Here is a 62,500-nt window from a genome sequence, read left to right as displayed (position 1 = left end):
ACCTAACCCTAACCCTAACCCTAACCCTAACCCTAACCCTAACCCTAACCCTAACCCTAACCAAACCCTAACCCTAACCCTAACCCTAACCCTAACCCTAACCCTAACCCTAACCCTAACCCTAAATTGAATGTTTTCCTTGTAGCCACGCCCTATATAAGCGAAGCACTGACTGACCCACATTCAGTTCCAAGCTGGAACTCGAAGAGACAACACCTCCCACCCCTCCCCACCCTCCCCCCCCTCCCTATAAATTACTATAGGGTCCTATAATACTTCCTTTTTCTTATAGTTTTCCATGTTTTTCTATGATAATTAGTGTTTTTCTATTTTAATACAGTTATCTGACTATCTAACTCTATACATGACCCAAATTCTAACCTCAACCACTCCCTTACTGGTGCCTGAACTCAACCAAGTCACTGCACTAAGTGAAATGTTCAACATTGGTGAAGTAAAGTTTTGAAAAAAGTTCACTACAAGTAGTGTCCAATCGACTCCAAATGGCCTGAAACGTGCTCCTAGACACTTTCTGGGGGAACTTTTTTGGACTTGGCACTTAGTCAAATTTTCACAATTAGTCATGTAAAGTTTTGAAAAAAGTTCACTACAAGTAGTGTCCAATCGACTCCAAATGGCCTGAAACGTGCTCCTAGACACTTTCTGGGGGAACTTTTTTGGGCGTGGCACTTAGTCAATTTTTGAGAACTTTTTTTGAATGGGGAGTCTATGGCAGCTATACCAAAGAAAGACACTAGAGGTTCCAAACTTAATACACAGGTGCAGTGGGATAAGACAATCACGCACACCAAGTTTGGTGTTTCTAGCACTTACGGTTTGTGAGTTATTCAAAAACTAGAGGATCGCACGACGTGCGATCGTGGTCATTATCCATATACCTAACCCTAACCCTAACCCTAACCCTAACCCTAACCCTAACCCTAACCCTAACCCTAACCAAACCCTAACCCTAACCCTAACCCTAACCCTAACCCTAACCCTAACCCTAACCCTAACCCTAAATTGAATGTTTTCCTTGTAGCCACGCCCTATATAAGCGAAGCACTGACTGACCCACATTCAGTTCCAAGCTGGAACTCGAAGAGACAACACCTCCCACCCCTCCCCACCCTCCCCCCCCTCCCTATAAATTACTATAGGGTCCTATAATACTTCCTTTTTCTTATAGTTTTCCATGTTTTTCTATGATAATTAGTGTTTTTCTATTTTAATACAGTTATCTGACTATCTAACTCTATACATGACCCAAATTCTAACCTCAACCACTCCCTTACTGGTGCCTGAACTCAACCAAGTCACTGCACTAAGTGAAATGTTCAACATTGGTGAAGTAAAGTTTTGAAAAAAGTTCACTACAAGTAGTGTCCAATCGACTCCAAATGGCCTGAAACGTGCTCCTAGACACTTTCTGGGGGAACTTTTTTGGACTTGGCACTTAGTCAAATTTTCACAATTAGTCATGTAAAGTTTTGAAAAAAGTTCACTACAAGTAGTGTCCAATCGACTCCAAATGGCCTGAAACGTGCTCCTAGACACTTTCTGGGGGAACTTTTTTGGGCGTGGCACTTAGTCAATTTTTGAGAACTTTTTTTGAATGGGGAGTCTATGGCAGCTATACCAAAGAAAGACACTAGAGGTTCCAAACTTAATACACAGGTGCAGTGGGATAAGACAATCACGCACACCAAGTTTGGTGTTTCTAGCACTTACGGTTTGTGAGTTATTCAAAAACTAGAGGATCGCACGACGTGCGATCGTGGTCATTATCCATATACCTAACCCTAACCCTAACCCTAACCCTAACCCTAACCCTAACCCTAACCCTAACCCTAACCCTAACCCTAACCCTAACCCTAACCCTAACCCTAACCAAACCCTAACCCTAACCCTAACCCTAACCCTAACCCTAACCCTAACCCTAACCCTAAATTGAATGTTTTCCTTGTAGCCACGCCCTATATAAGCGAAGCACTGACTGACCCACATTCAGTTCCAAGCTGGAACTCGAAGAGACAACACCTCCCACCCCTCCCCACCCTCCCCCCCCTCCCTATAAATTACTATAGGGTCCTATAATACTTCCTTTTTCTTATAGTTTTCCATGTTTTTCTATGATAATTAGTGTTTTTCTATTTTAATACAGTTATCTGACTATCTAACTCTATACATGACCCAAATTCTAACCTCAACCACTCCCTTACTGGTGCCTGAACTCAACCAAGTCACTGCACTAAGTGAAATGTTCAACATTGGTGAAGTAAAGTTTTGAAAAAAGTTCACTACAAGTAGTGTCCAATCGACTCCAAATGGCCTGAAACGTGCTCCTAGACACTTTCTGGGGGAACTTTTTTGGACTTGGCACTTAGTCAAATTTTCACAATTAGTCATGTAAAGTTTTGAAAAAAGTTCACTACAAGTAGTGTCCAATCGACTCCAAATGGCCTGAAACGTGCTCCTAGACACTTTCTGGGGGAACTTTTTTGGGCGTGGCACTTAGTCAATTTTTGAGAACTTTTTTTGAATGGGGAGTCTATGGCAGCTATACCAAAGAAAGACACTAGAGGTTCCAAACTTAATACACAGGTGCAGTGGGATAAGACAATCACGCACACCAAGTTTGGTGTTTCTAGCACTTACGGTTTGTGAGTTATTCAAAAACTAGAGGATCGCACGACGTGCGATCGTGGTCATTATCCATATACCTAACCCTAACCCTAACCCTAACCCTAACCCTAACCCTAACCCTAACCCTAACCCTAACCCTAACCCTAACCCTAACCCTAACCCTAACCCTAACCCTAACCCTAACCCTAACCAAACCCTAACCCTAACCCTAACCCTAACCCTAACCCTAACCCTAACCCTAACCCTAAATTGAATGTTTTCCTTGTAGCCACGCCCTATATAAGCGAAGCACTGACTGACCCACATTCAGTTCCAAGCTGGAACTCGAAGAGACAACACCTCCCACCCCTCCCCACCCTCCCCCCCCTCCCTATAAATTACTATAGGGTCCTATAATACTTCCTTTTTCTTATAGTTTTCCATGTTTTTCTATGATAATTAGTGTTTTTCTATTTTAATACAGTTATCTGACTATCTAACTCTATACATGACCCAAATTCTAACCTCAACCACTCCCTTACTGGTGCCTGAACTCAACCAAGTCACTGCACTAAGTGAAATGTTCAACATTGGTGAAGTAAAGTTTTGAAAAAAGTTCACTACAAGTAGTGTCCAATCGACTCCAAATGGCCTGAAACGTGCTCCTAGACACTTTCTGGGGGAACTTTTTTGGACTTGGCACTTAGTCAAATTTTCACAATTAGTCATGTAAAGTTTTGAAAAAAGTTCACTACAAGTAGTGTCCAATCGACTCCAAATGGCCTGAAACGTGCTCCTAGACACTTTCTGGGGGAACTTTTTTGGGCGTGGCACTTAGTCAATTTTTGAGAACTTTTTTTGAATGGGGAGTCTATGGCAGCTATACCAAAGAAAGACACTAGAGGTTCCAAACTTAATACACAGGTGCAGTGGGATAAGACAATCACGCACACCAAGTTTGGTGTTTCTAGCACTTACGGTTTGTGAGTTATTCAAAAACTAGAGGATCGCACGACGTGCGATCGTGGTCATTATCCATATACCTAACCCTAACCCTAACCCTAACCCTAACCCTAACCCTAACCCTAACCCTAACCCTAACCCTAACCCTAACCCTAACCCTAACCCTAACCAAACCCTAACCCTAACCCTAACCCTAACCCTAACCCTAACCCTAACCCTAACCCTAAATTGAATGTTTTCCTTGTAGCCACGCCCTATATAAGCGAAGCACTGACTGACCCACATTCAGTTCCAAGCTGGAACTCGAAGAGACAACACCTCCCACCCCTCCCCACCCTCCCCCCCCTCCCTATAAATTACTATAGGGTCCTATAATACTTCCTTTTTCTTATAGTTTTCCATGTTTTTCTATGATAATTAGTGTTTTTCTATTTTAATACAGTTATCTGACTATCTAACTCTATACATGACCCAAATTCTAACCTCAACCACTCCCTTACTGGTGCCTGAACTCAACCAAGTCACTGCACTAAGTGAAATGTTCAACATTGGTGAAGTAAAGTTTTGAAAAAAGTTCACTACAAGTAGTGTCCAATCGACTCCAAATGGCCTGAAACGTGCTCCTAGACACTTTCTGGGGGAACTTTTTTGGACTTGGCACTTAGTCAAATTTTCACAATTAGTCATGTAAAGTTTTGAAAAAAGTTCACTACAAGTAGTGTCCAATCGACTCCAAATGGCCTGAAACGTGCTCCTAGACACTTTCTGGGGGAACTTTTTTGGGCGTGGCACTTAGTCAATTTTTGAGAACTTTTTTTGAATGGGGAGTCTATGGCAGCTATACCAAAGAAAGACACTAGAGGTTCCAAACTTAATACACAGGTGCAGTGGGATAAGACAATCACGCACACCAAGTTTGGTGTTTCTAGCACTTACGGTTTGTGAGTTATTCAAAAACTAGAGGATCGCACGACGTGCGATCGTGGTCATTATCCATATACCTAACCCTAACCCTAACCCTAACCCTAACCCTAACCCTAACCCTAACCCTAACCCTAACCAAACCCTAACCCTAACCCTAACCCTAACCCTAACCCTAACCCTAACCCTAACCCTAACCCTAAATTGAATGTTTTCCTTGTAGCCACGCCCTATATAAGCGAAGCACTGACTGACCCACATTCAGTTCCAAGCTGGAACTCGAAGAGACAACACCTCCCACCCCTCCCCACCCTCCCCCCCCTCCCTATAAATTACTATAGGGTCCTATAATACTTCCTTTTTCTTATAGTTTTCCATGTTTTTCTATGATAATTAGTGTTTTTCTATTTTAATACAGTTATCTGACTATCTAACTCTATACATGACCCAAATTCTAACCTCAACCACTCCCTTACTGGTGCCTGAACTCAACCAAGTCACTGCACTAAGTGAAATGTTCAACATTGGTGAAGTAAAGTTTTGAAAAAAGTTCACTACAAGTAGTGTCCAATCGACTCCAAATGGCCTGAAACGTGCTCCTAGACACTTTCTGGGGGAACTTTTTTGGACTTGGCACTTAGTCAAATTTTCACAATTAGTCATGTAAAGTTTTGAAAAAAGTTCACTACAAGTAGTGTCCAATCGACTCCAAATGGCCTGAAACGTGCTCCTAGACACTTTCTGGGGGAACTTTTTTGGGCGTGGCACTTAGTCAATTTTTGAGAACTTTTTTTGAATGGGGAGTCTATGGCAGCTATACCAAAGAAAGACACTAGAGGTTCCAAACTTAATACACAGGTGCAGTGGGATAAGACAATCACGCACACCAAGTTTGGTGTTTCTAGCACTTACGGTTTGTGAGTTATTCAAAAACTAGAGGATCGCACGACGTGCGATCGTGGTCATTATCCATATACCTAACCCTAACCCTAACCCTAACCCTAACCCTAACCCTAACCCTAACCCTAACCCTAACCAAACCCTAACCCTAACCCTAACCCTAACCCTAACCCTAACCCTAACCCTAACCCTAAATTGAATGTTTTCCTTGTAGCCACGCCCTATATAAGCGAAGCACTGACTGACCCACATTCAGTTCCAAGCTGGAACTCGAAGAGACAACACCTCCCACCCCTCCCCACCCTCCCCCCCCTCCCTATAAATTACTATAGGGTCCTATAATACTTCCTTTTTCTTATAGTTTTCCATGTTTTTCTATGATAATTAGTGTTTTTCTATTTTAATACAGTTATCTGACTATCTAACTCTATACATGACCCAAATTCTAACCTCAACCACTCCCTTACTGGTGCCTGAACTCAACCAAGTCACTGCACTAAGTGAAATGTTCAACATTGGTGAAGTAAAGTTTTGAAAAAAGTTCACTACAAGTAGTGTCCAATCGACTCCAAATGGCCTGAAACGTGCTCCTAGACACTTTCTGGGGGAACTTTTTTGGACTTGGCACTTAGTCAAATTTTCACAATTAGTCATGTAAAGTTTTGAAAAAAGTTCACTACAAGTAGTGTCCAATCGACTCCAAATGGCCTGAAACGTGCTCCTAGACACTTTCTGGGGGAACTTTTTTGGGCGTGGCACTTAGTCAATTTTTGAGAACTTTTTTTGAATGGGGAGTCTATGGCAGCTATACCAAAGAAAGACACTAGAGGTTCCAAACTTAATACACAGGTGCAGTGGGATAAGACAATCACGCACACCAAGTTTGGTGTTTCTAGCACTTACGGTTTGTGAGTTATTCAAAAACTAGAGGATCGCACGACGTGCGATCGTGGTCATTATCCATATACCTAACCCTAACCCTAACCCTAACCCTAACCCTAACCCTAACCCTAACCCTAACCCTAACCCTAACCCTAACCCTAACCCTAACCAAACCCTAACCCTAACCCTAACCCTAACCCTAACCCTAACCCTAACCCTAACCCTAAATTGAATGTTTTCCTTGTAGCCACGCCCTATATAAGCGAAGCACTGACTGACCCACATTCAGTTCCAAGCTGGAACTCGAAGAGACAACACCTCCCACCCCTCCCCACCCTCCCCCCCCTCCCTATAAATTACTATAGGGTCCTATAATACTTCCTTTTTCTTATAGTTTTCCATGTTTTTCTATGATAATTAGTGTTTTTCTATTTTAATACAGTTATCTGACTATCTAACTCTATACATGACCCAAATTCTAACCTCAACCACTCCCTTACTGGTGCCTGAACTCAACCAAGTCACTGCACTAAGTGAAATGTTCAACATTGGTGAAGTAAAGTTTTGAAAAAAGTTCACTACAAGTAGTGTCCAATCGACTCCAAATGGCCTGAAACGTGCTCCTAGACACTTTCTGGGGGAACTTTTTTGGACTTGGCACTTAGTCAAATTTTCACAATTAGTCATGTAAAGTTTTGAAAAAAGTTCACTACAAGTAGTGTCCAATCGACTCCAAATGGCCTGAAACGTGCTCCTAGACACTTTCTGGGGGAACTTTTTTGGGCGTGGCACTTAGTCAATTTTTGAGAACTTTTTTTGAATGGGGAGTCTATGGCAGCTATACCAAAGAAAGACACTAGAGGTTCCAAACTTAATACACAGGTGCAGTGGGATAAGACAATCACGCACACCAAGTTTGGTGTTTCTAGCACTTACGGTTTGTGAGTTATTCAAAAACTAGAGGATCGCACGACGTGCGATCGTGGTCATTATCCATATACCTAACCCTAACCCTAACCCTAACCCTAACCCTAACCCTAACCCTAACCCTAACCAAACCCTAACCCTAACCCTAACCCTAACCCTAACCCTAACCCTAACCCTAACCCTAACCCTAAATTGAATGTTTTCCTTGTAGCCACGCCCTATATAAGCGAAGCACTGACTGACCCACATTCAGTTCCAAGCTGGAACTCGAAGAGACAACACCTCCCACCCCTCCCCACCCTCCCCCCCCTCCCTATAAATTACTATAGGGTCCTATAATACTTCCTTTTTCTTATAGTTTTCCATGTTTTTCTATGATAATTAGTGTTTTTCTATTTTAATACAGTTATCTGACTATCTAACTCTATACATGACCCAAATTCTAACCTCAACCACTCCCTTACTGGTGCCTGAACTCAACCAAGTCACTGCACTAAGTGAAATGTTCAACATTGGTGAAGTAAAGTTTTGAAAAAAGTTCACTACAAGTAGTGTCCAATCGACTCCAAATGGCCTGAAACGTGCTCCTAGACACTTTCTGGGGGAACTTTTTTGGACTTGGCACTTAGTCAAATTTTCACAATTAGTCATGTAAAGTTTTGAAAAAAGTTCACTACAAGTAGTGTCCAATCGACTCCAAATGGCCTGAAACGTGCTCCTAGACACTTTCTGGGGGAACTTTTTTGGGCGTGGCACTTAGTCAATTTTTGAGAACTTTTTTTGAATGGGGAGTCTATGGCAGCTATACCAAAGAAAGACACTAGAGGTTCCAAACTTAATACACAGGTGCAGTGGGATAAGACAATCACGCACACCAAGTTTGGTGTTTCTAGCACTTACGGTTTGTGAGTTATTCAAAAACTAGAGGATCGCACGACGTGCGATCGTGGTCATTATCCATATACCTAACCCTAACCCTAACCCTAACCCTAACCCTAACCCTAACCCTAACCCTAACCCTAACCCTAACCCTAACCCTAAACCCTAACCCTAACCCAAACCAACCCTAACCCTAAACCCTAACCCTAAACCCTAACCCTAACCCTAACCCTAACCCTAACCCTAACCCTAACCCTAACCCTAACCCTAACCCTAACCCTAACCCTAACCCTAACCAAACCCTAACCCTAACCCTAACCCTAACCCTAACCCTAACCCTAACCCTAACCCTAAATTGAATGTTTTCCTTGTAGCCACGCCCTATATAAGCGAAGCACTGACTGACCCACATTCAGTTCCAAGCTGGAACTCGAAGAGACAACACCTCCCACCCCTCCCCACCCTCCCCCCCCTCCCTATAAATTACTATAGGGTCCTATAATACTTCCTTTTTCTTATAGTTTTCCATGTTTTTCTATGATAATTAGTGTTTTTCTATTTTAATACAGTTATCTGACTATCTAACTCTATACATGACCCAAATTCTAACCTCAACCACTCCCTTACTGGTGCCTGAACTCAACCAAGTCACTGCACTAAGTGAAATGTTCAACATTGGTGAAGTAAAGTTTTGAAAAAAGTTCACTACAAGTAGTGTCCAATCGACTCCAAATGGCCTGAAACGTGCTCCTAGACACTTTCTGGGGGAACTTTTTTGGACTTGGCACTTAGTCAAATTTTCACAATTAGTCATGTAAAGTTTTGAAAAAAGTTCACTACAAGTAGTGTCCAATCGACTCCAAATGGCCTGAAACGTGCTCCTAGACACTTTCTGGGGGAACTTTTTTGGGCGTGGCACTTAGTCAATTTTTGAGAACTTTTTTTGAATGGGGAGTCTATGGCAGCTATACCAAAGAAAGACACTAGAGGTTCCAAACTTAATACACAGGTGCAGTGGGATAAGACAATCACGCACACCAAGTTTGGTGTTTCTAGCACTTACGGTTTGTGAGTTATTCAAAAACTAGAGGATCGCACGACGTGCGATCGTGGTCATTATCCATATACCTAACCCTAACCCTAACCCTAACCCTAACCCTAACCCTAACCCTAACCCTAACCCTAACCCTAACCCTAACCCTAACCAAACCCTAACCCTAACCCTAACCCTAACCCTAACCCTAACCCTAACCCTAACCCTAAATTGAATGTTTTCCTTGTAGCCACGCCCTATATAAGCGAAGCACTGACTGACCCACATTCAGTTCCAAGCTGGAACTCGAAGAGACAACACCTCCCACCCCTCCCCACCCTCCCCCCCCTCCCTATAAATTACTATAGGGTCCTATAATACTTCCTTTTTCTTATAGTTTTCCATGTTTTTCTATGATAATTAGTGTTTTTCTATTTTAATACAGTTATCTGACTATCTAACTCTATACATGACCCAAATTCTAACCTCAACCACTCCCTTACTGGTGCCTGAACTCAACCAAGTCACTGCACTAAGTGAAATGTTCAACATTGGTGAAGTAAAGTTTTGAAAAAAGTTCACTACAAGTAGTGTCCAATCGACTCCAAATGGCCTGAAACGTGCTCCTAGACACTTTCTGGGGGAACTTTTTTGGACTTGGCACTTAGTCAAATTTTCACAATTAGTCATGTAAAGTTTTGAAAAAAGTTCACTACAAGTAGTGTCCAATCGACTCCAAATGGCCTGAAACGTGCTCCTAGACACTTTCTGGGGGAACTTTTTTGGGCGTGGCACTTAGTCAATTTTTGAGAACTTTTTTTGAATGGGGAGTCTATGGCAGCTATACCAAAGAAAGACACTAGAGGTTCCAAACTTAATACACAGGTGCAGTGGGATAAGACAATCACGCACACCAAGTTTGGTGTTTCTAGCACTTACGGTTTGTGAGTTATTCAAAAACTAGAGGATCGCACGACGTGCGATCGTGGTCATTATCCATATACCTAACCCTAACCCTAACCCTAACCCTAACCCTAACCCTAACCCTAACCCTAACCCTAACCAAACCCTAACCCTAACCCTAACCCTAACCCTAACCCTAACCCTAACCCTAACCCTAACCCTAAATTGAATGTTTTCCTTGTAGCCACGCCCTATATAAGCGAAGCACTGACTGACCCACATTCAGTTCCAAGCTGGAACTCGAAGAGACAACACCTCCCACCCCTCCCCACCCTCCCCCCCCTCCCTATAAATTACTATAGGGTCCTATAATACTTCCTTTTTCTTATAGTTTTCCATGTTTTTCTATGATAATTAGTGTTTTTCTATTTTAATACAGTTATCTGACTATCTAACTCTATACATGACCCAAATTCTAACCTCAACCACTCCCTTACTGGTGCCTGAACTCAACCAAGTCACTGCACTAAGTGAAATGTTCAACATTGGTGAAGTAAAGTTTTGAAAAAAGTTCACTACAAGTAGTGTCCAATCGACTCCAAATGGCCTGAAACGTGCTCCTAGACACTTTCTGGGGGAACTTTTTTGGACTTGGCACTTAGTCAAATTTTCACAATTAGTCATGTAAAGTTTTGAAAAAAGTTCACTACAAGTAGTGTCCAATCGACTCCAAATGGCCTGAAACGTGCTCCTAGACACTTTCTGGGGGAACTTTTTTGGGCGTGGCACTTAGTCAATTTTTGAGAACTTTTTTTGAATGGGGAGTCTATGGCAGCTATACCAAAGAAAGACACTAGAGGTTCCAAACTTAATACACAGGTGCAGTGGGATAAGACAATCACGCACACCAAGTTTGGTGTTTCTAGCACTTACGGTTTGTGAGTTATTCAAAAACTAGAGGATCGCACGACGTGCGATCGTGGTCATTATCCATATACCTAACCCTAACCCTAACCCTAACCCTAACCCTAACCCTAACCCTAACCCTAACCCTAACCCTAACCCTAACCCTAAACCCTAACCCTAACCCAAACCAACCCTAACCCTAAACCCTAACCCTAAACCCTAACCCTAACCCTAACCCTAACCCTAACCCTAACCCTAACCCTAACCCTAACCCTAACCCTAACCCTAACCCTAACCCTAACCAAACCCTAACCCTAACCCTAACCCTAACCCTAACCCTAACCCTAACCCTAACCCTAAATTGAATGTTTTCCTTGTAGCCACGCCCTATATAAGCGAAGCACTGACTGACCCACATTCAGTTCCAAGCTGGAACTCGAAGAGACAACACCTCCCACCCCTCCCCACCCTCCCCCCCCTCCCTATAAATTACTATAGGGTCCTATAATACTTCCTTTTTCTTATAGTTTTCCATGTTTTTCTATGATAATTAGTGTTTTTCTATTTTAATACAGTTATCTGACTATCTAACTCTATACATGACCCAAATTCTAACCTCAACCACTCCCTTACTGGTGCCTGAACTCAACCAAGTCACTGCACTAAGTGAAATGTTCAACATTGGTGAAGTAAAGTTTTGAAAAAAGTTCACTACAAGTAGTGTCCAATCGACTCCAAATGGCCTGAAACGTGCTCCTAGACACTTTCTGGGGGAACTTTTTTGGACTTGGCACTTAGTCAAATTTTCACAATTAGTCATGTAAAGTTTTGAAAAAAGTTCACTACAAGTAGTGTCCAATCGACTCCAAATGGCCTGAAACGTGCTCCTAGACACTTTCTGGGGGAACTTTTTTGGGCGTGGCACTTAGTCAATTTTTGAGAACTTTTTTTGAATGGGGAGTCTATGGCAGCTATACCAAAGAAAGACACTAGAGGTTCCAAACTTAATACACAGGTGCAGTGGGATAAGACAATCACGCACACCAAGTTTGGTGTTTCTAGCACTTACGGTTTGTGAGTTATTCAAAAACTAGAGGATCGCACGACGTGCGATCGTGGTCATTATCCATATACCTAACCCTAACCCTAACCCTAACCCTAACCCTAAACCCAAACCCTAACCCTAACCCTAACCCTAACCCCAAACCCAAACCCTAACCCTAACCCTAACCCTAACCCTAACCCTAACCCTAACCCTAAACCCAACCCCTTTCCCTTTCCCAACCCTAACTCCGCCCCTTTTGGATCGAAAACGGATTAAAAAACCGTGGAAGACATTAAAAACATTAATAAATACACTAAATACGTTAATTAGGATTAAAACCATTGAACAACATTATGCCCCTGATACAGTAGAAATTTTAAAACCCTTTAAGCCCTTAAAAACAATTAAAAAGCATTTAAATACATTAAAATCATTAAAAAACCTTAAAAAACTATTAAAAAACATTAAAAAAACATTAAAAACGATTAAAAAACATTACAGCATTAAAATATCTACATCATTGTATATTTCTAAAAACATTGGAAACATTAAAAGTGGTTTAAACCAAGGGGGAGTGACCAAAAAGGAAAACACGAATCTTTTCACGAAGGAGAGGTTATAAAAGGAGCAGAGCTGCTCAGAGCTCATTCTTGCTCAGACCTTCGTGGAGAGCAGTTGGAAAGCCGAACATTGCACTTCTGTCTCTCGATAGAAATTGTGGGTTTATAATTTGTGTGCCATAGCCTGAAGAAGACCTATTTCAGGTCGAAACGTCGCTTGGGCACACGAGTTTCTTTGATATTGGGAATTAGATTAGTTTATTTTATTTGACTTTTATTTTTATTGTTTTATTTAATAGAGATATATACACTAATATAAGTTGATTTAATACCTGTATAGAGAATTACCAATAAGTTATATATAATAAAAGGTACACTAGGGATTGATATATTATATATTATATTATTATATTATAGCACTATAAATAAATAGAATTAAAGGTATATTTACACTATTATTCATAACAACCAACTAAAAACCAAAATAAGGGATAACAAAGGCGAACTGAGCGCCAATCATGGGGCGTTTTGAGGAGGGATGGACGGTGGTGGGATACGGCGGAAGACGCCAACGCCGTCCACCCACAGGGGGGCGAGACCGCTGGGGGATGGCCCGTGCACCTCCCGCCCCGTTTCGGGGACGGGTTCAGTTTTCTCCCCCTAACCCTAACCCTAACCCTAACCCTAACCCTAACCCTAACCCAAATACCAATGGTACTGCCCCAACCAACATCTTACCCTAACCCCAACCATGGACAACCCACTACCTAAACCCAACCCTATCTTCCAGTAAGCAAACCCTCTGTCCCTAATACAAATGGTACTACCCTAACCAACATCTTACTCTAACCCCAACCATAGACCCCTCCCTAAACCAAACCCCAACCAAAATTACTCTCTATGACACTAACAGGACCACCCAACCCCACACCTTACCCTAAACCCAACCACAGACAACCCCCTATCAAAACCCAGCCTGCTCCGATTAGTCCAACAGCACATACTCTGAACCAACACCCGACTCCCCGTGATTGGACTTTCATCCAACCGCAACACATCCAGACAGAAACCCTGTCACCCAAACCCTCCCTAATACGGTCGGATCTTAACGTTGATAAATGGAGTCCCACCCAGATGGGACATCTGAGTGACATGCGCCGGCCAGTGCCTTGCGAGTGGCTCTCCATCAACTGCAGAGTCGTTGGACAATGTGGGGAGAGTCACGTGATATATAACTAAGACCTAACCCTAACCCTAACCCTAACCCAAGTCCCACCCAGATGGGGCATCTGAGTGACATGCGCCGGCCAGTGCCTTGCGAGTGGCTCTCCATCAACTGCAGAGTCGTTGGACAATGTGGGGAGTCACGTGATATATAACTAAGACCTAACCCAATTACTTTGTATTTAATCGTCAAATTCAATAAGTGAGCAACCTGGCTCCGCCTCTCGATCTTGGGCAGCGATCTGTTCGGCTGACTCCCTGGATTCTGGTTGGTGGGATACAGCTCAACACAGCAGACCAACACTTTTTTTTTTTATTTTATTGCGTATAAAAAGCTTGACATATAAAATTCACCTTTACAAAATGTTTTGTCAAACAGAACAACTCTATTTACATAAACTCCCTTTTGTTAAAAACTCCATGGTATACAATTGAAAACAAATTTTGCACAGCAGAACAAACACTTGGTACAACTAAAAAAAAAAATACATCAATAGATGTTGCAGGGAAAAAAAAAATAAAAGCAATGAATTAAATGTGTTTAACTGCTTCAACAAATGCAAATTAATCGTCTTTCTTCTTCTGGGTCAAATTACTGGCAGAAATAACTGAGCCAAACACAAATAATCTTACAATAGCAATTTGTTTACTTAAGTTATCGACCAAATATTCTTAGCAATTTATTTCAACATGAGAAATTACGCTCTAAATTTCTTCAAAATCAATCTCAGGTAATTGGATGGAGTGAAGAGTTGATCTTAACTTTGGTGTCATTACAGTAAGACTCCAGTACCTTCAGCACAGGAACCAGTCTACTATGAAAATGAACTATGGACTGGAAAACTATTCTTAATTTGTAGATGAGAAATGTGGAGAAGGATTAGGACCATGTGAAAATGTTAAATTCTGAGATTAATTCTGAAAACCCTTAAATCAGAATTCTGAGAATAAAGTCAGAATTAAAATTCTGAGATTAATCTCAGAAGCCAATTTTTTCACATGGCCCTACAACACATGAGCAATAACTACTCAGTTAAATTCCTAAGGCCTCATGTGGCCTAACACTGGTTTCAAATTGCTACAAACTTTTGTTTGTAAATTTTCTATTCTATTAGGGTTATTACTATTCTTGTTAGTCTAAGGAAGATATTTTTTTTAAAGGTTTAGAGAATCACAAAGGTGATCAACGTTAAAGGTTTGCCCCATGCAACCTTGTTTTCCCAATGGGAAAGGTGAAGGTCTGGGGGGAAGACAAGGCACAAGATAAAACAAACTGGAGGAACACAGGAGGAGTCCACACTTCCATTATGAACAGTCAGAAAAACAAGACACATCTCCTTCAGGTAGAAATGGGATCAGCGGGTTCATGAAGCAGGTAGGAAAACCAATTCACATCCTTTCCCAGTAAAAATGTGATGGGAGCTGATATGAGATCAGTCCAGCCTTTTGGAATGAGTATCATGTTGTCAAAGTGGTCCAGATGAGCATATTACTACAAGAATTTTACCCTGAGTTAATAGTAAGAAAAAAAAACTATAATAAAGCCAGTCGGACTTTCCTGGAAGAAAAGCAGCTGCAAGATGAAGGCACTAAATGGTCAGAAGTAACACGCAGTCAGCCATCCAGTCTGTATACAGGCATCCAGCCAACCAGACAGTCTGTATACAGGCATCCAGCCAACCATCCAGTCTGTATACAGGCATCCAGGTAATAAACATTCAGTCTACAGAAAACCAGATAGTGAATATGAAGAATGAGTGAATATGAGACAAAAGCTGCAATCACACTATCAATAACTTTACATTTACATATTTTAGGTGTTAAGCTGAAACTCTTATCCAAGTGGCTTAGTGACAAAGGCAATGCAAGGTAACAGCTGTTCATACAACAGGTCGACCTCACCATAAGGAAAGCACTGTCATATGTTCATAGAAAGCACATTCTTTTGGATCTTTCATCTCTAAAATGTCTTCTATAATAAACACAATGTTGAACTAGTCAAAATACTATTGTATGTAGCGAGGAAAGTTGATTCTCAAACATTGGATATTCAGAAATGCGCGCTCAGCTGAAGAATGCTACAGAACAGTGTCACAGATCAAGCTACTAGAGAAACTTCAACATCGTCTTGAAGGTTTCTGAAAATATGGAAACCATTTCTGAATGTGGTGGATCCTCAGATCTGTTCCTGATAAACCAGGAAAACCTGAGATGACATGGAGCCATCACTATCTCTTACAAGCTTGTCTGTCTAAATTTATCTCCGTGCCTCTATGTACCTGGCATGTTTGTTAGTCTAGTCACCTTTGTTTATGAAGCAATCAAATGTAGTTACTGTTATTGCTTATTGTTGAGAGAAAACTAAACTGTTCTGTGAGAACAATCACAACTGGGCTGGAGAATGTACTGTATACATATATATGACTTGAACCTTCAACAAAAACTGAATTAGAACAAAATAAAATAAAATAAAGCACGATTGGACCTACGTTCAAAAAGAGAAGCACTGTCTTTTATAGGTGGAAGAAAAATGTGGCTTTTATTCTCTTGGTAAAAGTGGATTACCAAAGCATTTTCTACTAGGCCAGTCTGACAAACTCCTACTGCTGTAAAACATCAAGTCTAGCCTCAGGAAACCATAAAATCTCCTTTTTGTGACAAGACCAACACTGAAGAGGAAAATCATTCAATTTCAGAATTGAAACAGGTTCTTCCTTTTCCTTGAACCTTGTTACCTTTCTGTTTTAGAAGTCTGTGTTTCTCCTGTGGTGTTAAAGAGAGACAAGGTTTCACTGTCCAGCAATCAGCCTGTGAGCAAGGCACTAAATCCACCAACTGCTGCAGTGGAGCTGCCCAGTAGAAACCAGTAGAAGACTGTGTTGTACCGGTCAGCTCCCAGTAGAAACCAGTAGAAGACTGTGAATGTATCATGAATGAAGCAGGAGAAATAAAGGCTTACTTGAAAAATAAACCACTGGAGTGAGAGGCCAGTTTGGTCTGGAATGAATAATTAGGCTCCTGAACATCATGCTGGTGGCGAAACTGCTTCACACAATAATAAACACGTTAAAGCATCAGTCTGGTGTTTTTTAATGCATTGCTTACCATCAACAAATCCTATGAAAATAACAAAATCAGCAATGATTTTGTTTTGCTAACAAGTCTGGTCCATGTAGCTGCTGCCCAGTAAAGCCTCATGTCCCAGCAGCCATAGAACTCCATTGTATTAAAAATCGATTAAAAACCGTCACAGAGCCATGCTGCTGCTCTGCAGCATATTTCATCATCACCATGCACCGGGCCGGACCACTTTTTCCTCAAACAACTCAATAAGCCGGCTGTAAACACTTTGCGATCTCAGGAAAGTAGTTCCGTAGCACAGAAAATAGTCCCCGGCGTAATGAAGAATTTGTTCCCGTTTGAATTTGATTTGGTAAAAACTACAACAGCCTGACTTTTCATGGTAACAGTTAGAGATTTTTAAAATGTAAACTATGTCTTTGTGAGCTGTATTTCAAGGTTTTTAGCTTACAATTGGAGCCAATGACTTCCTGGTTGACGGCTAAAAACGGAATGTGAGAAGTCAGAAAGTAACGAGAGGAGAGCAAATGCATTGTTGATTTGTTATTTTCATAGGATTTGTTGACCGTAAGCAATGCATTAAAAAACAGCGGCCTTATCCTTTAACTTCTTCTAACCTCCATAAAACTTAATGAAATCTATCAGACATGTTTGTTTTTTTCAGCAAACATCTGGTGAACGCCTGTAAAGGAAATGTGATGAAGACTAAACTCCATTTTCACTGAGGTTCACCAAGAATTAAAGCTAACTGGTACAGAAGTCTGACTTGTTTTTCTCGTGGCTGAATAAATCCAGAAAGCGCAGGACAGGCTCCTTGTGAACATTTGATTCTTGCTTCCCATTCCATTCTCCCATTTACCATAAAATTAGATGAAAAGAAAAATTTGGGCCGCATTTAACATCAACGGATTTCATATAGAGAAAATCTGAGAAGAAAGGCAACAGAAATACTGCAGTTTCTACAGAGAAGCTCCTGAAGATCTCAGCCACAAGGCACATCTGACTGTTAGTGACGGCAAGTCCACAGTCTCACAGAGGATGAAGATGATGATGATAATGAAGATGATGATGGTCCACCTGTGACTCTTTTTCTCCTTTTCCTTTTTCACAGCGGAGGAAGAAGAAGGAAGACAGCAGGATGAAGCAGTAAAGTGTCTATGGAGAGAAAGATGGATGAAGGTCCTCCAGCTCCTTAAGGTTCGGGTTCTTAGGGGCCGGATGTCCTGTTCAGTAGTAATTCAACTTGACCTTCTCAATGTCTCCAATTAACGTCCTGGCCAGGTAGATCCCAACCATCTGTACAGAGAAGAGGGAAGAACAACAGAGGTCAGAGAGAGAGAGAGAGAGAGAGAGAGAAAACATAAAATCCTCAAATGTTTTTTGAAGTACGTGGATCAGTCTTCCCAACGTTACACCAGGCTTCTCTGTTTATCTTTGTTTTTGTATGGTGGATGGTGAACACTGCTTTGTCTCAGTGTTTGCCGCCATGTTTCCCAAAACAAAACATAGGAACGCCACTGATTGGCTGAACGGATGGTGACAAATCCGTCCATCCAAACAAAAAGTTCTGGTTGAATTTTCTGTCGGTCAAAGCGGACGGAAATCTGACAGACGGACATCATCAGTCTGTCTAACAGACGGATGTCAGTGTAAATGAACTGACATGAAGGAACAGGACAGACGGATCGGTGCCGCCGCCGGCTGATAACAGGAAATTAGTGTGCTTAAGAAAAATCTTTGTTTTGATCTTGAATCTGTAGATTTTTTTTTTTTTTACTGTGGGCCAGCAAGAAGAAGTAGAAATTGTTAAAAAACAAGACTAAGAGTCTAACAGCTGCAATGTTGGATTTTGTTTATTTATTTATAGAGTCTGCAGTCTGACTCCCTGCAGGTCACATGACCCAGAGAGTGGTGAACAGAGCGACTGACAGAGCGACTGACACCATAAATACAGCGCTAAATACAGCTGTCGTGGAGCTAAAAATAGTGAAACAAGTGAAAACTAGCTTAAAGCTAGTTTTAAACTCAACACATTGGTTTCAATAGCCACCTGTGCAGTATGGCCAAGTCAAATTGTTTGCTGCACCACGACACACGGTGCGTTAAGAAATATGAAGATACGCATCAGGGAGGGGAGGGGAATCCAAACGTCCTGCGGAGTTTACAGGAAGTCCAGGAGGGTTTAAGGATCTGTTGTCAAAACTCATCAAGTCTGCAAGTCCTATTGGAGATGGAGAGATGGAGAGTCTGCAGTCTGACTCCCTGCTGCACACTTTCACCAACTGACCAGAAGTGGTGAACCGAGCGACCGACATGAAGATCCATAGAGCCGCTGCTGTCACCGTTAAATTTATGTTCTGTGGGACCCTATGTGTGCTTGGATATGAAGGCGCACACACACACACACACACACACAGTGAGAATATGGCCCTTCCACAGCAGAGCCAAGCCGTTACCTGTAGTAGAGAGATGACGATGAAGACGATGGCCACTGTGTACAGGTTTCCAGGCAGCCAGTCCTCCAAGGCAGGGATGCAGCCTTTGGTGTAGATAAAATTATCCCACTGAATCTGAAAAACACATCAAGGTGCTGTTAGAGACGGGACCCACTGACTGGGACAAGCTTCAGTGTATCAGCACTACATGGGTTCATACAGATTCTTTAACTCAGCAAAACGTCGCCATCTTTGCCTATTTTTTAGATCAGTGGTCTGAGAAAATTGTGCTATTCCAGCTGATCTTTAAACTGTGGGGGAGAAGTTTCACTGAGCCACAGTTTCAAACCTCCAGTTCGTCTGCTTTGGTCTGAATCAGGAGATGAGTTTACAAAACATTGAATCTGTTACATTTCACAACGCAAAATTTCAAGAAAACCACATTTTATCAACCAAAGCCACGTGGGAGCAGTCATTTAGTTTCATTAGTCAGAAATGGTTTTCCTCCATGTAAACTAACATCAGCTGGCTTTGTGGATCATTTTGCAGAATTGTGCCTGTTGTGGTTCTCATGTAGAACACAGGATTATTACACTATTTATGGTACGAGGTTCTGAATAAATAATTGAAACCGTATAACTTAATTTTTCAGTTTTACAATTCAGTTTGTAGAAACATAATGCCAAACAAACTGAAATAAGCGGCAAAATAAATAACGGCTTTAAAACAAACTAGGCGGAAAAAGTTAAATCTTAAATCTACTTTAACACAAGAGGAGAGTTTGGGTGACAAGAGACAGAACAGACAGAAATGGGAAATTTATCAAAGGGACATAGGAAGGTTTCAAAATGTAATCAAGTGAAGTTCAATTACACTCTTTACAGTGGATGTATATTATTCTGTGTAGTGCAGCTCTAGGTGCATGTTATTCTAACTGATATAGTTCTACGTTAGGACTGTACATTAATTGATACAGTTGTTAGATTTGTACATTATTCTTGTGTGTAATGTTATCTGTCCCGTCATTTATAGACGGCACGCATTTTGATTACCATTTATTATACATGATCTTTTGATCCCAACTGCTCTGTTTTATTATTTCCAAAAATATTTATGTGAAATTATTCAAGGCTATAATAATCATAAATCAATATTCTATAGGAGTTCGCTGACAATTCTTATCCCTAGTTCCTAAGTTTCTACATGATGTCAACACACAAAATGCCTTCTAATCACTTCTCTTTTACATGCTCAGTGTACGATAAGGACTCCAAGGCCCTGACCTTTGACCTCCTCATTTTGGTTACTTGTAATTTTGGTTAGAATTGAAGCTTATTCTACAGTTACACTCACTGCAAGTCTTGTTTTCCTAAATTCCATGGACCTTGGTTGGCTGGCAGTTAACTCTTTAAACTCGGAGCTAGCTCTAAAATCGAAACCGTAATAGCTAGCATCATAAGTCTTTTTGCATCTGAAAGCTAAGGCTTCTGTCTTCACTGCAAGCCCAAACACACATTTTTTTTCATTGTCCAAACAAAGTGGGTAAAGTTGTACTTCAAGTTACGAGGTAAAATCTATTGAGTTGTGGATAAGGTATGTTCTAGAGATCTAATATTGCATCCATTACCGTCTATGTCATTGATAACATCGCCATGTTGTACCATGCCCATGTTGTGATTTGATGACGTCAATATGCAACGCTCGAGATTCCCACAACAGCTCTTCCAAGCCGGGTGTTTAGGGCGCGTATGTGCCGAATTTTTGACTCAGGAGGAAGCCTGATTGTCTGCGAGCTCTGCTCTCAGCTGCGTCGCCGACCCTCCCACCCCGATGTCTGGAGAAATGGAGCTGAGAGCGGAATAAGCAAAAATACCAATCTAGGCTCTGGCGGACCATTTCTATTGCAGTTTAAAGGGTTAAAGTTGAATGCAAAGAGCAAAACTCACCTTCGTTTTGTCTCTGACATCGTAGCCACACTGTGTGTTCATCACTGAATCCTGTGGAAGCACAGAAAAGACACTATTTATATTTAGTATTCGGATCCTGACAGCAGAAGCCTGGTCACCTTTAGATGCTAGCCCAGGCTAGCCCAGGCTAGCCCATGCTAGCCCAGGCTAACCCAGGCTAACCCATGATAGCCCATGCTACCCCAGGCTAATGCTGCATTCCATTGTTTCTAGTTGGTATTACTGACTGTGTTCCAGCGTGTCTGCTGGGGAAAACATGGACGCAACATGCTGCCCGCTAACGTTAGCTATCTGACAACGCTCTAGTAATGTTAGCAGGCTAGTTCATACTTCTATCTAGTAATGAAGCACAAGTCAACTGACTTACGTTACAAATGGAAACTACAAACTTGTTCCAACACGTTTTCATAAAACAAAAACTACATATCAGGTAAAACCAGGTTTTATTAAGTACAAATTGATGCAAAGGGAATTCAGTTTGTGTTTCACCGTGTGCGCCGCCGTTCTGCTGTGACGTCATACTGTTGTGACGTCATACTGCTGTGACGCCATACTGTTGTGACGTCATACTGTTGTGACGTCATACTGCTGTGACGCCATACTGTTGTGACGTCATACTGTTGTGATGTCATACTGCTGTGACGTCATACTGCTGTGACGCCATACTGCTGTGGTGTCATACTGTTGTGATGTCATACTGCTGTGACGCCACACTGTTGTGACGTCATACTGTTGTGACATCAGCTGTGCTTATGTTGGAGACCTCAGGCAGAATGAATCTTACCCAAATTTCTGACTGGGAACTCCAACTGGAACAACCGTTCTGTTGCACTTTTCTGTGACGGAAGACGTTTTTCACAATGGAACGCAGCATAACCCTACTAGCCCAGTCTAACCCAGATTCTAAGGGTTAGAACAGCAACTGTAAAGGCTTTCATGAACTGGGTGTAGGTTGTGTCACTATTATAATATAAAACGTAGATTTATTTATATGATAATGTCATGGATTCTTACTTTAAAGGAGCAACAGTGAGTGAGCATCAGTCTGTGATGACTTCAAAAAACTACAACAGAAATATCACTTGAGAGAATCAAAGATGAATAAACATGTTGAGAGGAGGTGGGAACACAGTACAACTGAGAGAACTAAAACTCAAGTGAAGGAGCTGAACTTACAGCAGGATCACTGATGCAGCAGGAGAATGGGACTCCACACTTCTCTCTGCTGCGATGGGTTCCATTACAGCTGAAATAGATATTTAGGTCCCAGTCATCAGGTTCCTGGGCTCCACAGCAATGGTTCTACAGATAGACAAGAGGATACTCTGGGTGAGAGCTTAACTAAAGCTGGTTCTACAGATAGACAAGAAGATACTCTGGGTGAGAGCTTAACTAAAGCTAACACAATCGCTAACTCAAACCCCAGCTCCAAGAATAGTCAAGAAGCTTTAGGGTTAGCAGGGGTAGAGTTTGCAGAGGAATAGCAGAAATATTTTATGTATATTATACATACATATATACACACATACATATATATATATATATATATGTATGTGTACAATACTGTGCAAAAGTCTTAGGCACATGTAAAAGAAAAAAGTAAAGCAAAGATGCTTTCAAAAATAATTAAATGAAAAGTTTCTAAATATCAAAAAATGTACTATAAAGAGCAGTCTACTGACACACTAATGCAGAAAAAAAATCATCTAAAAAACATCTAAGACACAATTTATATAAAAACTCTTGGGTGCCTAAGACTTTTGCACAGTACTGTAGATATATATATATATATATATACACACACACACACACACACACATACACACACACATATTTCTGTGTGATATATATATATTTTTTTTTTTTCTGTGTGAGATATATATATATATATATACACACACCACACAGAAATATAATATATATACCACATAGAAACATAAACGTGTGTTCTCACTAGACATCAAAACAACCAAAGTGTCCTCTGGGATCTCCAGAACTAGAGATTAGGCCAAGGACAGCCAATCACTAGGGCTCATCATCAACTGCATGGTCTTGCAGTTATCCTATTGTTGACTCCCACCATGTTGATGCTGCGTTACCATGGCAGCACACTCATCTCAGACTGCAGGTCAATGCTAGCATCCATCGTGGCATTCTTCCTGTTTGGGCACTTCAGGGCGATACGTCTTTATGCTTTGGACGTCACGTTCTCAAGAGAACCATAACAACTACAAGGAGGGTCGAGTTATTCCTTCATCTTACTGGTTGATGGAGCTGTAGATCTCAGGGGGAACGAAGCATGATGCTGTCTAACCCTCACCCTTCAGGATCTTCTACGTCACGGTTGTTGGCCTTCAGGATCTTCTGTCTACATCACCATCATTGGCCTCTGGGAACTATGGACATGCTCAACCTCCTTAGCGGCTGGATCACACTTGCCTGGTGTCCAGCCTCCATGAATCTCAGACTTTAGCACTTTTTGAATTTGCATGGTGATTCATGGCGGTCTGGACAAGCCTATCCGCAACTGATTCACTGATGTAATTTCTTGCCCCGACTGATTGGTTGGTGTTTTCAGGTATCAAAATCTTTGACCAATCACATGGGTTAGGGTTAGGGCTGATCGTTCCTGTTTTAATTAGGCTAATCGATGAAAGTAAGTTTTGTAAGGACTGATGAAATAGCTAAATCTAGCTTGGTATCAATCAATTCCTTTGCTGGCGCTGGCATTTTGGTAGTTGTTGTCGCTCTGTAATGCTCGTCATAAGTACGTTTGTCCCACTACATCGACCATACAATCAGATTTGTCGGACAGAAATAACTGCCGAAGGCTAGGCTTGTGTCCAGAAGCCTATAAAATCGCCATGTAAATTCAAAAAGTGCTAAAGAGGCACCAGGCAAGGATCACACCTGACTCACCCATATTCTGTTTCTCTGTTTATGGAATAATTCAAATTTTTGCTTTATGTTGCACTAAAAGTTTCCCAGCCTTGATTATATCCACATTTTCAACCAAAATTCAACACTTTAACATAAAACAATATACAAAAAAAGAGTGGGCTGGGTGTTCTGGTGGTAACTGTGATGTCCTGGGTTCTCTGGGACCTTTGTCGCATGTCATCCTCCTCTCTCTCCCCAATCTAATAAGGGCAAAAATGCCCAAAAAATAATCTTCCCAAAAAAAAAAAAAAAAGTGGGTCTAAGTGTCCAGAAGCATCCCTGCTGGGAATCGAACTCTGGTCTCCTGACAGAATCTGCAGTCTGACTCCCTGCTGCACACTTCGACCTCCTGACCAGAAGTGGTGAACATAGCGACAGAGAATACAATCCATAGAGCCGTTGCTGTCGCGGGGCTAAAAACACACCAAGCCGTGACCCGGGACAAACCAAAGCGATAATTCTGAAAACTGTTCCAACACACACACACACGTTACCAGTCTCTGCAGAGAGTCGATGAGGTTCTGCAGGTCGATGTCATCTCTGTAGGCTTTGATGTTTGCCAAGAAGAAGTCGTTGATCCATTCTCTGACTTGGCTCTGGAAGACCACAGCTAGAACTGCTGCTGTCAGCTCCAAGAAGAAGATGAAGCCGATCACTCCAGAAAACTGAGCAGGACAGGACAGAAGACAAGACAGTTAACTGTAGAGCTGTTTGGGGGCGGGGTTCAGTGAAAGAGTATATTGACATTTCATTACTGAAACAAAATAGTGTGCTATAAGCTGAGCCTTACTTCATACATAGGGCTGCACAATTAATTGTAGATACTCATATATCATGATGTTACAGTGCATTCGGAAAGTTTTCAGACTCCTTCACTTTTTCCACGTTACAGCCTTACAATCTAATCTTACAATCTACACACAATACCCCACAATGACAAAGCAAAAACAGTTTTAGAATTTTTTGCAAATTTTTAAAAAATATAGCCGCAAGTGGCCATGAAAGGGGTTCAAGCCTTTTCTCAACGGTACTGACGTCGCGAAAAAAGCGTCAGTGGTTCCGAGGACATGGTCCAAATATTTCCCTTGATATATCTGCCAAGTTTTGCGATCATTGAACAAACGGGTGCGGAGTTACGGCCGTTTTAGTGTTAGGCCACGCCCATTTTCTGGCATATGCAGCGCCCCCTTTTGGTCGAATCGCACAAAATTCGGTACGCATATTAGAAATGCCATTCCAGACGAGGCTGAGAAGTTTGGGACCGATTATGCGAATGAGCTTTGATTTACCGGCTGTTACATGGTTATTACACCATAGACCCCGCCCACTTTCACCAATGATGACAAAACTTCTGATTTTGACTAGTACAGCCTCCCTGAACATGTGTACCAAATTTCACGCAATTTCGTCATCTGGATTAGGAGATAGTTTTTTGGCATTTGTAGCGCCCCCTACAGTTCAATCTTAAAACAGCTTTGCACACATGGTCAGTGATGATATCTGAACATGCTCACCAAGTTTCGTGATGATTGAACAATCGGTCATGAAGTTATAACAATTTAGCCGATAGGCCATGCCTTCTCACAACTTTAAAAATCAGTATCTTCAAAACGACAGTAGATATCAACAACCTTTTACCATCTACAGACTAATGAGATTAGTCTGTAGATGCTACATACCAATTTTGGTGGTGATCGGTCAAACGGTGTAGGAGAAGATGTTAAAAATGTGTTTTTCAAAACTTTCAAAATATCTCAAAAACTTTCCAGGCGGACCTTGAGGGTCCAAATTGGACTTACTGGGTAGAAGTTATGGCCATTAAAGTGAAACCTTTAATTATAACGCCCCCTTCAGGCCGATGGGGTAAATATTTCTTGACCTAGTAATGGTTACCAATATCTATCATTGGGCCAAATTTCATGTCTCTGTGATGTACCAACTCACGGGAATTTGCGCCAGAGTGGATGAACATTAATAATAATAAACCAGCACAAAAACAATAGGGTTTCAGCCCCTACGGGGCTTGAACCCCTAATAAAAAAATGAAATATCACATTTACATAAGTATTCAGACCCTTTACTAAGTACTTTTTTAAAGCACAATTGGCAGCGATGACAGCCTCAAGTCTTGGGAATGATGCTACAAGCTTGGCACACCTGTATTTGGGGAGTTTCTCCCATTCTTCTCTGCAGATCCTCTTAAGCTCTGTCAGGCTGGATGGAGAGCGTCGGTGCACAGCCATATTCAGGTCTCTCCAGAGATGTTCGATCGGGTTCAAGTCCGGGCTCTGGCTGGGCCACTCAAGGACATTCACAGACTTGTCCCGAAGCCACTCCCGTGTTTACTTGGCAGTGTGCTTAGGGTCGTTGTCCTGCTGGAAGGTGAACCTTTGTCCCAGTCTGAGGTCCTGAGCACTCTGGAGCAGATTTTCATCAAGGATTTCTCTGTACTTTGCTGCGTCCATCTTTCCATCGATCCTGACTAGTCCCTGCCGCAGAAAAACATCCCCACAGCATGATGCTGCCACCACCATGCTTCACTGTAGCGATGGTGTTGGCAAGGTGATGAGCGGTGCCTTTTTCCTTCATACATGCCGCTTGCCATTCAGGCCAAAGAGTTCAATCTTGGTTTCATCAGACCAGAGAATCTTGTTTCTCATGTCAGAGTCCTTTCGGTGCCTTTTGGCAAACTCCAAGAGTGCCGTCATGTGCGTTTGACTGAGGAGTGGCTTCTGTCTGGCCACTCTACCATAAAGGCCTGATTGGTGGAGTGCTGCACAGATGGTAATCCTTCTGGAAATCCTTCTGGAAGGTTCTTCCATCTTTGCGACACATAGATCTGCGACACAATCCTGTGTCGTAGATCTATAGACAATTCTTTTGACCTCATGGTTTGGTTTTTGCTCTGACAGGACCCTGTGGGACCTTATATAGACGTGTGTGCCTTTCCAAATCTCAAGGATGATCAATAGAAATGCACCTGAGGATGCACCTGAGCTCAATTGCAAGTGTCATAGCAAAGGGTCTGAATACTTGTAAATGTGATATATCAGTTTTTTATTTTTAATAAATTTGCAAAAAAATCTAAAAACCTGTTTTTGGTTTGTCATTGTGGGGTATTGTGTGTAGATTGAAAAAAAATGAATTTAATACATTTTAGAATAAGGCTGTAACAACAAAATGTGGACAGGGTGAAGGGGTCTGAAAACTTTCCGAATGCACTGTATGTTTCCATGCTTAATAATTGTGTAAATGTTAGTTACATTCCATTGTTAAAAACTTGGCAACAAACAAAAGTGGAAAAGAAGGGACTGTCCCAACATTAGAGAGGAAAATCATCTGTCTTAAAGTCATCATCTGTCATTTGCAGGTACTTATAATCTGGTTTTAAAACCAGACGATTTAGTACAGACAAGTACAGATTCTGTGCAACGTTTGCCTTAGGGTTGCAGCTGCGCCCCCAAAAGTAATAAAATGGTAAATATTTCTTATATGAATTTTGTAAGTAAAGACCACAATAAGAGTAAAGGTGGTTGCACACAGGAGAAGCGTTGTGTCGCAGATAGGACAAGGCACAGGTAAACCACATAGGAAGCGTCACACAGAGCGCCAGTAGACGTTAATATGAATAATAGATTAATGTTATAACGTTACAATTTACCGGTACATCCCGTTACTCCTGCCGACTTTCATTGGTTATCCCTGAAGAATCTGTGATAATTTCAGGTATTTACCTACTTCATTGATAACCATTCATCATCCATCTTTCGTTTTGTTTCCTGCGACTTGATGTCAAAACGTACAGCTGGTGTGATCTGGGCCATTCATAAAGTAATGGATATACTGGATAACCTACATTTATTTGATTTAGTAGGCAATGTGTTTTAGATGGAAAACAAATGTCAGCTGACAAAATAAAGACGGGTTATTGTTTTTAAAATATTGGATAGCATGCTATTTTTGTTCACAATGATACATTTCAAGCCACATATCTAACAATGATTTTTGGGTCATTGTAAACACTGGTTTCAAATTTTTGGACATTGTATGTTGTCCGCCAGATGCATCCGGTGTGCGACACGCTTAATCTCTGTGCCAATGTTAAGTCCTATGTTCTGTTTACAGGACCATGTCCTTAAGAGTCCAGTCTGGTGTGATGTGACGTTATGGGAACGTATGCTTTGGTGGAGCAAGAGGTCCACCCATCTGTTGTCAACGTTATCTGGTTAAATAAAGTTTCCTTGACCTCTTCATACAGAGCAAGGATGCGTGTTCCGCTAAAATGTTGTCTGCTTGGTATGGAGTAAGTCGCTTTGGGCAAAAGCATCTGCTAAATGACATGATGTATTGTAATGTAATGAGTATCAAGTGACAATTATTTCATTTTCTACAACACTGCCTGGCCTCAGGTCTTTGCAAATGAACTAAATGGCAACACCGGCCATCGCCCATTTTGCTCGTTTGGAAGAGTTTGGCCATTTCTCCATGAAAATGGAAAGTCGGGCCTCATTTCTGTCCAGCTTGCTGCTGTTGTAGTTCTTCTCAACTGCAAGTCAGTAATTCACATAAAGCCGATTAATCATTGTAATAATTATCCAATAATTGATTATTGTCATAATCATTTCTTGCAGCTCTAGTCACAATATTTAGTAAATTGCAGCCCAATTCAGACATCGTTGGCAGGTAAGAAACACCTGTTGACGGTAAGTCAAGTCAAGTCAAGTTTCTTTATATAGCCCTTTGTCACAAGCATGTGTCAGAGGACTTTACAGAGAGTGAGTCTAGCTAGGTCTAACTAAACACAATCAATGGTGAACAAAGTTATGTAAGACAAACAGCCAAAAAAACACAGGTAGGCAAGAGCAGATTTAGCAAGACAAAACAAACTACCTGTTCCACAGCCTAACCTACCTGGCACCCCAGCCTTAGACCCTGAATGCACACAAGGAAAAACTCCCAAGAAAAACCTTAGTAGGAAAACTTGGGAGAAACCTTGGGTAAACACTGGTGTAAAACAGCAAGCAGTTGGCTTCTATCCTGCCAGTTTCTTTCTGATCTGATCCATGTTACAGAGTTGTGACCTAGCAGGTGTAATTCATCACTGCTCTCTGCTCTGAGCGGTGGAAAACGTTTTTCAACCTCGTCACTAAAGCCAAAATTATACTTCCACATCGAACCACGCCGGAGCTCCGCCGTCGGTACGGAGTAGGTCGGACGAATTCATGGTGAGAAATATCCAGAACACAGGCTTCTTCTGTTATTACTTCCGTGTTAACAAAGCACGCTACAGCCGTCTACTGTCTCGGCGGTGTACTGCACAGTCATCGACACAAAACCATAAATGTCTGGACCGCCGGAGGCTCCTAACGCCTTGATTCCACCGGGTGCGGATCTATGACCTCACGTCTGTGACGCAGTATTGTTCCGTCCTCCGAGCGGCTTCATACCACACCGGGAACGTTTCAGAAGCGAAGCGTTTTGTCTGGCCGATTTGTTTGACTTGCTGATTTGGTCATTTTTCCTTGATTTTTGTGCTTCTACCAGTAGGCTATGTATTTAAAGGGTTTCTTTTTGTCTGTTTTAATTGTGTTTATTGTTGTTATTTCCTACATTGTTGTGCTGTAGCCTACAGACAAAGTTAATACAGTTAAGGCCAGTTATGAACGACATGGATCAAAGATTTGTGGCTGTGTTTTAGTTGTTAAAAATACATTCATCCTCATAATTATTTAATATCTATATTTCACATACAGTGCCTGTTAGCAGGAGGAGAACATTTGCATTTCTTCTCCTTTTCTTCTCGGTTATGACGTGATGTGATATACGATCGGGAGTCTGCACAGGGTGTTTTATTTTGAAAATTGACCGGATGCTCTACCGTTCCTGTGTCTGACTTCCTGCCCAGCTCCATCTGCTCTGTGCAGCTCGACGGGGCTTCCGTCAGAAATAGACAAGGCGCGTATTTTTATCGGAGCAGAGCGGAGAGCCGCTTCTGAAACGTGCTGTGGAGCGTTTGGTGGAATCACAAACATCGTCTAGAGCGGCCGCGGTCAGCTCTGGCGGCCGGGTCACAGCCGGAACGCGACGCGGCCGCCTCCGGTGGAATCCGGGCGTAAGCCATTCGGAGCAGCTGACAGAGAAGTGTAATTTCCCTTTAAGGGCAGACCAACTCGGCTTCAGTTTTCAATGCAATCGTTTTTAAGATAAAAATGAAAACCCTTCTTACAAACTTCAGCAGGCAGATGTTCTCTCGCAGCGCTCCAACACAACCAGCAAAGCCCAGGATGAAAGTGACGCCTCCCACCAGAAGAACCAGCCACACCGGGTCGAAGCCGTGGAGCCGGGTCACCTGGGTCAGATCCAGCAGAACTCCCTACAGAAACATGGAGAACCCGCCTGGTCAGTAATACATAGAGCTCAGAGGTCCAGAGAGAACTTACCATACAAACCACATTACAGCCATTTGATTAAAACGTAATACAGAAGTTTTTTGCAGGTAGATTTGAGAACATGAACAATACAGAAGAAAACAAAATAAAACACAAAATGCCATAAAAAATAACGAGAAGAAGAATAAAAAAAAAATACAGAGCACAGTTGAAGTGGAAGCCTAAAACAAGTGTGTTTTCAAAAGTGAGGAGAACACCAAGTTAACAGGAGAACCTCCATCAGCCTCAGAAGAACTTCGCTGAAGATCTGATGTAGGTTCAGAGAAAATTCACCTTAAAGGTGATCAATGAAATCTTTGTTTTCTGGCGAGTATGTCCAGAAAAATATTACTTTTCCAAACAACTTTTAACGGCAGAAGAAATACAATTACACAGAATATGGTTTTCCTCTGTGTGTGCGTGTGTGTGCATTCACCTTCTCACTCCACGCCCAGAAGCCGACTGCGATGAAGGCGGCTCCAGCCAGCTGCAACAAAAGACAGACAGACCAGAGTTTAGTCAGTTCCAATAAGAGAGAGACCAGAGTTTAGTCGGTTCCAATAGGAGACAAACCAGAGTTTACTCGGTTCCAGTAACAGACATACCAGAGTTTAGTCAGCTCCAGAGTTTAGTCGACTCCAATAACAGACAGACCAGAGTTTAGTCGATTCCAATAACAGACAGTGACCACCTGGTCTTACTGGTTAAGGTCTTGTTCAGGTTCATCTGTTTCCATAAATCAACCAGTTAACAGAACAGTCTCCTCCCTCTGACTGAGCAGCATCTTCCTGCTGACTCAGGGGAAATAAATGAAGATCAGTACTGACAGTAAGTTCTGCTCCCTGACATGTTTTCTGTTGACATCGTAGTACTGTGACCCTTTCCCCTCTGCATTTCTGTCTTATTTAGCCAAGACAATGCAACAAAGGCATTACCAAACCAACAGCCATGTTCCAGACAGAGACAAACAAACAAAAACAACATGGCTTCCATGAAGGCAGCAGGCTGGGCGCCTCTTTCCCAAACTCCACTGGCAATATGAAGGAATGAATGAAACCACAGCTGGACTCTACAGCTCAGCTTGGTCACATTAACTCTTCTTCCCAGCAGCACCACTGACTCTTTCCTCTGGTCACATGATGATAAACTGTCATCACAGAGTCTTTATTACATGTGGTGTCCCTCAAGGCTCCATGTCAGGCCCAGTTCTCTTTAGCCTCTGTTTGCTTCCACTAGGAGACTTCAATCCTCTCTTTCCCTCCAAATCTCTCCCCTCTCGCTCTCTCTACTGTGTACTGTCCAATAAAGACAAAATGAACAAAAAAATTATCTTTAAAAAAAAAACAACTTTTTTTCTGTAAAAATGTGTAAAACGTTTCTCACGCGGTTCTCTCTGGACTTACCAAAAAATAAAAAACAACCGGACAGCTACGAGTTGTACAAAAAGCTGCTGCGAGTTTTAACTAGATCCAGGAGAACACATTCCTGTTTTACAGTCCCGACACTGGTTAACAATTAATTTTAGAATCGATTTTAAGATTCTTTAATTGGTTTTTAAGTCCATTCACTGACTTGGATCTGTTCACTAAATCTGTTCTGAGCAGAACCCTCAGATCCTCTGATTCCTCTCTTCTGGTTCTACCTTAGTTCTCCTCGGGCTGGCAGCTGTCAGTTCCTCTGGTTCTGGATCTGGAGCTCAAACAGAACGCAAGCTGAAATTTCAGCGTGATTGTTTTTCATCTTCTTCCTGTTTTACATCACTGTAGATTGTTTTCCAAATATCTTTAATTGTGGCTCATACATGTGACCCCTAACCCACAATGGACATTAAAGGGATATAAAATATAAAAACTCAAATCACACTGAACCTGTTCAGCCTTGCTGTGTCATAGGAACTGTTCTTGATTTCTTCTTTTTATCGATTTCATTTTGTCCTAGTTAATTTATCTTATTCATTGCTTCTACTCTTAATGTAGCTTGCACTTTATTTTATTGCTTGCACTATTCTTTTTATCTATATTTTATCTGTATCATTTTATGTGCTCCCAATTAATTTTGTTATGTGAAGCGAATTGCATTGTTTGCACAAAATGTGCTCATAAAGGTCGACTGACTGATCTCTGAAGTCTGAAATTTTGATTCTTAATTTTCCCTGTGAAAAAACACCAAAGCATGTTTTGAGTTTTCTCCCTCGTCCACTAAACAGATTAAAGACAGACTGAGTAGAAGGCGACTTCACTCTGCTGCTGTTGGTGTTTCGTAAAGAGAAGGCGACACTTCCTGATGCTGAAATCAAATGTTGCAACTTCCTCAAAAAAAACAAACATAAAATACTCCCAATACTGTGGTAGTTTTAGGCCACAGGCCACGAACTTCCAACGCTGATACAGACGGGAAGATAAGATCACACTTTATTAATCAGGTGGGAAGGTCTTCAGCAGAAAACTTCAGACATCTAAACTTCATGTGGAACCCGAACCCTGTGGAACCCAAACCCTGTGGAACCTGAACCCTGTGGAACCTGAACCCTGTGGAACCTGAACCTGTCTCACTTTCTCACTCCTCAAGCTCTGACAGGATCAACTGGGGCTTTCACTTTATTTGAATAGTCCAATGTTGATACTCAACTTCCTATCAAGTGTCTGTGATGTCACTAAACACTCTACTGAGTTTCAAGTGCTGCTCATAACTGTCTGTATTATATTATGATTATTATATTATCATTATATATGATATTCAGTGTTGGGGGTCGGGTTAATCTTTGGGCGGATTAACATACAGGAGGCAGAGAACATGGAAGCCTGTCAACTGGCAGGGAAAATTCAGTTTTATATCACTTTATAGTTTCTATAGTTTCATTCTAGTAAATAATTAGTACTGACCTAATATACAATGTGCATGCACATGACATGTTGGTATAAAATACAACTAACGCACTGTGTAATAGTGTGCTACTGTGTTAGTCTGTTGGAGTTTGACATCCTCATGACAGCTGAACTGAATAAGGAGAAACAGTTTGAGCTCCGACTCAGAGTTTACACTTCCTGTTTCCACACAGGAAGTGATGACATCACTTCCTGTTATCTAACTGAAGCAGGAAGCCTCCTGCTGCTCGTCTGGCGTTTCAACACAGCTGGTCGGTTGGTTGAGGGTTTTCAGAAAAGAAGAAACATGCTGATAAGATAAGATCACTAACCCTAAAATAAGCTAAGAATATAGATAAGATAAGAATATAGATAAGATAAGAATATAGATAAGATAAGAATATAGATAAGATAAGAATATAGGTAAGATAAGAATATAGATAAGATAAGAATATAGGTAAGATAACACTTTATCAATCCCCTTGGGGAAATTCAGGATGAAAAGGTTTGAGTTTAGAAGCAGGCTGTGAAAACAAAAGAGGAATCTGATCACTTCACTGCCTGAGTCGACCTGACAGCCTGACTCCACCTGACAGCCTGACTCCACCTGACAGCCTGACTCCACCTGACAGCCTGACTCCACCTGACAGCCTGACTCCACCTGACAGCCTGACTCGATCTGACAGCCTGACTCGATCTGACAGCCTGACTCCACCTGACAGCCTGACTCCACCTGACAGCCTGACTCCACCTGACAGCCTGACTCCACCTGACAGCCTGACTCCACCTGACAGCCTGACTCGATCTGACAGCCTGACTCGATCTGACAGCCTGACTCCACCTGACAGCCTGACTCCACCTGACAGCCTGACTCCACCTGACAGCCTGACTCCACCTGACAGCCTGACAGCCTGACTCCACCTGACAGCCTGACTCCACCTGACAGCCTGACTCCACCTGACAGCCTGACTCGATCTGACAGCCTGACTCCACCTGACAGCCTGACTCGATCTGACAGCCTGACTCGATCTGACAGCCTGACTCCACCTGACAGCCTGACTCGACCTGACAGCCTGACTCCACCTGACAGCCTGACTCCACCTGACAGCCTGACTCCACCTGACAGCCTGACTCCACCTGACAGCCTGACTCCACTAGGGTTGGGCGGTATCCAATTTTTGACACCGTTAAACCTTCCCCAAATTTTCCCGCGGTATACGGTATTACCGTCTGATTAAAAATCACATTGTAGGGCTTGGAGGGAGCCGGCAGTTCCAAATGATAAATTTATGTAGTCGCTGCTTTACTGCTTCCCGCCACAAGGCTGCAATGCACTTCAACTGTGATTTTCACACGACGACAAAAATGTGATACATGTTCCAGTTTTATTCTCTGAACATCAGAAACGGAATAGCAAACGTTACATATTTACAACATATTTACAGTGGATGGTCCTGCTTGGGCAGCAGCAGCAGCGGGGAGCTTTGAACTGGACGAGATGTTCATCCTCGCAGCGGAAGCGGGTGATTGATTCTGAGATGGGCACGTAAAACGAGAGAAGGACCGGTTCGGGGCTATTTAGCCGGACTAGGTAGCTGGCTTAGCTTGCTAGCTCTATGCTAACGTCCGCCTAGCTTGCTAGTTAGCCTGGCTAGCTAACGTCAATATGGCTAGCCTAGTTCGCACCGTCCGTGCAGGCGGGGGGTTGATCTTCGAAGAATGGTCGAATAGGTCCCAGTGAATATCGAATAACATTAGTATTTTTGCTTGAAATGCCCGTCCCTAGAACCCGAAATGCTGCATTTGCAGTTGCATCTTTTTAGGGACCAACTCGCTTGCGCTCGCCATCTTTTTTTTCTAATTCTCCCTTCTGAGGAGAAGCTGTCACATGACGCGCGATTATGATCGCTTCTAAATAGTCTTTTTTGACAGGTTATTTATTTGACAAATTACATTGTTTACAAAAAATTCTGTCATCACTTTCATAGCATCTTCAACCACACAGACAGTGGTGCTGGATAAACACTCTTAAGGCGTTTATTATATATATGCGCACATTGGGCAGCAGAATTTTTTTCATGACGGTAATGAAACGGACACCGTTGCTATTTTCAAATACCCCGGGATACCGTATTACCGTATTACCGCCCAACCCTAGACTCCACCTGACTCGACTTGACAGCCTGACTCGATCTGACTGAGCTTTTTTATTTATTTAACCTTTATTTTACCAGGAAGTCCCATTGAGAAACAATTTGTCTTTTACAAGGAAGAGCGGACCATAAAAAAAAAAACATTTAACCATGAACACACAACTGACAAACATAAAACAAATGAAATTAAAAGACATGAAATAAAAATAAAATCTAGTGCAGTATGATAAAAAATGTCTCCAGCCTGAAACGAGAACATCGGACATTCATTTCCTTTTAAAACCAGAAAACAGACATTAAGAGTTTTCTGTCTCAGGACCAAAATAAGACAAAGTGTTCTGTCTCAACACTTGGTGTCTCACAGTGAGACGTCTCTTTGACACTTAATATACAGAACATAGGTAATTTATAAACATTTACCAACTGAACGATCAACTAGGGCTGGGCGATGTGGACAAAATCAAATATCACAATATTTTTAACCAAATACCTCGATATCGATATTGTGACAATATTGTAGGGATGACTATTTGTGCTTTCACAAAATATTTACACAATGAGATTTTTGATAAATAATCATCAGTAATGTGGATATAATGACAAAGTGGGTAAAGGCAAATAACAGAACAGCTAGAACAGTCTGGTAAGTTCAGAAAATGACATCACTTTACTGTAATGCAGCCTTTGAAACCAGGAAAAGACACTTATGCCATATCACGATATTACGATATCCAAAATCTAAGATGATATCTAGTCTCATATCACAATATCGATATAATATCGATATATTACCCAGCCCTACGATCAACAGTGATAATAATCTAACAATACTGTAGTCTGGCTCTGTGGAAATCAAGTGAAAACTAGCTTACTGCTAGTTTCAAGCTCACCACCAGTGTGTCTGTGAAGCTGACCAACAAACAGCTTAAAGCTTAAAGCAGTGACATCCAATCATGAGCCACGGATTCAACCAATCACAACACCAGCTGACCAGCTGCTTCGTTCTCCTCTAGTTGAACCTGAAGATGATGTTAGGTTAGGGACTGGTTAGGGTTAGTTAGTGTTAGGGCTGTGACATTGACAGACGATAATTGATAAATTATCGAACGCATTCATTGATTGCCATATTCGAACATCAAAGGGAATGTTCAATATTGGCTATCCAATTGTATTGCCTATATTGATCACTCAGTTTCAGGTGATCAAATTTCCGTCTGTTTTGACGGACAGAAAGCTCAAACCAGTCGAACTTTTTCCGGACGGACGGATTCGTCACCGTCCCTTTAGCAAATACGAGATGTTCGTACTTTTTTTTTCTTTTTTAAATCGGCGTTCCAAAACAGCCCAACGGACAGAAATCTATCCGTTAGTTAACCCTAACTAATGTTAGTTAGTGTTGGATAATGTTAGTGTTAGATAATGTTAGTGTTAGATAATGTTAGTTAGTGTTAGATAATGTTAGTTAGTGTTAGATAATGTTAATTAGTATTAGATAATGTTAGTTAGATAATGTTACTTAGTGTTAGATAATGTTAGTTAGTTAGATAATGTTAGAGTTAGATAATGTTAGTTAGTTAGATAATGTTAGAGTTAGATAATGTTAGTTAGTGTTAGTTAGAGTTAGATAATGTTAGAGTTAGATAATGTTAGAGTTAGATAATGTTAGTTAGTACTAGAAAATGTTAGTTAGATAATGTTACTTAGTGTTAGATAATGTTAGTTAGTTAGATAATGTTAGAGTTAGATAATGTTAGTTAGTTAGATAATGTTAGAGTTAGATAATGTTAGTTAGTGTTAGTTAGAGTTAGATAATGTTAGAGTTAGATAATGTTAGAGTTAAATAATGTTAGTTACAGTTACTTAACGTCACTCACCCAGAACACGATGTTGTAGCTGAACATCAGGTATTTGTAGCAGCAGCTGACCTCGGCGCTCTCATAGCGATAATAATGCATCTTCCACCTGTCAGAAGAAAGAGGAACTTTCATTTAATAAATACGATGTATATGTATGTATGTATGTATGTATGTATGTATGTATGTATACTATTTCATTTTTATTTATTATTATAAGTTGAATAAATCTATAATCCAGCCTGTATGTGGTCTGGGGCGGAGCCTGTATGTGGGCAGATCCTGTATGTGGTCTGGGGCGGAGCCTGTATGTGGGCGGAGCCTGTATGTGGTCTGGGGCGGAGCCTGTATGTGGGCGGAGGCTGTATGTGGTCTGGGGCGGAGCCTGTATGTGGTCTGGGGCGGAGCCTGTATGTGGGCGGAGCCTGTATGTGGTCTGGGGCAGAGCCTGTGTGTCGGCGGATCCTGTATGTGGTCTGGGGCGGAGCCTGTATGTGGTCTGGGGCGGAGCCTGTATGTGGTCTGGGGCAGAGTCTGTATGTGGGCGGAGCCTGTATGTGGTCTGGGGCAGAGCCTGTATGTGGGCGGAGCCTGTATGTGGTCTGGAGCGGCGCCTGTATGTGGGCGGAGCCTGTATGTGGTCTGGGGCAGAGCCTGTGTGTCGGCGGATCCTGTATGTGGTCTGGGGCGGAGCCTGTATGTGGTCTGGGGCAGAGTCTGTATGTGGGCGGAGCCTGTATGTGGTCTGGAGCGGCTCCTGTATGTGGGCGGAGCCTGTATGTGGTCTGGAGCGGCTCCTGTATGTGGGCGGAGCCTGTATGTGGTCTGGAGCGGCTCCTGTATGTGGGCGGAGCCTGTATGTGGTCTGGAGCGGCTCCTGTATGTGGCGAAGCTGCTATGAAGGAGAGTCGACTTGTAACTGCAGCTGGCGTCCGGCCAAATGTTTCCCTTTAACCGCTAAATACGGATCGCTGTGTCAGTCCGCCTCAGTCCGCCTCGCCGCTTCCCTGAGCCGCTGCAGTCGATAAGGACGCCGCCGAGTTTCCCCTCAGACCCGAACTCCGTGTCAAGATGGCGGCACGCTGCTACAGGTGAGGAGCTCGTTTCCAAAAGGCAGCGTCTCCTCGCTCGGTTTTGCAACATCTGATGTCGAGCAAACCGCCGTCAAACTGCAGCAACTAAAGGTGCAACTAAAGGTCTGCAGCAACTAAAGGTGCAACTAAAGGTCTGCAGCAACTAAAGGTGCGGCACGACTAATTTCCTCAGCGTCTCGGACAGGCGGCGGAGCGGCGGAGCGGAGGAGCGGAGGAGCGGAGGAGCGGCGGAGCGGCGGAGCGGAGGAGCGCGTGACGCACTGCGAGACGCTCAAGTGAGCGACAGCTGGAGAGCAGGAACATCAGTGTTTTTATTTTTAAAGTTAGGTTTATAATAACTGATCCCATGGGGAAATTCATCCTTTGCACTTTTACCCAAACTAACTATAGGAGCAGCTCTCAGGGAACAATCCAGGTCTAAAGCCACTTCCTGTCTTTTTGCACAAAAGAGCCTTCAAGAAATGTTTGTTTTCTATTCTTAAACATCTTGTTTGCAGATATTGTTAAAATAAAAACAAAACTTATTTGAATAATGCCTTTGTCTTTTTTAGTTAACACATTAAACACTTTAAACACATTAAACACACAGCTGCTGGAATAAGATTCCCGTTGTAAAATATACAGCAACACCCACCAGCTGACCCAGGAGGAAGGAAAGGAGGAGGTAGCGAAGGAAAGGAGGAGGTAGCGAAGGAAAGGAGGAGGTAGCGAAGGAAAGGAGGAGGTAGTGAAGGAAAGGAGGAAGCATTGATGTGGAACAGTCAACTTCCTGCCTCTGATCTCAGTTTTGAGAAAGACGCTGAAACAATTTTCCCTTGAATGTTGTTCTGCTGTTTGGGAATATATTAATGTAATAATAAATACTGTAATAATAAATACTTCTAATTCTCTGCTTCTGTAACTTGTTTGTCTCAAACTACAAAGCTGGAAACGTTATTTTATTGAAATAAAGGCTGCTGAAAGTCTCCAGCCACGTTCTACTCGTTTGGATGTTTATTATAATGATAACATTACACATCAACACTCCAGCAGGACGATGTAAAAAAAGAAAAGGAGGTAAAATACTTGATAAAACGCAGCAAGTCGTTATTCAGGCTCATGAAAAACTGAAGTCATTAATCTCACTGGAATTTAAACTGTGGAAACATTAAGTTCATAACTTACTGCACAGTGGAAAATATTTGGAAAAATGCAATTAAGATTATAAGATTATGTATTCTCATATGTCAATATTTATTATTCACCTCATGATCAGATGGGTCTTTTCTCATTGGTGTAAAATAAAATCCAATGTTTACCAAGAAAGAGACTGTAGTGACGTCACTTATCTAAGTTTTATCTTATATGTAAGAGAGTTAACTCAATATTATACTCAAAACTCATGATTTATCTCCTTTTATAGGGAACGGTACTTGTAATATTTGTTTTGAAAGGCACTGTACAAATAAAGTTTATTATTATTGTTATTGTTATGACTTGGCTCGCTTGTTTGATCCGAGCTGCTTCACCGAAACTCAGTTTAGCTTCACAGCAGGAAGCTGCTAACTAGTTAACATGAACTGTAAGGTTAACAAGCTCACAGTTCACCTAACTTAACACATTCAAATTACACTTAACACTTTACACTCAGCAGAAAGTTACCGCCAGCTCCCTCCAGTTAGCTGAAGGTTGTACAGGAAAGAGAGGAAACAACGCTACCAGTTAGCTAGCAGTGCAGCTAACTGCTAACTTTACGTTACGTAGCCTACCAGAAAGTAGCTAACACATGCTAACAGTTAACTAAACGAACGCCTCGGCTAGCCAGCTAACGTTAGCACCGTTAGCGAACTAACTAAAGTAGCCTGACGTTACTGAAAACACAGACTCACCGGTTTACGGTTTGATTTTCCTCTGATCACTTTCTGAACCTCAGAGCAGAAAACACTGAACAGCAACTCTGTTTACACCGCAGAACAAGATCAACTATCTACACACCCTCCTGCTTCCTCTCTTCTTCTTCTTCTTCTTTTTCTGCTGCTGCTTCTCCTTCTTCTTCTTCTTCTTTAGTTTTGAGACGGTTGACATCCAACTGAAAGGTGTTTACCGCCACCTGCTGGTCAGGGTTAGAGACTGGCGGATCACAGACTACATCAGGACTATTCAATTATATTGTTCAGGGGGCCACATTGCCAGAAAGCTAAGGGCCCGGGGGCCGGACATTTCATTATGTACACCTGACACAACGCGCCACCACGTTTTCAAAACTTTTATTTTGCTACATTGCAAAAGTAGTCTACTAGTAGTAGACTAATCATAAATTAAAAAAGAAAATAAATAGGCATTCTTTAAGTAATTAGGTCAAGTGCTTAATTTCATTTTCTTTATTTTTTTCTTTGTCTTTATTTACACATATTTCTCAGTCCGGTCGCTGTTGAATTGACGATTTTCGGCATCAACTTTTATTTTCTTCAGCGTTCATAGTGACACTGATTATGTCATATGATAATTTGCATATCAATATATAATGCTGCACTTGTTATGCACACTGCTGACTCCACCCACCCGGGCCAGTTTACGGAAAGAAAGATTTCAAAATGGATTTCAAAATGCATTTGAAATATGTAAAAATTGGCCACTTCTTATATTTTAATAAATATATTTTAAATGTATTATCAATTCATTTCAAATGTATTTCTAATATAATATAGTATATTTCTTCTCTGGTGTGGAATACATTTTAGAGACAGAAATACATTTTTGCATGGCTTCAAATGCATTTTCAAAATGTCTTCCGGAAGATCCCATACATTCCAAATGTATTTGAAATGGATTGTGGCCAAAAAATACATATTTCAAATATATTTCCTTTCCGTATGCCGTAAGCAATTACAAGTGCACCCTATCCTACAGTCCCTGCTCTCAGCAGAGGGAGGAGCTACACTGTGATCATGTGACCTCTCTGGATCAGACAAGCAAGTAGAGAAAACCGGCATCAGTCATATCAATTTATTGCCAAATGCTTTGGGATTCAACACATTAACATTGCTTCCCATGGTCAGAAAAAGTCGCCAGATTTGTCACTAGTCGCTTTTGAGAAATAAAGTCTCCAGGGGGTCTGAAAAGTCACTAAGTAGAGTCGAGTCAAGTCGAGTCGAGCCGGTACCATGCGGTGGAAAAGCACCATATGTCTAGTGACAAAGTCGCCAAGTTGGCAACACTGCACCTACCGGAGTGTAGAACAGGATCTAGTTTAGTACACAGGAGCGCCTGCTGGTTTGAAGGATTTATTGTGGCAAAAATGTCAGTTATTTGCGTGATTTTTTTTTCTTCAGGTTTCAAATTTTATTGATTTGGAAACAGAACTGATCGGCGGGCCGATGTGACTTGATTGAGGGGCCAGAGTTGGCCCGCGGGCCGCCAATTGAATAGGCCTGCTCTACTGCCTCTACTGTCTCTACTGTCTCTACTGTCTCTACTGTCTCTACTGCCTCTACTGCCTCCATAACTTGATATTCATCACACCTCCCTGTATTGTGTTTCCCTATCCTGAACAATGTTGTGTATATACATATAGTTCTAACTTCTGATTTATAAGATAAGGTTAGGTAAGATAAGGTAAGATAAGATAAGATAAGATAAGATAAGATAAGATAAGATAAGATAAGATAAGATAAGGTAAGATAACATAAGATAAGATAAGATAAGGTAAGGTTAGGTAAGATAACATAAGATAAGATAAGATAAGGTAAGGTAAGGTAAGATAAGGTAAGATAAGATAAGGTAAGATAAGATAAGATAAGATAAGATAAGATAAGATAAGATAAGATAAGGTAAGATAACATAAGATAAGATAAGATAAGGTAAGGTAAGATAACATAAGATAAGATAAGATAAGGTAAGGTAAGATAACATAAGATAAGATAAGATAAGGTAAGGTTAGGTAAGATAACATAAGATAAGATAAGATAAGGTAAGGTAAGGTAAGATAAGGTAAGATAAGATAAGGTAAGATATCACTTTATGAGTCCCCTTGGTGAAATTCAGGTGCCACAGCAGCAGCTGGCAGAACAGAACCAGGGAAAAATAAGTACAGAAGATAATAAAGAAAAGAGGTAATACGATAAAAAATATAAAAATATAAAAAGAATATATATAAATATAAAACTATAGCTAGATACAGTACAGGGGGCTAGGGTCCAGGTCCAAGTTATTGTGCAGGGTGTGTGTGTGTGTGTGTGTGGGGGGGGGGGGGGGGGGGCCTTCCTTGATGCCGCCTCCCAGCACACCACAGTAGTGTGATTAATAGAGTGATCATGTTCTATCAATAGATCATATTCTATCAATAGATCATATTCTATCAATAGATCATATTCTATCGCTCCGTAGTCAAGCGCTGATCGTACTACTGCAGTGTGAACTGGTTTTAATGCTGACCTTTCAGACTCATTACATTCATCACTTTCTTGCGTTTGTCATCTATCTTCTCAGGATTCTGCTGTCGGTCTCGTGTCAAAACAAACACTGAAGAATCTGAAAGACTCAACTCTCCATATAATGTTAGTACTGATTCTTTGGGTCTGAGTCTTTGGAGTCCTTCCTTAAAGGGTAACTTCGGTATTTTTCAACCTGGACCCTATTTTCCCAACTGTGTGTGTCTAAGTAACTAATGGGGACAAGAATTTTTGAAATTGGTCCAGTATTGAGCAAGATCACTTCAGCGAAATGGGCTGCAATGTAATCCGACGGGACAAATGAACTGTCAATGTACGTCCACTAAAAAAGCTTGTTTTGTTTTTGCCACTGACAGGCTCAGATTGTTATTATAAGTGTCTGACAACATTATGGAAAGGACCCGATACAGAAATGAAACGTACTTCCTTACCTTTAGCCCGAGCCATTCTGCCTTTAGCTCTTCATCCGTATACTCTGGCTCAAATAAATACAGGTGGCCATCGAATTCAATGGCCTCTTCCACGTTGTCGAAATCAGCTAAATATTCAGCCATGACTTCGAAAATATTTTAGATAACACTGAGCTACGATTTCTGTACTCCAACACAACAAACTCCCCCCGGCACTCCTCTCTCCAACTCTCACTCACTTCCTGCAACAACTAAGCTCTTGCGAGACTTGAGCGAGACTTGGGTACACACAGACCGGATCAAGCATAAGGTAAGGAAGTGCATTTCATTTCTGTATAGAGTCCTTTCCATAATGTTGTCAGACACTTATAATAACAATCTGAGCCTGTCAGTGGCAAAAACAAAACAAGCACTTTTAGTGGAGGTACATTGACGGTTCTCATTTGTCCCGTCGGATTACATTGCAGCCCATTTCGCTGAAGCGATCTCGCTCAATACTGGACCAATTTCAAAAATTCTTGTCCCCATTAGTTACTTAGACACACACAGTTGGGAAAATAGGGTCCAGGTTGAAAAATACCGAAGTTACCCTTTAAAGATCGCTCTCCCAATTCTAAACCCTCCACTTCCTGTATTCTCTCTTTGGCTGAGCTGTTGTTGGCTATTTGGAACAGACCCAGATCTTTAACCCAGTGACAAATGTGTTTCTACCAAATATCTTGCTGTGGAAGAGATACATTGATGATGTCTTCTTACTTTTCCATGGCACTTTGGATCAACTAAATGTATTTTTATCTTTTGTGAACATCTAAAATTTACAATGCACCATGATCCCAATAAAATTAGCTTTCTTGATCTGGCCATCATCTGTGAAGCTGATAATGTCCTTTACACTGACTTGTACAAGAAACCTACTGACCGAAACAGTCTGCTGAGGGCTGATAGCTGTCATCCCCTCCCTCTCAAAAACAGTCTACCATATAGCCAGCTTTGCAGAGTCAAAAGAATCTGTAAAATGCCTGTTGATTTCAACTGTAACTTGACAGAAATGCAAACTAAATCCCGTGACAGAGGATACTCTGATAGGCAAATCCATAGTGCCACTGAGAAAATACAAAACAAACCAAGATCTGAGTTGTTTCAGAGATGAGTAAAGAACAAAACACATTCTGTTACGTTTACCACTCGATATTCAAAATGTGATGAATAGTTCAAGAATGTGATTTACAAACACTGGCATGTTCTTAAGTCTGACAGGTCCATTTCTAATGTGTTTTCAGATCCTCCATTGATAGTGTTTTCCCCTGGTTCAAATCTTAAAGACAGACTTGTCAACTCTGATTTGTCCCCTGTTGTTGAATCCAAATGTAGACTGGCGCCACTTCCTCATGGTAATTATAAATGCAATGCCTGTGCACAATGCAACAGTACTTATAAATGCCATCATTTAAACATCCTCATTCCGGTAAGAAGATACCAATTAAAGGAATTATTTCATGTTCCACTAGGGGTGTCATCTATTTGATTACGTGTCCCTGTGGTAAAGCCTATGTAGGAAAAACGAAACGGGAACTGAAAGCATGTATAGCTGAACACCGCAGCACAATCAGATGTAAGAATATGACCTATCCTGTCGCTGCTCACTTTGTTCAAGCTAATCATCCTGTTTCTTCTCTCCTTGGCAACTTGGATCCACCACCTCAAGACCCTTGCTCCTCTCGGCTTCAATGTAAACTTTGACCTCAAACCTTTTTTGTAAAGTTGTAAATATATTTTGCGCTTTATTACTGATGGTATATGGAGAGCCTCTTGATGAGCCCCCTTTCTCTCTCTGTGTGGTTTCTCCGCCATTGGATCATGTATTTAGTACTTTCTATATTGCTATGTATTTCTATTGCTTTCTATATTGTTAATGCTCAAGTGGCCACTCTAATGTTCATGCTATCATATCTCTGTGTTTTATTTCTATGTCTAGTGCTCTCCATTCATTTGAGTGTGAGTGTTTGCACCTGTGTGCTAATGATTATTGATGTTGTCCTGTGTGTACATAAGAGAGTCAACAGAGACAGTCTTGTTCACACCCTGACGAAGACAGGTTTCTATCGAAACTTTGGTTTTTACACAATAAAGAATTCTGCATCGGAGCTATGCGAGTGCGGATACAACTTTTTACTTTGAATTTCTGTTCCTGTGAGCCAGCACCCCTCTGATATTGGTGTGTTTCAACCAACTTTTCAAAGTACTGATTCCTCCCCTTGTTCTTCCTAGTAAAAATGACTGCTTTTGTCTTTTCAACAATCTCAATCCCCACTGAAGTCGTCTCTCTATTGTATTGACTGATTGAATGATATATTTCTACCTGTTTTCCATAAAGCGCCATCATCAGCAAATAATGACCTGCCTATGTCACCGAGTAACTGAGAAAATGTCGATCATTACTGAAAACAACAATGGACTTATTACACTTTATCTACAACAGAACGTACTGACATTGCCTTTCCCACTCTCAGCCTAACTGCTCTTTAGTCTAAAAAGTCCTTAATCCAGTTAAAAGCTCTTCCTCCTGATCCCACTGCATTCAGTTTAGTCATGAGGTCGTCCTTCCACATCATATCAGATGCTTTAATGTCCAGAAAAACTGCTGCAACAGCTTCCTTGTTTATTTGTGTTTTTCAGTCTCTAAACAAACAACTGGGTCCATCGTCCCGCCCCCCTTCCTAAAACCACTCTGATTGGGTGACATCAGTCCCCTACTCCCCAAAATATAAGTCAGCCTCTCTGTTACCATTCTCTCCTTCATCTCACAGATGTGTGACGTAAGTCTGTAACTTGAAGGTTTGATCGGATCCTTTCCTGGTTTTCTTATCGGTGCTACAGCTGCTTCTTTCCATTTTGTTGGTAGTTTCTCTTCTTCCCAAACTTTATTATACAACTCAAGTAACTTATTTAGTCCTTCATCACCCAAGTGTCTAATCATAATATAACACAGTTCATCATTTCCAGGACATGTCATTCCTGTTCTTGCAATTCTTCTTGTTCTTGTTCTTGTTCTTGTTCTTGTTCTTGTTCTTGTTCTTGTTCTTGTTCTTGTTCTTCTTCATAATGGCGGGAATTCTTCATCCACCTTCTGCAGACTGGAGTTAAAAACATTTCTAGCAGTATTACATTTACAGCAACTTGTTTGATTAACCACTTCAAGTGTTTTGATCAAGAAACGTGATTATTGAATCCTGCTGCTTATCCAAGTCTCAGCCTGGTAATCTCACTCTCATTACAGCCAAACTCTAAGTCTTACACTCCCTCTGCCTGGCTGGAACAATCAACCAGCTGATGGATACACAAATGCAGATGAAAGAAGGATGTTTTTTCTGGACACAGTGCAGGATCCAACATGGCACCAAGTTTACAGATGAGAACAGTGGAGCCGTCTGCTAACCCTCCTGTTGTGTTCTGGTCGAATTGGACCGATTTACAAGTTTTCTCTCTGAAAAATGTAGTTCATTTAATCTGATTGTCAAAAGGTTCCATGACTTTGTCCACACAGGGCATCTGAACTCACAAAATAAATTTTGATAATTTTCATTAAATTTGGGGTGTTTTATTTAACTTTTGTACACCTGTGGTGTTCCCAGTCAAAAATGACCGGTCATTAGAAATGAATGAGTGAGACTACAATTAGTGTATAAAACTGAGTTCAGGCACATGCCCATTCATCAGATGGACACACTTCCTCTCCCAGACCCACACATGCATGTGTGTTTGAACACACACACACACACAGACCTCACTCCCCTTCTTTGCTTCCATGGCAACCCCCACGGGAATCTTTCCCCCACAGGAAACACACCTGTGGCATTCTCACAAACAATTGCAACATTGTTTCAATAATATATAGAACTTTTCACTTGCAAGGACCACACCATCAACAAGATGCATTTAAATGATTTATTGAGGGACGATGATGAGCGTAGTTTCTGGTAGCCGAATGCGTTGTGGGGAGGCTTCTTAGGGAATCCACCGCAGTGCCCGGGCGACGACCGACCCCCAAAAACCTTCAGTTATATAGATAAGATTGGGCGGATCTGAGATCTTTGAGATCTGAACGGATGTAGCGGTGATATGTTTGGGAGGACCAGCGGCCCATGGGTTGAATGAAATGTTCTGGGATGCCGTTGCGGGAGGCTGAAGTGGCGGCTCCGATCCTGAAGGAGTGTCCGCAGTAATGAACAGGAGAAATGGCGGACAAGGAGAGTACGTGGCGGAGGTGATGGTGGAACCAGAATCGAGTAGCCACTTGTCTGGATTCGAAGACGAAGAGAGGATCTGAAGGTGTTATGCTCTGGGAGTTCCGGAACGCTGAGTAGTCTGCGAGAGTCTGGAAGGGATTCAGTGGTGATTGGACTTTGAAGTAGAAGACGGGTGTAGGCTGACCGGATTGATTGGTTTTGGTTTGCTTTAGGTGGAATACCACGGTGTCTTCTGAGAAATAAGATAAGTCTGAAATGCAAGCGTGGCGGTGTGGGTCGAGGTGGACGGCTGAGGCGGTGAATTCAGAGCATCTGAGGAAACCGAAGAAAGCGAGTAGGAACATGGCTTCTAGGGTTCGAGTTACATGGGGAGTGCCGCATCCAGAGTGGATGGTGTGGATGCAGGCTGACAGCAAGTCGGCAGTAAAAGGAAGGTGGCGAGGATTTTTTTGCTGGCTCTTGACGTAGGAGTCCTTTGAGGAGTGAAGTTATCTGAGGATGGCTGGAGGCTAGGCTCGGACTGCCGGTTATGAGTTTGGAGAAGAAGCTGATGCCGCTAAGATAAACTTTGATGGTGTGTGTTTTGATGGCCATCACGGAATGGGCGTAGGTAATGAAACTAGTCAGGGTGACGAGATTGAATGATGGGAAGGTTATGTTATGCTGGACGTGAAAGTGACGGAAACATTTCCAAGCTGTCCAGTAGGATGATAGGGTTGTGGGTGATAGGCTGTTGATGATGGAGTTCTGGGATTCGACGATCAGGGGTATTAGGGCAGGATTTACAAGTTGAAAGTCATTGCTGAATATGGAGGAACCGGCGTTGGGAAGGGATCTGCATGAGGTGCCAAGCTTCTGAACTTCTGAAACGAGAAATGAGAAAGAGAGTCAGCGATGGCGTTGGAGTGGCCGGGAACGTGAGCTGAGAATATATTGGTGTGTAACGGAGTGCCAGACAAGGCGGCGCATGAACGGCATGATGGATGGAGAGTTTGAACATCCCTTGTTGATTATGTCAACAACTGCGAGGTTGTCTGAGTAAATAAGGATGGCCTTGCAGGACCATTCGTGACCCCACAGAATAGCGGCGGCTATTATGGGGTAGATTTCGAAGAAAGCGGAGGAAGCGACCTGGCATTCGTTTGCGAGCTCCGGGGCCATTCTGCTCCAAACCATCTTCTGTTGTAGAAACCCCCAAAACTGGCGTAAGGAGCGGCATCCGTGTACAGATTGATGTCATGTGGGTGAGTCAGATGGTCATCATAAAAGAAGGTGATCCCGTTCCAGTTGGCAAGGAGGTTGAGCCACAGATGGAGTTCGGTGCGGCTTGGACTGTCCAGGGAGATGGAGGTCAAGAGAGAAGGGGTGGAAGAAGCGATGGATAGCAGGTGAGAGATAAAGGCCCGCCCTTGAGGAATGGAATTTTACGGTTGTTGGACAGGATCCAGCAGAGGGCTTCAGACAGGGTGTCGAAGAGTTTGGGGCTGCTTTTGTACCCAAAAGTGAGCCTGACCGCGAAGTAATATGCACCTTGCCAGCGGATGCCGAAGAACCGCCAGAAGTCAGGGTGGATAGGGAGAACCTTGAAGGCAATGGTGATGTCCGCTTTTGAGAGCCACGACCCTTTGCCGACGAGTTTAATGAGGGCAATGGCATGGTTGATGGTGGCGTAGTGAAGGGAGAAGTCCTCGCTCGGAATCAAGCTATTAATGATAGGGATGGAACTGCCGTGGGGTGCCGAAAGATCGATGATGATGCGTTTCTTTGCGGAGTATTTCCTGGTTGCAATACCGAGGGGGCTGACGCGGAAGTTAGGAAAAGGAGGATGAGCAAATGGGCTGATCATGAAGCCTTCTTTAACTTCCTCGGCGAGCAGGTGGTCCACTAACTCTGGCTCGTTTGTGGCCGACTGAAGATTTTTGGACTCGAAAGAGATGGAAGGTTGTGCAGAAATTCCGGGGTAGAAATTTTACTTCTTTAAATCAGTTTAGGAGGGACTTGATGAAAGCTAGATTGGGGTGGTTGCGAAGTGCCGCTGCCAATGCAGGGATGTTAATAGGTGTTGAAAGGTGCCTACCTAGCTTCTGCGGAGTGGGGTTGTGCGGGCATGCAGGGCGGGCGTGGCCACCGCCGCAGAAGGAGCAGACGTGGAGGAAGCGGCACTGGAACATGTTGCAACCAGCGTTGTCGAAGTTGTTGCATATGGTGCGACCCCCTTGGTGCATGACGGGCCTGCCTTTTTTATCGATGCCGTTGGTTATGGGGAAGGTGACGGATGGGGCAGATGAAACTGGCTTTGGAGGTATGAGTGCTGGTGGGGCCGCTGATGACAAGCGAGAGAACGCTGAAGCCCTGGTTCGGTTTTGATTTGGCTCGGCGCAAGCGGGGATGGAGCAGGAAAAGGCTGGGTGAGACGGGGCTCCACAAAGGGGGCATGTAAGGGCTGCACGGTCCACGAAGATATGACAGTAAGTTTCGGTGTCGAGAACGCCCCAGTATGTGGCCTCGTTGAATTGTTGAAGGCGGGCGGTGGCTTCGGAGGCGAGGTGGATGTGGTATTGGTTTGGGGATAATTGAGAACAAAGAACGTCTCTGTAGAGAGAGAAGGCGTAGGCGAACTCGGCGGGTGTAAGCTCTCTGGAACGGGTGGGTGTTCCCTCTTTCAGGCGGAGAAGGGTGCCTTCGTGTCCTTCAAGGAATCTATCGACAGGTGGTTGGTGGAGGGAAGGCATGAGAAGGCGTGCAAGATCTATGTAATTACCATTGAAGATTTGTTTACATAGATTAGCGGGAACTGGAGAAGGACGGGAGGCGAAAGTGTAAGGAGGACGAATGGGAGGATTAGCCGTAGACAAGGTGAAGTTGACGGTTGCCTGCTGGGCTGGAATGGGTTGGGAGAGAAGACCGGAGTTAGGTGCAGGGTTAGGGTTAGGGCGAGAGCTGTGGAGGAAAGCTGGGTGCCAGCATCCCGGTGCCAGAAGCCCCGGTGCCGGAAGCCCCGGTGCCGGAAGCCCCGGTGCCGGAAGCCCCGGTGCCGGAAGCCCCGGCTAGAACGAGCTGCTGCGGTTGCTGGAAGTAGGCAGCAGGGGGCACTGGCATCCCGGTGCTGGAAGCCCCGGCTAGCGCAAGCTGTTGCAAATGCTGGAACTGGATGGCGGGGGGTGCTGTGTCATTTGCCCTGGATGGTGTAGGCTGCCGGTGCTGGTGATGAGAACCTAGATGGGAGGTGGAGGGTCCTGGAACTCCGGTGTCAGGCGCTCAAACTGACGTGGCTGATTGTGCAAGATATTGAAGGGAGGTGGCTGCTGAAACCCTGGTGTTATGTGGTCTGGCTGATGACCCGATTTGTTGCCGCACTTTTTGCTGCCTTTGAGCTGGAAGTCTGACGTCGCGATGTGTCGTCGGGGTGCGCCTGATGACGTCACCCAGAAGAGCGCTGGTGTTGACGGAGCGGTGGGCACAGCAGGCAGACATGAGGTTGTTGAAGAGTTTCGCTTTGTTGTCCATGCGATGAAATGGAATTCCTTTATCCTTTAGAGTTTTTTGGAGAGTGGCTACGGTCCAGTCGGAGATCTTTGAAGAAGGCTGGCCGTCGGGGGACCTCGCTGGAGCGTGGTGACGCTGCGACCGGCTGCGAGTTGTGAGGCCGACATATGCGGAACGATGGCGGGGGGCTGGAGTTATCCTCGAGGGCGAAGGAGTTGGAGAACTGCGGCGACAGCGATGGATTGCCCTTGAATCACCTCGTCCTCTTTTTCCTGAGGAAGGAGGTGGGCTGGGAGATGCGGAGGATTCATCGGGTGAACTATAGTAGTCTCGAATGTTGAGGAGAGATGAACCGGGCGGGATGCGGACCATGGAAGAGACTGAACTTGCAGAGCTCGCCCGCGACCTGGCCGGCTTTCGGGCCGTAGTAAGCGGGGTGTCAGGCACGGTGGTGACAGGGAAGTTTTTGGCTTCTGCTGCAGGCTCTGATGGCGTGGGCTGGTGGGAACTTTGGGCTTGGCCGTCCTGATTCCTTCCGAAAAGGTCATCGTCCGATGGGGAAAGAGAGATGAAATCCATGCCCGAGATGAGGTGAGTGGATGAATGATATTGCTCGTACACCGTGGTAGCTCAATAGTTTGAGTGCTTTGAGGCGATGTTGCTTGCTCTCGGTTCTAGCGCAGAATACAAGAGCAAAAGGGGAAGAGAGGGTTAGGATGGTATTTAAGGGATGCTGGAAGAGGTGCGGTTGAGGTGTGGTCCTGCTCCTGAAACTCGCTAGGTAAGCTTCAATTCTCGCAGCTCTGGCTAAAGCTAACCCTAACCCTAAAGCGCAAGGCCTCAAGGTCTTTTTTGAGGCCTTGCTCAATTCATTCTGTGGCAACACAATGACCAAACAATATACTGTATGTGAGGCTCTTGATCTTATCTTTGATCATGACACTGGTGAGGAGGAGAGAGGCCAGGAAACTGACAGTGAAGATGCAGTAAAGTTTTCATGTGTAGTTTTGGGCCTATGTCCTTTCTTTACTAATAAAATCATACTGGTCAGTTTTGACCGGGAACATAACAGATGTTATTTTGTGCCACTATTTAAAAATTTGAAATGGTTTCAAAACAAATGTCCTTGTTAAACTTTGACACAAAGTAGTCTGTGATAAATAGCACAATATGTTTCATCTGAGTATTTGTTATAGTCAAAATAATCCATACATTATGCTTTTTTTTACTCAAAAACGAGTTGTATGAGCTCAGGTCAGTGAGGCCTACAGGCCATAAGCTCAGTTCAAAACTTGTAATGTTCACAAGAACTTAAGTTGATAAAAAGATCTAAGACAACATTAGGTGATAATATATGGATAATTATGGATTTACAATCAGCGATAATGGGGCGGTCCAAAACTCAAATCCCTAAAGCTACATAAAATGAGATTTTTATACAATACGATATGATGTGATACAATCACTGCTATGCTGACGACACTCAACTCCACCTCTCCCCCCCCCCCCCCCCCCCCCCTCAGGTACACAAACTGATGGAGCGTTTCCTCGTGTCTCAGAGACATCAGTGCTTGGATGTCTGTTCTCCACCTCAAGCTCAATCTTGAAAAGACGGAGCTACTCTTTCTCCCAGGGACAGATCATCCTCTCACAGACCTCCGTCACCATGACAACACCATTGTGTTTCCCTCTCAGACTGCCAAGAACCTCGGGCTGATCCTGGACCAGCAGCTGTCCTGCTCTGCCTGCATTGCAGCGGCAACCCCTTCCTGTAGGTTCTTCCTCTGTAACATTTGCAAAATTCACCCGTTCCTTACGAGGGAAGCGGCTCAGCTCCTGGTCCAGGTTCTGGTCCAGGTTCTGGTCCTCTCCCTCCTGGACTCCTGCAGGCTCTTCTGGCCGGGTGACCCTCTGTCATCACACCTTTACAGCCAATCAGAATGCTGCAGCCCGTCTGGTGTTCAACCAACCAAAACTCTCTCACGTCTCTCCCCTCTTCTGGTCACTTCACTGGCTTCCATCTCTGCTGCATCAAATTCAAGACCCTGGTCCTCCATACACAAACGTGCTGCAAATACACAAACACATTTTATAAACACACAGCAAACCTGCTGGGCTACAGAAGCCCTTAAGGACAAACCATGCATAAAGGCTAATGGCTAAAATAAACGTACCTACGGAGAAATATCTCCGGTCACCAGTCTCACTTTGGCAGATTTCTCTCCCGCTGAAGGTCACATGTCCCACAATGACAAGTGAAGAGGCAGGTAGCAAGTTTACTAGTTGAAAACGTTTACTCTCTCACTTCATCGATTCGCCATTACTCTGGCCGACTTTGACAACAAGCTTTAGGAAAGAGGTGAAAACAACAACACAGCTGCTGCTGTGAGGCTGTTTTTTTTAACATCATTACGTCTCACAGAAATCTCCACATAGCACACGTTAGCTTCAGGATTGGTTACAGGGTCTGAAATCACTTATTGCAGGTGTAAGTGTTGGATGTCCCAAAACTGTCTTCAGTTAAATGAAAGTAAAAGTGAAATAATCTTATTTGAGCAGCCCAACTCAAGAAATCTTATTGTAGGCTACATGATCTAGGTGACATTTTTCTAGGACAGTGACCTAACTTTTGAGGAGCAGGTAGAGAGAGTTGTGCTTCCTTCAAGTGAGAAATGCGCTCAGTATGGAGGACGATCAAAACCATGTCAGGGGACACCACCAACAAAGGCCACAAACCTGTACACATAGAAGGCATCCTACCAAAGGAGCTGAATTACCATTTCTCCTGTTTTGATAGGAATGATTTTAGTGCCCAACTTAGGGAGATACAGGACTCACTATCACCTGGGAACCCACTGCAAATTTCCATCCCATCCGTTACCAAGTACCTCAAAAGAGTGCAAGTTAATAAAGCTCGAGGGCCTGATGGAATATGTGGAAGAACTCTTAAGTACTGTGCTGAGGAGCTAAGCAATGCGTTCCAGAGATTGTTCCATCTCTCAGTGGACACTGGAATTGTCCCTGATCTTTGGAAAAACTCAAGGATCACCCCAATTCCAAAAATCAGCAAACCCAAAGTCCTAAATGACCTGAGACCCATTGCCTTGACTTCACTGGTGACAGAGAAAATCATTAAGTCACAAATTGTTATTTCCGTTGAACCATCCCTTGATCCTTTCCAGTCTGCGTACAAACCAGGGAGGAGTGTGGAAGATGCTAAATTATTTATTCTAGACACTGTATGCAAACACCTAGAACACAAAAGCTCACTTGTCAGATTACTCTTTGTAGACTTTTCATCAGCTTCAACACAATGCAGCCCCACGTTCTGGTTGAAAAGTTTCCCGTTTTAAATTGGACCATCAACTCATAAGATGGGTTATTAGTTTTCTCACTAACAGAACACAGACAGTAGTCATAAATGGTGTATCATCTGGATCTCTCCATACATCCACTGGCTCGCCACAGGGTTGTTTTCTCTCTCCCCATCTCTTTATTTTATATACAGATGATATTCGTAGTAACTATAAAAACCACCACATAGTAAAATTTGCAGATGACAGTGTTTTGATGTCACTCCTTACTCTGTCAAATCAGTCACATGGGCCTGTAATGGGGGAATCTGTAGATTGGTGAGATAAGTCATTCCTGGTTTTGAACGTGTCAAAGTCAAAGGAAATAATTTCTCCAAAAAGTAACAATAGTTCGCCAACAATTATTCATGGAGAAAATGTTGAAATTGTCCAGAGTTATAAATATCTGGGAACTGTGTTTGATAAGAGATTTAATGAGAATACAGAAGTTATTATAAAAAAAATCCCAGCCACGTTTGTATGGTCTACGCAAACTTAACTCTTTAGGAGTTGGTAGGACAATACTTAAAAACATACTATACATCGTTTATTGAAAGCATTTTAACATTTTCTTCTATTTGTTGGTTGACATCCCTGAGTCAAAAAGACAGGAACCAACTGCAACGAGTTGTTAAAAGATTATTGGCGAAACGCAGAGATGCCTTGCACAGTTGAACTCTAAACAGACCCTCAAGAAAGCAGACGCTTTTATTAATGATCCATTACATGTTTTGCACAAATCTTTTGTATTGATGCCTTCAGGAATGCGTTTCAGAAGCCACACTTGCAGTACAAATAGGAGAAAATTTGGTTTTATCCCTGAAGCAATTAGACTGGTAAACAGTAAATGTAAAAGCGATAGTTCCCTCATTCAGCTCCCTGATGTTAAAGAGATGCTTCCCTGAGTCTGAGAGAGAGAGAGAGAGAGAGAGAGACTCAGTCTGATGAAGCAGCCTCCTTGTGCACCAATTCAAACTGCTGCAAATCCAAAACAAAAAAAACAAAACAACACAACACAAAACAAAACAAAACAGATTCTCTTAAGAAAATAACTTGATAGAGGTGAAAGTTATTTCCAAGCCATTTTAGCCAAAACCCTGTTTCCAGATCACAGGGAAAATAAAACTAAAAATAGAAACTGAAGTCCAGGTGTTATTTGGTTTTAATTGCATACTGTGCATAACAAGATCATGCTCAGTCTGTCCAGCCGAAGCGGCAACACTTTATTCATTTTACAACTAAATAATTCTCCTGTCTGACCGCTTGGTGGCGCCGCGTCCAAACCTGAGAAACTGAAACCTGAACCGTCTGCAGCTCAGACTGCCTGTCTGTCTTGCTGACTGCCTCTGTGTGTGTGTGTGTGTGCCAACCTGTCTTTCTCTCTGCCTGTTTACCTGCCTGTCTGTCTGCCTGTCTGTCTGTCGGGGGGAAGCGCTCCGTGCCAAAACAGGCGGAGTCGGAAACGCGAAAGCAGCGTCCTGCCTGTCTGTCGCTCCGCGCGGAGGAACAGCGGAGTGTCGGTGTGTGTTGTAGTGAGAGAGTGTGTGTTGGACAGGAGTGTGTTGCAGGAGTGTGTTTTAGCGCTGTGTAACAGAGGAAAGGAGCGGATCTTTGGCCTCCACCGCGCTGGGAGCAGCAGTCACAGCCGGCGGGATATAGTCAGGCTCGGCTTGGAAATCCTCCTCCTCCCGGTCTGGAAAAACCCGGACGGAGGCCCACATTCTCCAAGACCTCCTCCAAGACCTCAAGACCTCCTGAAAGCCGCAGGAAGACGGCAGGAGTGTTTTTCTCTGCCAGAAATGGACGGATTCGCCGGCAGTTTAGGTGAGTGACACATTATAAAAGTAGATGCGGGTCCAGGCCGTTGTAACCTGCCAATTCACAGGAACGGTAATGTGTGCTATCTCCCTGTAGCTTCTATACACGTGTCACTGCTGTATTTATGAAAATGAACAGGGCCAACATTGCACCGCCCTCTGGTTTTCACACCGGCGGCTACAGGGTGAGAAAACCGCGCACTTCATACGAGCGCCTGTTTTATTCTCTCTGTTGGTTTAACAGCAAATACCGCAGTAGGATCGGTAGGCTGTGGAGAACAGCTCGGCCGATCAATCGGTGTGTTTCTGATCCTTCTGCTCAGTCTGGACTCTGATCTGCAGGAACAAAGACTTGGTGCTGCAGCAGACTCAGGAAATGATTTATTTATCCAGTCTGCTGCCAGTATGCCGCCTTTTGGCCTATCAGAGCCTCAGAGGATGTCTCAATAAAGTGTGTGTGTGTGTGTGTGTGTGTGTGTGTGTGTGTGTGTGTCAGGAAGTAGACGTGTTGGTTCCTGGTGGCTTGCAGTATAAACAGATGTCATTATTAGCTGAATGATATCAGGAGTCCATTTAGAGCTGGCGTTAAAAGGGTGCAGATAGCAGATCCATACAGATAACCTAACACTAACACAGCATGAACACAACTAAACTAACACATTTACTGTTGGATACAAAAATCACTTTTTATCCACTATTTATCCTAGTTGTAAATGCCCAAATATGGAAATTCCTGTGATTCATTGTTCTGTATAGATTATTGTGTAATTCACTGGTCAATATAGATCATTCTACTCTAACACAGATACTGTAGCGTTGTTGTAGTGTAGTGTTGTTGTACAGTCGAGAGTAGAGAAATCTTTATTGTCTCCATTGGGGCAATTTGGTTCACAGCAAGCAGTTGCAATACACCAAAAACATCAAGGGAACATAACCACATATTACAAACACAGACAGTATCACACAATATACAAATAAACAACAAAAAGCTGTAGGCCTACATCCTACCCCCAAGTAGGCAAGCAGGGAACAGGCCCTTGTTGTGGTCTAGGTGTAGTGTTGTGATGTAGTGTTGTAGTGTAATGTAGTGTTGTTGTAGGTTAGGTGTGGTGTAGTATAGTGTTGTTGTAGTGCAGTGTTGTGTAGTGTAGAGTAGTGTTGTAGTGCAGTGATGTATTGTAGTGTTGTAGTGTATAGGGTTGTAGCATAGTGTTGACGTAGTGTTGGGGTAGTGTTGTAGAGTAGCATAGTGTTGTAGTGTAGTGTTAGTGTAGTGTTGGGGTAGTGTAATGTTGTAGTGTTATGTTGATGTAGTGTTGTAGTGTAGTGTAGTGTTGATGTAGTGTTGTTGTAGTGTAGTGTTGTAGTGTTGTTATAGTGTAGTGTTGTTGTAGTGTTGTAGTGTTATAGTGTAGTGTTGTAATGTTGTAGTGTAGTGTTGTTGTAGTGTTGTAGTGTTGTTGTAGTGTAGTGTTGTTGTAATGTTGTAGTGTAGTTTTGTTGTAGTGTAGTGTTGTTATAGTGTAGTGTTGTAGTGTTGTAGTGTAGTGTTGTAGTGTTGTAGTGTAGTGTTGTTATAGTGTAGTGTTGTAGTGTAGTGTTGTAGTGTTGTTATAGTGTAGTGATGTAGTGTTGTAGTGTTGTTATAGTGTAGTGATGTTGTAGTGTAGTGTTGTTATAGTGTAGTGATGTTGTAGTGTAGTGTTGTAGTGTTGTTATAGTGTAGTGATGTAGTGTAGTGTTGTAGTGTTGTTATAGTGTAGTGTTGTTATAGTGTAGTGATGTTGTAGTGTAGTGTTGTAATAGTGTAGTGATGTAGTGTAGTGTTGTAGTGTTGTTATAGTGTAGTGTTGTAGTGTAGTGTTGTAGTGTTGTTATAGTGTAGTGATGTTGTAGTGTAGTGTTGTAGTGTAGTGTTGATGTAGTGTTGATGTAGTGTTGATGTAGTGTTGTTGTAGTGTTGTAGTGTTGTTGTAGTGTTGATGTAGTGTTGGTGTAGTGTTGATGTAGTGTTGATGTAGTGTTGTAGTGTTGTAGTGTTGGTGTAGTGTTGTAGTGTTGAAGTAGTGTTGAAGTAGTGTCGTTGTAGTGTTGAAGTAGTGTTGTAGTGTTGATGTAGTGTTGTTGTGTTGTTGTAGTGTAGTGTTGATGTGGTGTTGATGTAGTGTTGTTGTAGTGTAGTGTCGAAGTAGTGTTGAAGTAGTGTTGAAGTAGTGTTGATGTAGTGTTGATGTAGTGTTGATGTAGTGTTGTTGTAGTGTTGTAGTGTTGTTGTAGTGTTGATGTAGTGTTGGTGTAGTGTTGATGTAGTGTTGATGTAGTGTTGTAGTGTTGTAGTGTTGGTGTAGTGTTGTAGTGTTGAAGTAGTGTTGAAGTAGTGTTGTTGTAGTGTTGATGTAGTGTTGTTGTGTTGTTGTAGTGTAGTGTTGATGTAGTGTTGTTGTAGTGTAGTGTCGAAGTAGTGTTGAAGTAGTGTTGAAGTAGTGTTGTTGTAGTGTTGATGTAGTGATGTAGTGTTGTTGTAGTGTTGATGTAGTGTTGTAGTGTTGATGTAGTGTTGTTGTAGTGTTGTTGTAGTGTTGATGTAGCGTTGTTGTAGTGTTGATGTAGTGTTGTTGTAGCGTTGTTGTAGTGTTGATGTAGTGTTGATGTAGCGTTGTTGTAGCGTTGTTGTAGTGTTGATGTAGCGTTGTTGTAGTGTTGATGTAGCTTTGTTGTAGCGTTGTTGTAGCGTTGTTGTAGTGTTGATGTAGCGTTGATGTAGCGTTGCTGTAGCGTTGTTGTAGCGTTGATGTAGCGTTGTTGTAGTGTTGATGTAGTGTTGTTGTAGTGTTGATGTAGTGTTGTTGTTGTAGCGTTGTTGTAGCGTTGTTGTAGCGTTGTTGTAGGGTTGATGTAGTGTTGTTGTAGTGTTGATGTAGTGTTGTTGTAGCGTTGTTGTAGCGTTGTTGTAGTGTTGTTGTAGTGTTGATGTAGTGTTGTTGTAGTGTTGTTGTAGTGTTGTTAATATTAACTTTTTAACTCTGACTCTGAATGTTTGCTCCCTCAATCCTCAAAGGCTTAAATCTTATCACTTGGTAGGTAAACTGCTGTTAGAACCAGAGCGAGAGAAGCACACAGACACACTGCTGCCTATAGTGTTTCTATAATCATTCAGTCATTAGGGTTAGGGTTAGTAATAGTGAGTATCTGAGTAATCGCGCTACGGAACAACCGCCAATCTTCTGTTAGTAGGTTGCTTTTACTCTTTGATCTGATTGGCTCACCTTATGACAGGTCCGGTACAGGAGGGTTGTATTAGTCTCAGCCGGTCTTAACACTGCACTGTAAACCTGGCAGTGCGTTGTGATTCCAAAATAATTTACCGGCCAACTGGCTGGTGACCCAGTTTTATTTTTCTGCCAAACCCCAAATTTACCCACATTTGGCGCTTGGCGGGTGTTAATTTTTCGACCCTGGTTGGTTCCCAGGCTCAGGACCGGACACCACTGGTTTAGAGGGAATGTTGGCAGCTACCGCTAACTGCTAACTGCTAACTGCTAACTACTAACGACGACTAACCACTGCGAACAACTACTAAGTAGTAGTAAGTGAGGGATCAGTCTAAACCAATGGCATATGAGTCAGGGAGAGAAAGACAATTTTATTTGATGGGAGGGTGAGGAGGGACGGGATTGTTCAAAATTCTGAGGGGTTTTATTGGTTAGAAATGTATATTTACGCCTACTAATGCAGCATGAGGTCGCCATGAAAGCTAGTGTGTTTTCCAGGAATCTAATGATTTGATAATGGGTTGCTAGCTAGGGTTGGGCGATGTCCACAGTGAAACATCGCGATGGACGATGATATCGTTGTTGGAGGGGGGGGTTGATTTTATAGATGAACTAGAAAAGATGTTCTTCCATGTGTCCGTAATGAAACGGACAAGGCTCTCATGTGAGCTGCTCTGGTACTCAAATTTTTATATATACTTTCTTTTATACTTTTTACATGTATGTAGCCTATGTTGGATATTAATTACTATTTCTATTTTTTGCACATTTGAGCCCACAGCCCATCCTCACCTACTCACCCGGTCTCCTTACTTTTCCTCCCTATAGCCTATGCTTAAGCAACCTCATTAAGCAGATCATCTGGTTATAAAAAAATATTTTAAATACTAGTCATAGTGTTGTAACTGCATAACTGCAGCACTTTGCTTCATGTTTGGTAGCTGCAGTCCTACCTTTTTGAAATTTCGGTTCCTAGGAGAGAACGGGAGAGTAGTCTGTTGTGTCTGTCCGTCTCTGTTCATTTCAATTCATTTTCAATGACAGCTGTCCGTTGTCCGGGCAACGCTGATGACACGTCGTCTCTGTCAGATTTCCGTCCGTTTTGACGGACAGAAAGTCAAGCGTTTTTAAAAAAAATAGTGCTTGTGTTCCAAAACAACCCAACAGACAGAAATCTATCCGTTCGTATTTCTGTCGTTTTTTGACGGATCAGTGTGGCCGGAGTTCGCTCTGTAGGTGAGTTTGAATCCTCAGTTTTGAGATACAAATAAAGACTCACCCCCTGATTTACTAAGGCAGGCGCAAACCAGGTAGATTTATAAATAAATTTGTCTGGCCTAGGGTTGCAAAATTCCGGGAATTTTCAGAGTTGGAAACTTTCCATGGGAATTAACAGGAATTTATGGGAATTAACGGGAATTTATGGGAATAAACGGGAATAAACCAGGAATTTACTAAATTGAAGGTATGCTCTTAATAGGGAACTTAAATATAGTTGGGGAAAATATATTTTAGCATAATCCTGACTAAAACAACCAGATATCATGCAAGTACAGTTGAATATCTATGCTATTCCTCAATCACATGCACACATAGCACACTGCTTACTGCAGGGCTGTTGAGACCACGCCCCCTACATGCACTGTGCATTCCTCTGCATTTTTGTTAATTTTTGAATGGGTTGGGTCGGGGGGATGAGTAATATCGACAACATTCATGTTTTTGTTCTTCAATGAAAGAATTGATTGTTATATAAATATTTAACACTTGATAAAGTTCTACTTACAAATAAATCTTGTTTTAATTGTATTATTTTGGATGGATGTCTGCTTATAACAAAACAAATATTTATGCTTGGATATGATACCTTTCCATTAAATTACCCTCAATTCCCAGTTAATTCCCATAAATTCCCATAAATTCCCATAAATTCCCATAATTCCCATGGAAAGTTTCCAATTTGGAATATTTCCAAAATTCCCCAGCTTAACTTCCCATGGAAATTTACCGGAAACTTTCCGAAATTTACCGAAAATTTTCCACCCCTTTGCAACCCTAGTCTGGCCTAAATTAAAACATGCTTTCACTGGGCGGAAAATAGTGTGATTAAATAAGCAGTTTTTCCTTTATCAGGTGCAAGGAGCTATTATAATAATTAGAATAAACCCATCCTTCAGTTTTGCGCTCTCTGGCTAACACTCCTTAAAAACATATTCATCAGTTCTAAGGATAATGTTTGATAAAGTACTTGACTGGTAGTGAAGTGCCTGGGGTAGCCGAAGCAGTGCCTGGGGTAGTTTAACAGGACCTTGTAGAGCTGGATTTGCCCGCCAGTGCTGTTCGGCATCCAATCAGCACTTTCACTGTCAAACTGAGAGTAAAAATAGACCCACCCCCATACACACATACACACGCATGCAACACACACACACACACACACACACACACATACACACACACACTCTGTTTTGGAGAGGGTTATGGTTATGGATATGATGGTCAGAATGTATTTCATGCATTTCTGTATTTTAAGAAGAGCTTCCTCATTTCCTGCTGTCTATATGTAGATATGTGTAGGGTCTATATGTGTAGAGTCTATATGTGTAGAGTCTATATGTATAGGGTATATATGTGTAGAGTCTATATGTATAGTCTATATGTATAGGGTCTATATGTGTAGGGTATATATGTATAGAGTCTGTATGTGTAGAGTCTAAATGCATAGAGTCTCTATGTATAGGGTCTATATGCAGACTAATATGTATAGAGTCTAAATGCATAGAGTCTCTATGTATAGGGTCTATATGCAGACTAATATGTATAGAGTCTAAATGCATAGAGTCTCTATGTATAGGGTCTATATGCAGACTAATATGTATAGAGTCTAAATGCATAGAGTCTA

The 62,500-nt window shown here is 42.4% G+C and overlaps 1 protein-coding gene across 1 annotated transcript; it reads right to left on the bottom strand.

Moving 5' to 3' along the window:
• Positions 1 to 15,183: 15,183 nt before the first annotated feature.
• On the bottom strand, positions 15,184 to 40,582 carry tspan14 (tetraspanin 14). Its single transcript, XM_071545611.1, has 9 exons — positions 40,452 to 40,582; positions 37,511 to 37,598; positions 31,056 to 31,106; positions 30,418 to 30,564; positions 24,686 to 24,856; positions 22,428 to 22,553; positions 21,231 to 21,281; positions 19,306 to 19,419; positions 15,184 to 18,145 (listed from the first exon to the last, which is right to left on the bottom strand). Exons 2-9 carry the CDS (start codon positions 37,589 to 37,591, stop codon positions 18,077 to 18,079), a joined length of 810 nt encoding a protein of 269 aa, XP_071401712.1. The 5' UTR covers positions 37,592 to 37,598; positions 40,452 to 40,582; the 3' UTR covers positions 15,184 to 18,076.
• Between the last annotated feature and the right edge of the window lie 21,918 nt (positions 40,583 to 62,500).

This window comes from Centroberyx affinis, unplaced genomic scaffold (genome assembly GCF_046629955.1).
Source record: "Centroberyx affinis isolate AG114_WGS23_722 - 3 ecotype Tasmania unplaced genomic scaffold, CSIRO-AGI_Caff_v1 ptg004985l_1, whole genome shotgun sequence".
Classification (NCBI taxonomy): domain Eukaryota; kingdom Metazoa; phylum Chordata; class Actinopteri; order Beryciformes; family Berycidae; genus Centroberyx; species Centroberyx affinis.
The sequence above is the reverse complement of the archived record's forward strand: the minus strand, read 5'-3'. Positions and strand labels throughout refer to the sequence as shown.

Bases quoted from the DNA above. Each gene is read 5' to 3' on its own strand.
- tspan14 (XM_071545611.1), bottom strand. From the start codon at position 37,591: ATGCATTATTATCGCTATGAGAGCGCCGAGGTCAGCTGCTGCTACAAA. The intron at 31,107-37,510 runs GTGAGTGACGTT...CTTTTGTTGCAG, and splicing joins GCTACAACATCGTGTTCTGG to CTGGCTGGAGCCGCCTTCAT. The intron at 22,554-24,685 runs GTAACGTGTGTG...GTCTATCTGTAG, and splicing joins TCGACTCTCTGCAGAGACTG to AACCATTGCTGTGGAGCCCA.